This window comes from Barbus barbus, assembly GCF_936440315.1.
Source record: "Barbus barbus genome assembly, chromosome: 26".
Classification (NCBI taxonomy): domain Eukaryota; kingdom Metazoa; phylum Chordata; class Actinopteri; order Cypriniformes; family Cyprinidae; genus Barbus; species Barbus barbus.
In genome coordinates, this window is record NC_136754.1 from 14110961 (window position 1) to 14183049 (window position 72089).

The following is a 72089-nucleotide window of genomic DNA, read 5'->3' on the forward strand; positions in this document are numbered from 1 at the left end:
TGTGACTGCTTTGTTGTACAAGAAATGATCACTTGGCCTGCATGTGTGAGAGTATATGACAAAAATAACATCTTTACTGCAAATGAGGTGAGCAACACTCCCCTTTGTACATTTCACACTTTCATTATGCTAGTGTCAGTCTTTTCAAAGCAAGGCAGATGGAGCTGAAACACTGTTCCTCTTATTAAATCATACAAGCACAAATGTGGTTGCCAAAATAAAGCATGACTAAAAATTCAAGAAATGTTTTCTTGTTCCTCTTCTCAGGAAATGTTTAAGGAGTGAATAGGTGCTCCACACCACATTAAATATTGTCAAAACTTTTGGCTCCATGCTGATCCCTTTTCAGAAATGAAACTGTGGAGCCAATTTTTCATTCCACGATCATCCTATTTAATTAATCTGCTGGACTGATACAACTGCCCAATTCTTAACATTAATAACCTGAATATGACGTGATTATACTTAATCACTGTGGTGCTGCATAAATAAGGATTTACCTTAAATACAACATTACAAGGTAGTCAGGTAGATTGATAAATATAACAAAGTCTAACACACTAACCATCAACATTCTAGTCATGTAAAAATTATATATTGCAAAATCTGAAATATATATTTACACTGGTTCCATGACAAAAAGCTTTACAAAAAATGCTTAAGTCCATATAATTGCAGCACTTTAAGTCACCACACACAACAATCTGGTTCTGGTTGTTAAAACATGCAATATAAATCTCAATGAAAAAGTTCAATATCTGCAAGGAGTTCTAAAGCAGCAATACCGACATAAAACATAAGCATCCCAAACCACTGTTTATGAAATGTGTGCCCATAAATGATTTGACATTTATAGGGGTAATTCAGTCCTACAGAAAAAACTCACCAGTTCTAAATGTCCTCCGAGTCAGTTTGCATGTGTATCCTGCTCGGTGTGAGGCTCACACTGCCTTCCCCTATTAAATATACGAGTGTCTCGCCCACTGCTCAAACCACTGCTCTACTCTCTGCACTACTGAGCTGAAGTTTATGTAAGTTGGAATGTGTGCGAGTCGGAAATGCAGCAAAAAGGAGGGTCTATTTTAAGACTAATGGCACTCCTGTTCCTGAAACCTCACCTTTGTATACTATCAGCAAGCATAGGACAGAGGTGACAGGGAGATTACTGCCTAGAAAAGGCATAGACAATTAGTTAAGAAGCGTTTATGTTTGTGGTTCCAGAGTGTTTGGACACAAGTTGCAGCATCAGAGTTTTAAGACAAAGAACACAATAAAGCCAATAAGAGCTTTCCTTCACGTTTCAAAGCACAGCTCTCATTCTGTCAGCAAGGGGTTCGTTTTTCAGCAACAAACCCTACCTGTGACCCTGAACAGACAACAGCAGAGGTTTCAACAGCATTTTAAACAAAGCTTAGTTGAGTAGGGCAGATTCTGTTACATCTCTCGCTATCCCCTCCTTAATGAACTGGGAGAGCAAGATGTTTCTCAGAAGATGCGAAAAATTCCACTCCTCATTGTTTTTCATATAATGTTTCCAACACCTGCCCATTGTTTGCAGGAATTGGAAAAGATGTTGCTTGTTGCAGTTAAGAACTCATTTCCGCTGGTTCCTCCACCCTCTCTTTCTGTTCATCCACAGACAGAGTGAGCCAAAACAACAGTGGCTATACAATGAGATAATATATTAAAAAACATTATTTTATTATACAATACTGTTCAAAGGTTTGGAGTTGTTAAGATGTTTTAATGTTTTAAGTCGAAAATACAGTAAAAATAAGAAAAACAAATATTTTTAAATATTACAATTTAAAATAACTGCTTTCTATGTTAATATATTTTAAACGGTAATTTATTTCTGTGATGGCAAAGCTGGATTTTCAGCATCATTACTCCAGTCTTCAGTGCCACATGATCCTTCAGAAATCATTCTAATATGCTAATTTGGTGTACAAGAAACATTTCATATTATCAATTATTAAAAACAATGATACAGTCTACATTATACAATGTAATAGTTTTTAAAACTTTTCTAAATTATTATTTAAAAAAGATACAGTATATATTTTAAAAATACTATTTTTTAATTAATATATTAAATTAATATATTTTATTCATTAATGAATTTTTATGTCATGTCAGATTTTTTTTACATCTCATGAGTTGACCATAAAAATAAAAGGATGGTGAGAACCATAGCCTAAGCCTTGTAAAATATTTTCACAGCACACCTTTTCAAAAGGAACACGTTTGTAAAGGGTCCATAGTGGTCCCTATACATAAAAAGTACCGCCCCAGTGACAGCTGTTGTACCATTTTCTGAGAGTGTACTTTTTTAAAATGTCCCTAATATTTCAAACCTGCTTTTTTCATATCATGTAACTTTCCTCTCACATCCAAATCCACTCTCTCCAGCCACTTTTAACATTTAAAAGAAAGACTGAGAACAAAGTGATAACAGAAGACCAACTATACAGTCCAATGGGCAAAACTGACATTTATATGAAGGGCTGCCCAGAGGACATCATATTTTTAGTCATTCCTCTTTCGGCACCATTAGACAGACACCAGCAACACAGATAAAAGTCCCTGAGCAGGTCAGCTTTATTCAACCAATGAGAGACTTAAGCACTGCCGCAGCCAAGTTTACACCTCTAAGCTCTTCGCTAATGGTATTCTGTTTCCAAGCTAACCCATGAAGGTATAAATACACCAGGTCTCTAGGATACAAGACACTCTCCTGAAACTCTTTCGGACTTTGTGTTTTAGTAGGATAAGGAGAATTAACTGCAAGTCAGCATCACTTTGTTCAGTGTTAATGTACATGTGTGGTTTTGTTTTTGAGTAGTTCTATAAATGGAACAAGTAAAAAAAAATTGCAATCAACTTGAAAGCAGGTAGTAACAGATAAATCCAATACGCAATTTCAATTCTCTGTATGTATGTGCTGTACATGTGGAAGAATTGACAATAAAGCAGACTTGACTTGACTTGATAAACAATATATTAATCGCTCAAAAGATTGGGTCAGTAAGTTTAAAAAATAATACAGTAAAAACCATTTGTTTTAATTGTTACACTTTACAATAACTCTTTTTTCTATTTGAATATATTTTAAGATGTAATAAATAAATTATTGAATTTTCAGCAGCCATTACTCCAGTCTGTAGTGGCACATGATCCTTCAGAAATCATTCCAATATGCCGATTTGCTGCTCAGTTATTAATAATGGGTATTATTATAATCAGTGCTGGAATGATTTCAGGATGTTGAATCGAAAATTCAAAAGAATAAGATTTATGTGAAATCTTTTGAAAAATTCTAAATGTCTTTACTCTAAACTTTGATCATTTTTTAATGTCTTTGTTGGATAAAAGTATTAATTTATAATTTTTATGCCCCAACCTTTTAAATGGTATTCTATCACAGTTTCCACTAAAAGATTAAGCAGCACAACTGTTTTAAAAATTGATAATAATAAGAAATGTTTCTTGAGCACCAAATCTGCATATTACAATGATTTCTGAAGGATCATGTGAATCTGAAGACTGGAGTAATAATTGCCATAATTGCCATTAAGAATAAAATACATTTAAAATACATTAAAATAATAAAACAAAACACATGTAATAATATTTTACAATATTGCGGTTTTTACTGTAATGCAGTCTTGGTAAACATAAGAGAGACTTGTTTAAAAAAAAAAAAACGTAATTATTCTAAACTATAAATGCACTGATTTGTAGAAGACATTAAGGATATATTTGAAGAACTGTCTCCGTCAGTGTTTTGATTTAAAACAAAAAGGCTGCCAAAAGGATGTGACACCTAAGAGCAGCGCAGTGCATGGAGGGACATAGATGTAACGGTGGCGGTGGAGGGCTCTCCTAGGTTGACAAAGCCAAGCTGATTGATCTAGTTCACTTGTGCCCTGAAGCAGGGTCCTCTGGACTGCCATGCTGCAATGGTTCACTACACTCTCAGTGAGCGTTTACAGCGCACATCACAAACAGCACAGATGAGAGGAGGAGAAATTCATTATGGTCCTGAGAAGGATCTCTTCTCTGCTCTCTGCTGTTTACTCCAGCTTTTGGCTGGGCAAAGACAAGCACAGAGATGGGGAGCCATGGTGAGGCGGTTAAGAGAGCAGGAATGAGGGACGCTGATCTCTTTTTTTATACTGTTGCAAAACATGGCATCATAGCTAGCGGCTTGTGAACTAGGCAGTGTACCAAATTACCAGCCATTCTGGGCAGTCTTTTAATTAACCAGTGACAAATCTAATCTAAATCCATAATTTATCCCTGGCTGAAAACGCCCATGATAAAGTATATTATGCTACAATGGATTCAGCTTCATCATATAAGACTTGTTTTAAAACGGAAGGACTTTTACAGAATCCACTTTATGGTTAATTTGGTTATGAATATACAGAGAATTATATTAGAAAATGAAAAAGCACTGAAAACATTAAGTGGAGACAAGGACTCAGGCATGAAGAACCCAAACACCTAAAGAGAAACAGTGCAGCGTGTTCAAGACAGTGGCTTTTGATCAGATAGATCTGGCTTGTTTGGCACTAGTTGAAGCATTGGGAAATTTAGTGTTGTCTTTGTATGACAGCTACAAGATGCTTCTGTGATTTGACAGCATCTGTTAGAGTTATCTAAAAGGACAGTTTCAGTCAAGCATGAAGATGACGTATTCTGTGTTCAGTGCTGTGCAATAACAGCTATTAAAAAATCTTTAAATGAGAATGCACATAATAAACTGTACTATGACATACTTGAAGAATGTGTACAGGCCTCGGTAGTAATAAAGAGTTCAAATTATGTGCATTAGTCTGTTTTTGGCTCATTATGCACCTTTAAGCAATTTATCACTACCAAAACTCCTATTCATCATATTCCAATTCATCACAGTCCTGTAGTTGGATTAAAATGGCATCAGATTTAATTCTTTAAAATACATAATAATAATAATAATAATAAAATTGACATAGGCATCAAATAGCATCTCCTCCTAAAAAAAAGAAAATTAAAGAAAATAAATAAATTATACATTGTACAAATTGTATCATGTACAAAAAATTGTATAGCCTAATGTACAAAATATATTATAATATATTATAATACATCTAGCCTTGTACTTCTGCTAATCTACATTCATTCACGAATACTCTATATGGCTTGCCAGTTATTTTTGCTTTCAGGAAAAAAAACTACTTTTTTGCTGCTTGTTCAGGTTATTTGTTAAAAGGAACCTAATTTCATTATGTTCAGTCCACTAATGTACATTTGTAAAAAATAAATAAATAAATAATAAAATAAATAATAATACGAAGAATAACATAATTAGTTTTGTTCAGACTTCATAACTTACTGTCCAGTATCCATATTTTATTTGGCATCATTAAAGTGTTTAAGGCCTTTTTTTTTTAAATAGTATTTTTCAAATATTTTCATAAGTTTTAACCTTCCAGGAAAAAACTAGTTTTGAGTTTGCTATGTTAATTTTGCACTTAGTATGCTTGTCATGTCTCCCTATGCTGGGTCCCCTGTCACCCATTTAAATGTTCTAGGTACTTTCACTGTAACTTTGGATAAATTGGCATGACTGTAACTTGAAAATACCCTAAAAATAGTAAAACCAGCTATCTGGTGCTAGCCAGAAAAGCACAAAATCATACTTCGAGAAAGCATCTCCTTCTGTGTCTCTATGTGTGTGCAGAGCGAAAAACAGCATACACTATGGAGAAAGAGAGGAGGCAGAAAGAGAAACCAATTTTTTCATTTTTTCAATAATACATGACCTCCACCTATGGATAACCTCAGGAAACACACTTCATTTAATATTACACACCACTCCTGCCAGTTACAACACTTCAACCTGTGAAAATACGAATGACTGATTGTCCCAGATTGACTTTACTTACATCTCAGGCTTTAAACAAAATACTAATAAAATGTGATAATTCAGTGGCTTGACTAACAACTGAAAATAGAACATAAACTTTGACAACAGCTCTAAAGAAGTATTATTTTAAACAGACTAACTCCAGCTGCCAAATGGTCTGTAATGAATAGTCTTTCCTGACTATAATGAGTAGGAAATAAATTCTCTGAGAAGAAGGATAGCGCAACCTGAGGAAGAGCTATTGCCCTCTTCTCCCTCCAGTCACCTCTAAGTCTCATTATAGGCAGTTTTCATTGTGTGTGTGTGTGTGTGTGTGGGGGGGGGGGGTCTTTAATAACTCCATCTAAGGCCAAGCTAAGCAGTCTGCAGTGTGGATCTTGGCCCGCTCAGGTTTTAAAGTAGTGTGGTTCTGACAACAGTGAGCACTGATATTCCTGGGCTCATCTACTACATAACCAGACAAACTGGACTTGATTGGAGATTAGACTGAACGCATGCTCACAGCAGCTTTAAACTCCAAATCATTACTAGAAAATTGCACAGAAGTGGCCAGTATATTAACCAGTTTTCTGCAGTTCTTCCATGCAGAACGTGCTGCTAAATGACAGGAATGTTAATGTGGACTGATTGAATATGATTGAATCTTGAAAAACAAATAAGCTCCATAATTTCCAACATTGATTTTTTTTAGGTTGTTGTGCTCTGCATACTGTATGTTTTCTGAACTGTTTGGTTCAAAGCTGTGAGAATGCCACAGATCTAAGCTGGTGGCAGGGACAAAAATGAGGTTGGACAGGGCAGCAGAGAGGAATGGGGCAAGACAGGCACACATCCTGTGTGAGATCATACTGATGTCAAACCATATCGCTTCCTGCTGATTAAGCTGACGTAACGGCAAATGAAGATCTGGCTAATTCCTGTATTACATTAGTGCTTCAGTGGCAGATGCAGAGAGGTTATATAACTGCAGAGCATTAAAGTTCAGTTCACTAGCAAGATGAAGACATCTCCCATTTCTGTGTACAATAAGCAGTTTAGTAGGATGATTAAGTGAAATTTTAAGCTTTGACAATAAAACTTAAACATTTTGTGAGTAGGATAAAAGTCACGAAAGGGACATTTCCTAATGAGAGTGAGTTGCTTTAAAAAAAGCATCCTGTTTTTCTTAGGGTTTGATCGTGTGATAAGCGTTAACTCTATCATAAAGAGAACAATTTGTTGTTCCAAAAGCTTTTTCGAGGCGAATGTAATCACACTATTTAGCAAAGAGAGGCCCAAATGATCTCCAACCTAGCAAAGCATTTCCTCACACGCTACACCTCTGTAGCCTAATTATGATTAATGTCACTTGCTTTTGAAACATATTTCTTATATATGTTTCTCATATTTCATTTCTTTCCCTAAGCTAGCACAAAATCATAGAGTCACTATATGAAAGACTACTTGTTTGGTGATATAAAAAGCATGAGCAAAGGTTCAAGCTTCAAGCTTATCGTGATTTGAAGCAGCTAAAAAAAAAAGTGAACTACACTGATGTTACTCAATATTTAATATAGTGATTTTTTATTGTATATAAAAGGATGTAATTATCAAATGCTGTAATTGTTTTATCAGAGCAGTATTTATGCTGGCTAAAACACTAAAACAGTTACGGCTTTTGAATGAAACAAATCTCAGTTAAGGTATCAAATTGGAATAGGTAATTGTACAATACAACAAAATCATCCTAATTTACATAAGCAAGTAAAAAATACAGTAGAGGATGAATTGGTAAATCATATAATTATGAACACGAATGAAACGTTCAAACATTCAAATGAACTCTTTCCCTAGAATGAATCCTTAATGCTTCACATTTGAGAAAGAGGACTGTTTTAAATGAACCAGTCTGCTCGAATAAAAGAGAAAGGCAGAGGACCATTTTGGCAATTGTATTTGAATATTTGTTTAAGAGTTATAAGCCATGAACCAAACCAAACAGCTACAGGGTAAATCACATTACACGCTTGAAGTGATGAATGAATGAATGAAAAATAAACTTTTTTGGAAAAGTATTTGAAAATTGGGCAAAAATACAAAGGTCTTTCAATTATATTGAATTAAAAGTGACAGAGAAATAGAACTATTGATATAAAGATTATGTAGAAACAATACATTAAGAGTTCCCATTAAGGGCGCTAAGAGTTTTGGTCTAATTGGACAGAGAAAATGAATGGAATTTTTATTTCCAAAACCTGCACTATTGCAGTCAAACTAATGTGATAACCATTCTGATTGGCTACAAAATGAAAGGCCACACCCTCAACTTTTTTTTTGCTTGTTACAGAGCTTCAGGCGGTCACAAAAACAGGTGTGATATCTCAGGTGCACCTTTTGCTAAAAATGCATTTTGGAGTTCAGCTGAATAGGAAAAAATACATTCTTCATAAACATGAACTGCAGTTCAGTGCACATATAGCCACAAGAAAAGAGGCTTTAAAATTAGGTGTCAGTTCATAGAGGCAATTGGAGCTGCAGGTTTTTCAGAGGAATCTCTTTCAGCGCATTTGGAGCCTCTGAGGGTAGAAAGAACTCTAAGAGTCCATGCGGTGTTGGATTTTGTGCCTGTGGAAATGTCATGTACTGTATCTGCAGCGGCGTGGCAGGATTGGTGCTGTCTCTGGGATAAATCTTTGTTTTAATAGACCTGACGGAGGGGATGGGGGACAGCAGGGGACAGTGGTTCTAAGGCTGTGCCTTCAATCTCATACCTCTCCAAGCAGTGTGAGTAAAAATCATTGAAGTGAAAGAAAACTATTTTGACATTTGAAAGTCACTGGAGACTGATAACATAAATAAGCACAATACTCAAACAAAAAAGAAATCACACATACCCCAAAACAGCAAATAGCAATCTAGTGGAAATCAGGTAGTAATAGATAAACAATATAATTATGCAATTATAACGTAATTATATTACCGTTCAAAAGATTGGGGGTTAGTAAGAATTTTCAAAAATACAGTAAAAACAGTATTTTTTTATTACACTCTCCAATAACTTTTTTCTATTTGAATATATCTTGCGATGTCAAATTACTCCAGCCTTCAGTAGTTTGGTGCTCAAGAAACATTTCTTATTATTATCGCTGTTGTGCTGCTTATTATTTTTTGTGGAAACCTTGAAGCATTTTTTTAGGGATTATTTCATTTTAAAAGAACAGTATTAATTAACATATTTTTTCTTTCGTAATAAAGTAAAACGGCCACTGTGACTTTAAATCTGGAACTTTGAATTTCATGCATCCTTGCTGAATAAAATATCAGTATTATTACTTTAAAATCTTATTGACCCCAAACTTTTAAATGACATAGATTACATGGCAATAAAACACATAATAGTAAATGTGTGTTCAAGTGTTCCAGTTCAATTCATTTTTAAAATAGAATTTCCTAATTTCAAACAGCAATAAAAAGAAAAAAAGGTTCTTTATTGTAGCACCACAATATTGAATATTATTATTTGTAAAATAATAATATAAAAATATTATTTGTTTTTCACCCAGCATGCTTTGTGTTTGTGTAACTTACTGAGTTTGTAATATTCTGTAAAAATGAGCAAAATTAATTTGCATATTTATAGTTAGTGTACTACTGGAATTGCATTTTAAATTGCATGTTTGCTTTTTGTGTGACCACTATGGATCTAATATTACAAAGAATGTAATGCCTGATAACTAGCCTTGTTTTGAAATAGTTTGTGTTTGTGTTACTTTTATCTTGTGTGTGTGTGTGTGTGTGTGTGTCTGTGTGTGTGTCTGTGTGTGTACCTGGTATTCACTACATTATGGGGCCCAAATGTCACCACAAGGTAAATTTTTACGTGGACATTTGTGAGGACATTTTTTATTTTTTTTTGGTTTCCATAAGGAAACAAGCTTATAAATCATACAGGATAATGTTTTTTTTTAAATCTAAAAATGCAGTAGGTTTTGTGTGATGGGTATGATTAGGAGTAGGGGAAGGGGATAGAAAATACAGTTTGTACAGTATAAAAACCATTACATCTATGGAATGTCCCCATAATGATAGGAATACCAGCGTGTATGTGTGCGTTTACAGGATTGAACCACAATAAAGTCTTTTGTGGAAGGTGTCTGATAAAATTTTAATTGATTTGAGAAGCCTCAGTCCTGTACCCATTAGCTACCATGTGCTTTCTAAACTGACCTAATTAGAGCAGTGACAGTTCCTCAAAACTTTTGCCTAACCGCACTGTCAAAACGTATAAGTCAACTGTTGACATCAATTGAGAGAGCTTCCCATTACTGCTCTTCTCTCTGAACATTTTCTCTAATCTTTTTGAACTATTACACAGTGCACACAAGTACACAGATATCATTGTTAATTTCAAAAAATATAACTTTTCAGAGATTATAAACTCTTACTGTAAATATACATCAAAATCAATCATTTTAAGCTTAAATCAGTATTACTTTTAAAAATTATTACAAATACAACCATGTGTTTAGCTACCTATTCAGTCACTGTATAAAAACGTGTAACTCTTAGTGACGCTGAGAGTTGCTGGTTTGATTAGCACCAATGAGATCAAGTGATGTGAGATAATTTGATGATGAGGAGGGTATGTAACTAATCAGCAGAGTGAACAGTGAGGGTCAAACCCCTGTCTTAATCCCCCCATAGAGAAGGCGTCAGCCAAACTATACAAGCGTACTAATGTGCTGCAGTCAGGAATACCATACAATAGCTTTTCAGATGGGTAGTGTGACACAAATATCTAATCAACTCATCAAGATACACCAAGCAGATTTAGGAAGCATAATACCTGTATTGGAACCCACTGGATTGGTGTTAGAAGGCTTCTGGGGTTGTCTGGATCTCACCAGGTTGCCCTCGCTGCCGGCCCTCATCAACCTCTCCCCAACAACCAGCATGTGTGAGCGATTCCCTGGAGGTTCCTTTCGGGACTGCTTGGAGGGTTTGACCAGACTTGAAGGTTTGGACATCTCTCCAGGTTCTCCTGAAGCACGCTGATAAGGGATTTTTCCAAAGTTCTCCCTTCTTTCTGAAACTACACACACCTTCACCTGTCCAAACTTTGCAGAGAACCTGACATCCACCTAATTGATTTGCTGTCCTTCTCTGTTAATATTCATTCTTGCTCTGACGAATACTGGAAAGTGAAACCAGTTGAAGTAGTCGAGGAGTCCTTAGAGAGAACCATCTGCTCGGCTTGAGGCACCACAGTGAGGACACAACTGAACGCTTGAAGAACTGAATCATTGAAAGAGCTGAGGTTGTTAAACTCTCTCGCTATGCAGAAACGCACAGCATGCTGATGTCTTAACACTTCTCCCGCTTTGGAGAAATGATCCTCCTAATAATCCAGCACCAGGCAAACATCAGGCATCTAATCTACTTTTGCAGTTGCTGGTGAAACACAGTGCTCTTAATGCAGCTGTAATCTCGGTGTTAAGTCGCCATGCAGATTTAACCAGGGAGGCAGCAGAGATGATCTCTGTGTGTCAGTTGGCTTCCTACTGCTGTGCATGCAGACCAGAGCCACAGCTAAGTCACACTCGGGCAGTGAGAAAGAGAGAGAGAAGGGATAGAGAGGAGAGAGATTTACTCCCATGTGCATGGTTGTGATAGGCTAAGAGCTCTTGTAACCTCCCTCCTCACCTTATCCTCATATAGTGCAGGCATGTTGTACTGCACTGCAATGAACAGCGCACAGGTAAACTACAGTATCTATCCATCTATCTATCTAGTATTGATCAATTGTGCTGTTCAAAATTCTGATAAAATTTGTGAAATGCTTATATATATATTGTGACGAGTTGGCTGCCTCCCCCTTATTATCATCACCACCCTGACGGGGGTGGGTGTGTGCGAGAGGAGGGGCGCTGAATCAGCCAGGGCTGGCGGCGTGTGATGAGGCGCTCCTGAACCGAATAGAGCCTCATCCCCGCCGCTGTTTAAATGCCGAGCGCGCCTCTCCTCGAAAGACCGGTCTCTTCCCCGTGCATGTACGCTGGTGTCCTCGTGGGTCCAGGAAGGGAGAGTAGAGGGACTTCCGTGCTGCCAAAGACATGAGCCGCCGGACCCGTGGTCCTGACGAAACCGCTGGTCCTGATTCGTCCACTGACAAATTCCTTGACTGAACTGGCAGGGTGTTTTGGGTCATTGTCCTGATGCAATATGAAGCACTTCCCAATGAATCTGGTGGCATTTTCTTGAATATTGCTTGGCAAGATGGTTTTGTACCCTTTAAAATTCATTCTGCTTCTGTCATCATACATTATGTCATCAGTAAAGTTGAGAGGACCTGTTCCAGAGACAGCCATGCATGCCCATGCCATGACACCACCTCCACCATGTTTACAGATGAGGCTGTATGCTTGGGATCATTTGCAGTTCTCTTTTTTCTCCACATTTTTGCTTTCCCATCACTTAGATAAAGGTTCATCTTTGTCTCATCGGTCCATAAACACAGTTCCAAAACTCTTCTGGCTCACCTTTGTGCTTTTTTGCATACTCTAATCTTGCCTTTCTATTTTTGGTGCTGGTCAGAGGTTTGCATCTTGCTGTGTAGCATCTGTAATTCTGTGTCAAAGTCTCCTGAGGACAGTAGATTGTCAGAGCACCACCCCAGCTTTCTGGAAGTTGTTGGTGATTTTACAGACACGTCTTTTATGGTTCATTTTCACAACTTTTATGATTTGTCTGTCTTCAACTACTGTTGTTTTCTCAGCCGATCAGGTAGTTGTTGGTTGCCGGTGGTTTCCAAACTCTTGATTTCTCCATGCCCTTTGTTTTTGCCATAGCTCTAACTGACTTCCTCTTTTCTTTTAGCATCCAAATTGCTTGCTTTTCTCTCAAAGTCAGCTCCCTCGTCTTCATCCTGGTTTGTGTGTGTCATCATCGAATGCAAGATTCAGAATACAGAAGTAATGGATATAACTGATACGACACATTCCCTGCTTTTAATATCTGAAGAATTAATGCAACAGGACACAGCTGATCACTTAGAAAGACCTGTGAGGCAACTGTTCCAATACTTATGCTCACATCAGATAGAGGGATGAAACTCTAAAAGTGCTGAACTTCTTAGCTGGTAAAGCATGTATGTGTTGAAACGGCTAATAATAAAATGTGTCATTCTGTAGTTTTGTCTCATATGTCTTGACTCCACAGCCAACAGAGCAATTTTGTCTTTACTGTTCCAATACTTTTGGAGGGCACTGTATATAAATATACATATATTCTATTCTAGAAATAGTGCTCTTAATCTTAAATATTTCTATTTCATGCCATAACATTTCTTTGATTACTAACCTTTCTCTTTATGTCAAACTGTGGGTCAGATTAAATTTGTATTAATTTTCATTGTAAATAATTAATGAATAACAGTTATCTTCTAGTGCTGCATTATCAACATTCATTTTGGTTGAAAAAAGTACTGGCTATGAAATTGTTGCATTATTATTATTTTTTTTTTATTAAGATACTTTTTTATTATTATTAATGTATTAATATATCTGACAAACAATTCCTCACACTTCAAAGTCCATGAAATCAAAATTGACAAATCTTATTTTTATAATAGAACATCGCGCTCTTATATGCAAATGAGGTGCACAGATCCCCACTGTAGGGTACTCTATATTTACCCAAACAGAAAAAAATCAATTTCATTTTAGCACACTTAAAAATAGTGTTGTTAATGCTTACCCAGAAATGTAATGGGAGGTGATGTGACACTGACACTGTTTTACACCTCTAATCTTGAACTTGTATATCATCTCACCACCTATCCAAGATAGAAGGTTCATAATTGATTTTATCACTCATTTTATGTTGACGTAAGCCTGCCACCATCTGGACCATGTTACTATGAATTGAACACTGGTCATTAAACACTTAAACAAAAAAAAATCTGTACTTACTGAGAAAAAAAGTCAGTTACTCAAAACAATGAATGATGGGGCAAAGTAAGCATTCCTCCTACTAAGGCTATTAGTCTCGCCCATTCCCCTCCGGAGTGACTCTAAACTAAACCAGAACAAGGGATGGAGAAGAGTGATGAGATTGCGGATCGTGCTGTGAGGAAAGATTGGATCTTTAACATGAACTATCTGCTTTTATGGGAAGTGCAGAACCAATTCATATTCATGTTATATAGCTTGAAATATTGTATTCAATTGGAATGACTGCTCAACTGAAGTCTGTTCACATGTGTTTACATGTGCAGTGAGATATGCACAGTCATTAACCTTCTGTGCATTTGAGTGCATTGCATGTTTATGAAACCTATACAATTATTCTAACCACTACTCTGCTATGGCTCTAAAAGGAGTGTATAAGGGTCTGTCTATATGAGTATGTATTTTTGAATATTTATAGAGTTCACCAGTATTACAACATACCCTGCTATAAAATGCCGTCAACTCCTTTGTAGCCATATAATCTAAATTCACCTTAACCCTTAAAGTTAAAAATAATAGTATAATAATAATTATTATTAACATAATAATAATAATAATAATATAAAAATAATAATATAAGATAAAATATTTAAAATAATAATATAAAATAAAACATTTCCCAGTGATTTTAACTGAAGTAGCACAATTTATTTTCTCCAAAATAATTGCATTTTAATGTTTTTTATTTCATTTGTTTAAAATAAATAAATAAATAAATAAGGGGGGGGGGGGGGGGGGTAAATGCATTATTACTTTCTTACTATAGTTATGTTTCTAAAAACTTGTAGCAGCTATGAGAGCAAGAGGTATTAGCGCAAAAAAAAAGTATTTCTGAATGCATATCCAACAGAAACACATCATAGCCTACTATGGTTTGCAATTCAGTCTAGCTAATAACAACAGGATGATTTAGAGATGTTGCTCTGCAGTTCATCTGGCTGTTTTTGTCAAACACTGTCTGTTATAAAAAGGCATTTTGGTGAAAACCAAACATTTCTGGTTTGTAATAAGACATGCATATCATGGACATTTCACAACCAACGTAGCCTGCAGCCACACAATGTCTTGTTTCTCAGATTAAAAGAAAGACAATCCACATCCTCCTCTGTGATAGCCATAAAACATCCATGTGTAGATAGACTCACAGATGCACTGAAGTATCTTGTGGTCACAACAATTAAGTGATGCCCATGTCTCACTACACCCTCCGGCAAATTTTTGTGTCTGTCATGGTTTACTGTGCTCTAATCTGTGCCAAAAATATCTCCCAAGCACATGGTCCAGGGAGTTCATGCTGTCATGGTTCTCTGAAGAACAGGAATGAAATGGCTTTAATAGGTGTTTATTTTCAGCCCACCCTTGGTTCACATGAGAGCAGGCCTGAGGTCTAAAGAATGAAAGCTACCAGACATGGAGGTACACAGGATCCTAGACTTTAGGTGTATCCTCGTCTTATGACAGTTTGACTCGTCAGCCTGTCTACAGCATCTGGAGTTGATTTTATTCAAAAGCACACATTCAGCAGTCCTGCCCGAACAGATTACCTATCAACTCTGCTGTCAGCGCTGTCACATGAGAACAAAAATTGGTGTCTGGTTTTATTATATACCATGTGGGATAGGAGGAGGTCATTGAGAGACACTGACCACGCTGCATTTTCTCTTACGGTTCACATGCCTTTCTGTAAATATTTAATTTTATTTTATTGGTTACATTGTTATACTATAGCAGGTAGTAAAGTCTTTATGGGTGAGGCAGATTAATTCAGAAATTAAACAAGAGACTTTTTATGATTAAGTAATTGAATCGCTCACCTAACCCATTTGTTGAAAAAGCTACTGTGTACCACTGTGTGTTGCTTGGTGCAATACATTCTGCTATGGCTTTGAACTATTTTCAATGCAGAGCTAAAAGTATCATATTCTAAAATGTAGAGTATATCAAAATTGTAAGTTTACATTTTGTAATGTCAAACATTTAGTGTCTAAAATGTAAGTATGTTATGTTACGTTACGTTATGTTATATAGAACAATAAGTGTTGGAGCTCCACAAGGTCATTGTCACCAGTGTTATATTGCATGTACACTAATGATTGTGTTTCACACAGTGAATCAGTTAAAATGTTTAAGCTTGCAGATGATACTACAATAATTGATTTGATAACAGATAATGATGAAACCGATTATAGAAAGGAGATATCTTGATTGAATGGAGTTGTACCCACAATTTGACATTGAATGTCTTTAAGACAAAGGAAATTGTGTTTGACTTTTGACGGGGTAAATCCACAAGTTAATCCACAATATCTGCATCTTTGAAGTGGCTGGATAACTTAAGAGGCATTATTAAGAAATCTAATCAAAGATTGTTTTTCTTAAGACAGCTCAAAAAATTTGGAGTGTCTAATGCTGGTATGTTCTGGTTTTATAGAGCTGTCATAGAAAGTGTGCTGACTTTCTCAATAATAGTGTGGTTTGGCAGCTCCACAGTTCAACAAAAAAGTCAGATTCGTAATGTAGTGCGGACTCCGGACTGCCTCAAATATTATAGGCTGTGATCTGCCCACCGTTGATAACGTTTATGTCTCACGTTTGCAGAAAAAAGGCTTAACAATTCTTAGAGATTCTACACATCCTGCCAGACATTTTTTTTATTCCTTTACCCTCAGGCAGATGACTTTAAAGCAATTAAAACTAAGTCTGCATGCTTTTTGAACAGTACCTATTGTAGGATGGTTCATGTCTTAAACTCTTCTAGCACTTATGCATCTGTATTTCATTCTTTATAATGGCTGAAATAATTTATATATGTATGTATGTACGAATGTGTTTGTGTTTGAGCTCACCAAGAAATTCCAGACAATTATGTTGTTTGGCAATCAATCAATCAATATTATATACTGGTTGTATAATCTTTGGTCAGTAGACCTATTATTTTAAAAAATAACATTTAATCTTGACAGACCAGTGTTCTTATGAATTAGCATGCAAGTGCAGAAGAAGAATCTTCTGTTGTATTAGGAGCTCTGAAGTGTCAAGACACTGCTTTCCAGTTTGTTTACTGATGTTGACTCTGTGTGGGTTAAGCAAAGCACAAACAAAGGCATCATCACAATCATGAAGTTCACTGAGGCACATTACAGATTTACTGGATCATTTGGAGGTTACTTCAGGGGTGAGAGCCTTCTGTCCACCCTATATTCAACAGCCTTTTAATTTCAGGCAAACATGCATAACTACACAACATCTTATTTCCTGTCTTTAAATCCGAACCAGTCTTCCATGATGACTCTGAGTTCATTCTCTCTCCTCCGTTTAAAGGGAACGGGCAGTTCTCCGTCCCTGATTGTCTAAGTAAGTTGTCAGGAAATGAGTTTCCCTCCTCTTAATTTAGTTTGCCTTTGCCAGGAGCCAAAGGGTACGTACACATATACACACTTGACTGATCTTTGTACTTACATTGTGTGTGTGCAGAGGGAGGAGGCACACTTATGGTGAAAGAAATTAAGTGACTATAGGCTACAGACCTGCTTATGGGTTATTGATTTTTTATTTATTTATTTATTACAAAGCTCAGCCATGGAGACAGATAGCTGAGTAAAGTCCAGCTAGTGTCCAGCTCTGTGAGAGAAGAAATGGCACAGTGGCAAGTAGCGTTCACCAGGGAGGAGACGGTGTCACTATAGTCCTTCCTGTGTTTCTTCTCCATTAGCCACAGTAATATAAATGTCACCTTCTTACCCACAGACAAGATAAAATAGAGCCCTCATTATCTCCTCTCGGGATGAAATGCCGTAGCTGTGTCATGGTCAAAAATAGGCCACCCTGACTTCCCTGAGTAAGACTGGAAGAGTGTACACTGGATTTGCTTAGAATATACTGCACATCTCCTTCCTCAAGCTGCTTATTGTGACACCACTTGTTAGGAGAAAAAAACATTATAAGATGCGACCATTCGGTTCAAGACGTATAGTTAGCAAATGTTGAATATCCTCCACTTTTTTATCATTTCCAATGAATGAAATAACAATCATGTCAACTTCTTCTTCGCCACAAGAGTGCCATTTGCAAAGCCAGAGTTCAGTTTGAGAAATGGGAAAGGTGGGCTCAAGTTAATTGTTTTAGGAATGATCCATCCCACAGGCTTACCATCCACTGATCCATCTATTTTCCAAACTGCTGGTGGAGATGATGGAGTCTAGCCAAGTGTCTTGGGCTGTAGGCAGGGTTACATCACTCCTAATCCAATCTTCACTTGCAGCGAGTCAGCTAAGCAGTTAATAGGATCTACTCATTATGATTGTTGAGAGGTAAAGCCATGGAAAAAAGATTCCAGTTTAGCAATACACATGGATTTATTACTCTGAAATACTCTACTCTGATTGGTCAGTAGATTTACATCAGGGTAGTGCCATATCTTTATTTTAAAGTGTTGCCAAAATGATGTTTAGCTACACGATTGCCTCATTGATATTCCTAGTGGTGAGTGAGCGGGTTTGTAGGTGGGCTGTCAGTGAGTTGAGCCTTGTGTGCTGAGGGAAGCCAAAGAAGTCCATTTTAAATTAACTGGACCCTAATACCAAGTCCAGGTCACTCTCCCCCACTCTCATTTCATCCTTTGAAGTCTATACTCCTACTCAGCCTGCATTAATATCCACGCGTCTGATGTTCTCTCCCTCAGACCTGTGGTCACAGACAAGCTACGGTAAGAGCAGACTGTGGGGGCTGGAGAGACAACTATTTCTATCATGTTGAAAACACTTTTAATTTAAATCACCAAAAATGACTCATACCTGGCGGCCCATCATTAACCTGAAAAGACTGGGATAGATTTATTAAAGAGAACCAAACCATCCAGAGTACAAAGACATTGGAGCTTAAAATAATCAGTGCATGTGAAGTTGTATGGTGACCAGTATTGGGGAGTAATTACACGTAACTAAATTACGTAATTTAATTACAAAATAAATGTAATTGTAATCGGTTACAGTAACTGAGAAAAAAAAAAGTGTAAATAAATTACATATGAAAATGTTAACGATTACAAAGGCGGTTACATCAGATTTTTTTTTACACACATCCATATAGATTCAACTGATTTCTTTCATAAATTGCAGTGACTGCTCTAAAATATGAGACAACAGTATTTATGTATATGCTTTATTTTTGAAGATTAACTGTTTTTTCCAAGGCATTGTTAGATGCCAGTGTTTCCTGTCATAACTATGTAAATATTTTATTTCAAAAACAGTATCATAGCTATACAGAATTATTTCTTGTTATGGTTTTAAGTATTTTACCTCAAAACAATCTCAGAGTAAGTCTGATTTTGTGGTGGCTGTGCTAAAAAATTCAATTATTATAATCTTAATTTAATGAAGGATTTCAAAAATGACTGATCAGTATTGAGTACTACTGTAAGGTTAACCCTTTCAGGTTTACATGTTTGAAAATGATTAACAGTTGAAAACATTAGAAATTTAGAAAAGTAATCAAAAATAATTCAAATTGAATCACTTGCATTACTTTAATGAAGTAATTGAAATAGTTACGCTACTTATTAAATTTTAGATAGGGTAATAATTTGTAATCTGTAATCTGTAATCTGTATTACGTTTCCAAAGTAACCTTCCCAGCACTGATGGTGATTTATACGTCTTGTCAGTCTCACAAAGTTCAAGTGACACAAAGAAAAACAGTGACTCACACTATTCTGTCAGAGTCAAGCTGGAGGCTGAGGAGAAAATGACAGAGGAAATAGATTCTCACTTTTTTTACTCAAATATGCACGTCAAAAAACATACAGTATATGGCTGGAAATTGCTCTTTTTAAAACTACTTAGTAATCACAAACAAAACTACTAGAAAAGTCATGGAAATTAACTGGTTTGAAATTGTAGGATGTAGTTATGATCAGTTTCATAACAGCAAGTACAAGTCTAAACTGCAGCAAACTTTGTGAAAAAAAGACACACTGTTTGTTTTGTTAATATTACCTATAATTGCAGATAAAAGTTTAATTCATATTGAGTCTAAGCAATAATGTGCTTAAATTAGAATCATCAATTAGAAGTTCAATCAGTTTTTCACAGTTGCAGTCAAAGCTGTAGTTTGACAGATGTTGCACAGACGATCTTGTGCCTCAGAAATGGCCTGCAACAAAAAAGCTTTGTGTCTATCAGTGAGCAACATTTCCATTACGTACCTCTTGGCACATTGTTTTCATAATCAGACACTGGCAGAGAACAAAGGACCTCCTTTGTGCTCAGAAGCCATTAGTTTTAGCAGATATCAGCTCTTTGAGCAGGTTCTTGGTATGGTTTGATCTAAGAGCATTAACAGGATTAAAAAAATCCCAGAGGGATGGTGGGCATTCACTAACAAATATCAGAACTGCAACCTTGTAGAACACACAGAGGCACACTCTAATAAGGATGACAGGGGGGGGGGGGGGGGGGGGGGCTGAAAAAACAAGACATTTTCAAGGTATAGGCCTTGCATCCAACTGATTAATCTGTTAAGCAATTATATGTCACAGTTGCACAATGTTAAGAGCTGTACATTCACTGTAAATCTAAAATGTACCGACATTTTTGTGATTTATCTTGAGACCCTTTTTTCAGTATAATACATGGACACTTGAGAATGCTTTTTCGCCCCTCAGAATGGTGTAGTTATAATATTTACCAGTAGAGGCTGACTGGACCATGCTAACCTCATTAATATTCTTATGAAAAACGCCAGTTCCTTGATGGCGTCATCCTCAAAAAAGTGATATTTACAGAGAATATTAGGTTTTGGTAATCTGTGATGTTTTGTGGTATGGTACTTCTATTGGTTTGTCTCCTGCTCCTGTCAGATAAAAATACACTTTGCATAGTAGGAGAGCCAGGGGCAATTGTAACACATTCAGTTCCTCCAATCAGAAACAAGCTAGAGTGATGACACTTAATCTGCACATGCTAGTATTTTCTCTATGCCTGTTAAAAAAAGAGCACAATCATTTCACCTCAGCAGTTAAAAAAATACTTGATTTTGAGGTATGAAAGTTACTTTTTGGATGTATAGTATTTTTCTTCTGTTGTCTAAAGTTTAGATAACTGCAAATTTAAACTTAGATTTGATCTGTAGGTTATTGGCTAGCTAGCATATGAGATTTTATCATGGATGCAACAATGGGGGCAATGTAAGCACTTTGTTTGACACTTCTATGTTAAAAATTAATATATTTAAGTGTAAAACTACATTTAAAATTGATTGTTACACGCTAAACAATGTGTTGCTTTTAAAACTTAAAAATAAATAATGAATATTATCTCCACATGATCTCATCTCAAAATAGAAATAGATTTTTGCTTTTTCAATTCTTATGATGCCTGACATCTAAAAGAATTCGAACTATTTACAAAATAAATAAAAAATAATTAGTAACATTATTAGATAGGTAGGATTGTATTTGAGATGCAAAGAGGGTTAATATGATTTTTTTTCAGTGTTATTGCCCCAAACACTGTTACTATCACCCCCACCAAGGGGGCAATGGTAGCTCTATGACTTCTTGCGTTTAATTTAATATTATAGTGTTGTATTATTAATTAGAGCACCTAAAGTATATTTGTTTCTTGTATCAAAAGATGACTGTAGTATTTCAAGTAGTCTGAATTATGAAGGAAAATGAAAACAAAGTTACAATTGCCCCTAATGTTAACAGATCAAAATATGTTTAAAAAGTGTCAAATAAGGAATCTCTTCTCAGTTTTTTAGATTCCATCCGGTTAGAACTGCTGCTCATTTTCTAGACGTTCAAATGGTAGACCAGCGCATATTTCTAGAGATACTTTAATATGTGTTTTTAAATAACGATTTTTGCACCCAAAAGCTGTCTAAGTATATTATGAATTTTACCTCCACGGCAGAGTTCAGGAAAAAGTTTCATGAGAATGAATGTATTCTCAATTTGAACATGTCACGCCTGGTCAGCTACTGCCCTCTAGAGAAAACAGTCGGATATAGCGAAGCCTAAGAAATTAAAATACATAAAGTCAGGAGCATCAGATAAAACCACAGATAAGAGCATGATATTTGTTATTTATCTTATTTCTGTATCAGCCTCGTTGTTCTCACTTTCTCTAGAGCAAGACTGCATCAGCAATAAGTAAAACTTGTGCCATATGCCATTTTGAACCTCTGTCATATGCTGCCAACTAATTAATTTCTCTGTTTATTCAGAAGGGGAGCTTTAGCTTATGTCACCAGAGGCCATTTGTTAAAATCATGTTTTCCCCCTCCCAGTGGTGTGTTCTCTGGGGGCTGGCATGCCTTGTTTTGGTTGCCTAACCGATCTGGCCCTGATTAGATCCCATGGGGTTCATCAAAAATCTGTGTCCCTTTTCCTCTGTGTGTCTGCTGTGTTGTGGCTTTCATTAAATATGACATACGTAGGTCAATCACACAAACAAACAGAAATACCACTGTCCTACAAACAAACAAACAAACAAAAAAATGGAGAAAAAAATAAACGAATAAATCAATGAATAGAAATAAAACAGCAATAAAAATAATACAAAATAAAGTATTCAATAATGTATTCAATTGTACATTATTTTATCACTGTACATAATTTATTGATATATATATATATATATATATGTTTGTTTTTCAATTTTGTCATGTTCCTTTTGTTACGTTTAAGCAATGTGAAAGTAAAGGTATTTATAATATACGTATACAACAATTAATGACCACAATCCATAATTAATGAAAATGTAATAGTATGACAAGGGATTAATTGGCAGCCTGCCCATTTCTGACTGCTGGGGCAAAAAAAAAACAAAAAAAGTGCTGTCCACAGCACTGACCTATTTTCCACAGTTTTTAGTAAATATGGGGATTACTGTGATTACTTCTGTGCATATATTGATAACAAATTAACCTGTTACCCTGCGCCCCTATTTTTGAGCATTTTGTAAAAAACGATATAACCAAATAAAAATGTCTGTAGCTCTTGAACCCTAAGGTCTATATTTAAAAATCTGGTGTTGTTTGAAACTAGACACTTGATCCTTTGTTACTCTAGAGTCATAATAACTCAAAATTAGTATAGCAATAGAGTAAAACAAGGTAAAATATACATGAAATTGACTCGCGATATGTTTTAATGAAGCTCACTAAGGGAAAAATGGATGAGACTTTCATGCCAAAGGCCTGAAAACACCATAAAGATAAAGCTGAACATCTGACCATGTTTTGATTCAAATTTGAGGATGATACTCCCAAAAATGTAGTTTCTGTAAGCTTTTATTTAAAAAAAATCTAGGCGTCCTTTCAAAAAAGCCATTTGGAGACCCCAAATAGACACTTTGTAAACAAATGTCCAAATGAGTCAAAACTACATAATACATATATGTATATCAATTCAGAACTGCTCTGCCCACCAAAACACACAATAAAAAACTATTTCTGAACAGCATTTGTAGTGCTGACTCATTTAGTCATTTGGTTAGTCTACAAATGGCATTTTTGAAAAAAAACGCCTAAATATTTCCTGAAATAAAATATGAAATAATAAATTTTTTATAGGTAAAGACTTACAGAAAGTACATCTTTATGGTATTTCATTTCAAGAATAGCTTTGGAAAAGTCATTTGGATATTTTATTTCAAGAAAAGTCTAGGAATCCTTTCAAAAATGCTATTTAGAGACTCCATAAGACACTGCATACTACATATGTATATCAATTCAGAACTGCTCTACCAATGAAACCACAAAAAAACACAAAACTATTTCAGAATTTGAACATAACTAAACAGTCTTTATTCTGAACAATTCCAATAATGAAAACAGTGAACCAAAACAGATTTGATCATTTTTGAACTAGTGAAAACACAAAACATGCAAAATACATTGTTTTTACAACATTTGTATTTTTTATTTATTTTATATGGTGAATATTATGAATATTACTATTTTACTAATATAGTAATAGATTACTATTACTAATATTACTAAATAATAAAAAAAAAAAACTATTTACAGTATTTACAGTGGAGGAAGACGCTCTAGCAGCCACTAAAATGGTTTTTTTTCTGACCATCTGGATTCACCAGACCTCTGAAAAGACAGGGAAGAGTGAGAGAAAAAGAGTGAGAAAGTGTGTAAGCAAAACAAATCAAACTTGCAACACTGTTTACATTTTGTACACACACACACACACACAATAACCGGGACATACCCACAAACAAACACACCCACCCACCCACACGAACAAAACTCATGTAATCCCCTCATATTATCCCTCTCCGTTGTCATTTTTAGAATCTAAAACAGCTAACATGAAACAAAAGCTGCAAATACATGATAAAGACACATAAACATTCAAGAGGAGGGTGGAGACACTTACGTGCTAATGCTATCCACGCTTCCCAGCGATCTCAGCGCGTATTCGGCTACTAAATTAGCCATTTTTCTCCCCACGTCCTCCAAAACACCACCAAACGCCACAGAAACACTTCTCAAGTCGAAGATCCACGATGGAGAGATTCAGATGTGAGCTTTGGACAACATCTGTTCGCTGATAGCCAGTCTGTGTAGCGCTGCGACGCCATTATGTGTACGCTTCATGCGTAACCCGAGAGCGCACGAAAACACACGGACAATACGCCGAGCTATTCTCTAAACAATCTTACGTAAACTATTCAAACTGTCAATCACTTTAAACGTCCTTGTGGTTGGCTAACACTTCCATCCATCAAAACTGTGCTGGCGAGGCATTGGCTGGGTTCAAACACCCCTATTGTGATGTGTCCGGATTGACACCTCGCTGACCCATTCACGGACGCGCTTACTGTCCCGGGTTATAACAGCTCCTGCGATTGAAGGAGAGAGACGAGGGAGGGCTATTCTTACTCGGAAGAGACGATTCTGCTGGAAATAGATGGCGTTTCAAAGCTGGAATACGAATTATAATCGATATTTATTGGAAAATGGACGCTATCGATAACTATAACTCGAATCGCTTATGTAAACAAAGGAGGATCTATCGTGTTTTCCCCTATTTTTTCGTTGTTTTGGATTAAAAAGTGGATGCATTTTGAAGAGTGGACCCTTCTCTTGAAATGTATGCTGGTGTGTCTTGGAATAGTCTGAGCTGACCAGCGCTATTGGCGATCAAACGTGAGTACTGCGGTTCGCTTTGTTCATTTTAAATGGCCGGTCTTTCAGCATTTCTGTTAACCCTTTCCTCTCTGGTGTATTGATTTCAAAAACAAGCTCACATCGTTAATCTTGAGTGTTTTAGCTTTCAAATGATATATAGTTAATGATAATTGATTGAATATTGTTCTAAAACAAAGGTAATAAAAAGTCCGACCACGCCCGACCACGCCCTTCCGGCCCGCCCGCGGGCCGATGCGGGTTAACAGGTTAAATAGGAAGTATGTAAATGAAGAGTCCACAATTGTGAATTGAGCAGACAATATATATATTTTTCTTTCTAAAGTTTTAGGGTTGCAAGTTTCAGAAATAGCCCACATTTAAGTAAAAAAAATAAATAAAAATAATTAATATATATATAGATTATTGTTTATTTGTCTCTTGCTCTTATTTGCAGGAAAAACTCTTTTTAGGTTGAGGCGGTTCAACCAGTGGAGGGCAGCAAAAGTCGACTTTGTACTTGTGCTTACTTTTAGAAAAGAATCACCCAGAATAGTGATGTCAGATCAGCCTCCAGACTTGATGATGAGCTGAAATCATCCTAAAATTAACTGTTTACAATAACACTGCTGCTATTTGTTGGCATGGCAAATACTAAGCCCTATGAAACCGAACCCCTGCGTGCAAACTAATGAGAGTCTGTATCATTTATCTATTTATGTTGCTGAGTGTCATGTTGACATCTATAAATGCACAATATATAAATACATATGTGAAGCATTTTATTAATTTGCATAAATTACTGTCAATATAATGATCTTGTTGAATGGGGAAGCACCCATTCCCAGTCATTCTATTAGATTAGTTTGATTCTTCCTCAGAATGGTCCCCATGAATGGAGTCCATAGTGTGACAGCTCCTCTTTCAGCATGTAGCTCTGCTCAGGCTCGCACTGGGGCCCCAAGGCTTCTGCGAAGTGCTGGTTCAGACTAAATGAATTAAGGCTGATTTCCATTGTCAGCTGGTGGACCATGTCTTAGGGAATTTGTTGCTTGACTTGGCTTTATAAATATACCCTCCATTTTCTGTAAATGTATGTTTGCCTCATCATTATGACGCAGAACTATTCAGACCAGGTTCTAAAACTAAAAACTTTAACTATAAAATAAGCTTTATTTGAAGCTTTATTTAAAATTAAAATGTAAAAAAGGTAAACAAGGCAACATTCCTTATTTTCAGTTTAACTTGATGTATAAAATAACTAAAGCTCAAACTGAAATATAAATTCATTAAAATATATTAAAAAATACAAATACACAGTAAAATTACTAAAACTTTAACTAAAATTAAGATGAAAATATAAAACAAAAACCTTAATAAATATTAATAAAAGCTATAATAGTAAATCAATGATGCTGCTAACAAATATATAGTGCTTTGTAAAGAAAAATACAAAATATATTTGTGTTATATTTAAAAAATAAATAAAAAGCAACAACAGAATATTTACACTTTACCACAGAAGGCTTACTCCAAATAGTCAATTTTTCAATATATCTACAAAATATAATTTATTATATTATGTTTGCCTGCAGATATTTCATTGTTTTTACATAGCACATTATGTTCAATACAAATTTAAAGTTGTATACGTTCTACAAGCATTTTGATGCAACATTAAACCTTGACGTGAAAATAGCAATCAGACAAAACTGAAATAACAATTTAACAATAAAAAAAAAATAAAGAACATTTATTCTGTTTCAAGTCTCTTCATTAGGAGGTGTGTGTGTTAAGCAAGCATGTCCAAGACGGTTGCTCTCACTTTACGGCTGACTGATTCTCAATGATGCATACGTTATTGATCATAAGGACTCTCAATTGGAACAGCATTAAATAACAAACTGTTTTGGACCACATGCAAAATGAAGATCAGAAATCTCCATTCAGTGAAAATAGAGCCAAAAAAAAAAAAAATCAACACTATTAGCCCTTTACTCTACTAAGGAGGAATACACAGATTAATTAAAGGGCCATATTGGCTTGCCCCAGGGCAGACTCTTACAGTACAAGCAACGCTGTCTACGAGGGGGAGGGGACATACCTAGAGTCTGCTGTTGTGACTGATTCACTCAGGGTACGGTTTACAGCATGCAGGGGAGTATATTTCAGTATTGGGGATTATGCTGTTTAAACAGACTCAAAGAGATTATGCCATCTAGACAGACTAAGGCAGACTAATCTATTTTAATGGACTTTTCCTTGTCTGAAAATGAAGAGTGGGCTTTGTGATTAGACACATGAAAGTGCACAACAGTCCTCTAAAATATATTAAAGAGGTAAACCCAGTTAATTTGAAGTCTGTTGTCTGTCTTCAGTCTGAGATATGAATTGACTAGAATTACTTAATAAACACAGAGACCTAGTTGTCTGCTGTCGTGGTGAATTAGGAGAGCTGTTTAGAGCTAATAAGGATAATAGGCTTCCGAATTTCACTTGTAATTTAATTTGTCAATATCTGTTCTGCTAACAAGTGGATCCAGAGGATTTACAGTAATGCTTTTTCCTTATATATATATATGTGTGTGTGTGTGTGTGTGTATATGTACACTGTAAAAAGGTTGCTGTAAATTTTACAGTAACTTACTGGCAGCTGGATGCCAGCTCGATTTTTACCACCCCAACCCCATAGAAATCCCAATAACTCATGAGCATTAGTTCTGATAATATTATTTTTAATTGTTGAACATTTTCTTTTTAAAAGTACAAATTACATGAACTAGCTGAAAAAGGGTATCACCACAGTCCCCTGGGCACTTTGTATCATGGCAAAACATACACATACTGAAAAGCAAAAACAAGTAAGTACAATTACAGTCAAGAGTTTTTGAACAATTCTCTTCTGCTCACCAAGCCTGCATTTATTTGATCCAAAATACAGCAAAAGCAGTAATACTGTGAAATATTTTTACTATTTAAAATAACAGCTTTCTATTTGAATATATTTTAAAATGTAATTTAGTCCTGTGATCAAAACTAAATTTTCAGCATCATTACTCCAGGCTTCAGTGTCACATGATCCTTCAGAAATCATTCTAATATGCTGATAAACATTTATTATTATTATTATTATTATTATTATTATTATTATTATTATCATCATCATTATAAATACTTAAAACAACTGAGTCAATTTTTTCAGGATTCTTTGATGAATAGAAAGATCCAAAGATCAACATTTATCTGAAATAAAAAAGATTGTATAACATTATACACTATAACATTCGTTTTACAAAAGATTTCTATTTGAGATAAATGCTGTTCTTCTGACCTTTCTATTCATCAAGGAAACCTGAAAAAATTAGACTCAGCTGTTTTCAACATAATAATAATAGTTTTTTTTGAGCAGAAAACCGGGGCTTAGTCCAGATACATTAATTTATGTATCAGAATACATGGGATACAAGTAAAATAAAACAGGCTATTTTATCAGCCTGTTTAGTATCTGCCTCACGCAGTGCAACACATCTCCTTCGCATAGAGTTTATCATGTTGTTGATTGTGGCCTGTGGAATGTTGGTCCACTCCTCTTCAATGGCTGTGCGAAATTGCTAGATATTGACAGGAACTGGAACACGCTGTTGTATATGCCGATCCAGAGCATCCCAAACATGCTCAATGGGTGACATGTCCGGTGATATGCTGGCCATGCAAGAACTGGGATGTTTTCAGCTTCCAGGAATTGTGTACAAATCCTTGCAACATGGGGCTGTGCTTTATCATGCTGCAACATGAGGTGATGGTCGTGGATGAATGGCACAACAATGGGCTTCAGGATCTCGTCACGTATCTCTGTGCATTCAAAATGCCATCAATAAAATGCACCTGTGTTCGTTGTCCATAACATATGCGTGCCCATACCATAACCCCACCACCACTCGATCCACAATGTTGACATCAGCAAACCGCTCACGCACACAATGCCATACATGCTGTCTGCCATCTGCCCTGTACAGTGAAAACCGGGATTCATCCGTGAAGAGAACACCTCTCCAAAGTGCCAGACGCCATCGAATGTGAGCATTTACCCACTCAAGTCGGTTACGATGACGAACTGCAGTCAGGTCGAGACCCCGATGAGGACTACGAGCATGCAGATGAGCTTTCCTGAGATGGTTTCTGACAGTTTGTGCAGAAATTCTTTGGTTATGCAAACCGATTGTTGCAGCAGCTGTCCGGGTGGCTGGTCTCAGACGATCTTGGAGGTGAAGATGCTGGATGTGGAGGTCCTGGGCTGGTGTGGTTACATGTGGTCTGCGGTTGTGAGGCCGGTTGGATGTACTGCCAAATTCTCTGAAACGCCTTTTGGAGACGGCTTATGTTAGAGAAATGAGCATTCAATTCATGGGCAACAGCTCTGGTGGACAATCCTGCAGTCAGCATGCCAATTGCATGCTCCCTCAAAACTTGCGACATCTGTGGCATTGTACAGTGTGATAAAACTGCACATTTTAGAGTGGCCTTTTATTGTGGCCAGCCAAAGGCACACCTGTGCAATAATCATGTCTAATCAGCATCTTGATATGCCACACCTGTGAGGTGGATGTATTATCTCGACAAAGGAGAAATGCTCACTAACACAGATTTAGACAGATTTGTGAACAATATTTGAGACAAATAAGCCTTTTGTGTATATAGAAAAGTCTTAGATCTTTGAGTTCAGCTCATGAAAAATGGGGGCAAAAACAAAAGTGTTGCGTTTATAATTTTGGTCAGTGTATATATATATATATATATATATATATATATATATAAGTCAGTAAGAATCAGTAAGATTTTTAATGTTGTTCAGAAAGTTTTATATGCTCATCAAGGCTGCATTTATTTGATCAAAAATATGTGAAATATATGTAAAAAATATGTTATAATATATAATAACAGTTTGCTATTTCAATATAATTTAACATATAATTTATTCCTGTGATGTAAACCTGAATTTTCATCAGCTGATTTATGCTGATTTATTATCAATATTGGAAACTGTTATGTTGCTTGATATTTATTTATTTATTTTTTGAAACATAACATTTTTCAGGACTCTTTGATGAATAAAAAGTTAAAAAGAACAGCATTTATTTAAAATAGAAATCTTTTGTAGCAATATAGGCCTACAATAACGTTCAAAGGTCTGGGGACAGTAATTTATTTTATTTTATTTTGAAAGAAATTAATTTTTTTTTTCAGCAAGGATATGTTAAACTGATAAAAAAGTTAATAAACTTACATTATTACAGTAAATTAAATTAAATAAATTTATGATTCTAGAAACTTCGACTGTATCATCTTATAGGTTTTGAAAGTTTTTGATAGGTTTTAAGAGTTTTCATTTTTTTTTTTTTAGCATTTTAATTAAGTACGACTGTTCTAATATATTATTAACAACACGTTGAATTAATTGTATTGATAATAATAATTAAATTATTTTAAAAAATAATAATGTGAAACGACTGTATCCTACATGCGAGTCCAGCACATAACGGCTCAGGTTACAGTGAGAGTTGGCTTCCTGTTAAGTTTCTGTTGCTACAGCAACCGTTTAGCGCAGCCGAAATCTGTAGTCATAGCATTTTATGTCCCATAGTTTGGATTCATGGACGTTATCGAAAAGAGAATAGACAGCATTGCGGATGAAGCCGAGGAGGAGCTGATTTCAGAAGAGATTAAGGAAATACGTCGGTAAGAATTTCTGCTCTTTTGCAAACAAGCTTTAAAGTTGCTGAGGACCTCCAGAGCCAAGACCAACTTCAGTTAATTTTTTGGTGAACTATCCTAAACTAATCTGTTCAGTAGCGCAGTTTTTGCACTTAATTTCACCACAAGATCTTTCTGCCTCTTCAGTTATGCTCTGTCAAACCAGCTGAGGGCAGGATTTTTTGGAGAAGATGCCTGTGTCCAAACCGACGAGTCAGAACTGCCCAATATAAAGATACTCGCTGCCAACACTGCAGAGCTTATGAAGGTGTGTATCTGATTTCACTAGATAAATAGTCCCTTATAATGGCCAGCTTAGTCCGTTCATAGAACTTTTTTTAACCACAAACATAGGAAGCAGACAGTCTGTCAGCTATCAATCAATCTGCAGCTATCTTTATGAATGCAAGTTTGCCTTGCCTTAAAAAAAAGGCCCACAGAAAGCTGCTATACCCAGTGCATTCCGCCAGATATGCTCAGTGAATTCATTCATGCTGCTGGCTTTTCATCTTATTAGTTCAAGATTCTTCTAACTTTAGCTTTGAGTGGCTTCACTGCGGGCCGCCTAGGTCACCCGCTGAGAGGGCATATGATGGCTTTGTGGTGAAGAACAGTGCCTTCTCAAGGAATCCTCTAGCCTGCAGAGTTAAACATATTGATTAGCAGGCTTGCAGCCGAATAAATGCTCTACTAAATGCATGTTCTAGTTCCATAATTCAAAAAAATTACTTTATTTGTGGTTGGGAAGGAAATGTAACCTTGCTATTGAAAAAGCAAGAAAGACAAAAGGAAAGTACTGAATGAATAATACCAACATTTTGTTTATGTTATCATTTATTTATTCGCCAGACGTTTTGTCCAAAGCATCTTACAGTCTTTGATGAGTTGGATATACTGTATAAACCCTAACATTGGTGTTGCTAGTGCCATATTATTCTTTTACGTGTTTAAAAATATTTGATTGCATCTCAGGAAATGAACATGTTAAAAGAAGACACTGAAAAGAAACTGAAAATAATACGTTTGCAGTATGAGACCAAACTGCAGGACGAATCCGATGCCCTTTATGCAAGTATGAATGATAAAATCAAGAATTTGGAGAACTGCCACCAAGAGGTTTGTACACAATGCTGCTTCTATTATAAGCAATAAATCATGTTTCTACTCTATTAATGTCTGTTTTATTTTAAGAAATTATCTGTTATTCGGAGAAGCTATCAGCAACAGCTCTCAGATGCTATGCAGGTGATCAAAGCCAGCTATAAGGTAAGCTTTTAATGGATTTGTAATATCAACTAACATATTGCAAAAAGTATGCTTGTTTTAATGTGATATAATTTACAAAGTTCACAATGAATCTTTCATAATGAAATCTTGCATGGCCCAAATTTTACAAGAGTAAAGAAGAGACAGTTCTGGTTTGTGATGTTACTGATGGAAGAGTAAAGGACCTTCTGGATGAGCTTCAGGAGAAGAACTTGAAGATTGAGTGGATGGTTGAACAGCTAAACAAATATGAGGTACAGACCCAGTGCCATTCATCACAGAAAAACCTGTGTACAATAATCAGTTTAATTTGATTAAAATATAGCCCTGTATGTATGTATCTACACAATGAAGCAATGTGAAAGAATCAGTAAGCAAAAAAGGAATGTACACAGAATGTTGTGAAAATGTTCAAAATAATGCATACATTACTGTTAAAAAGGTTGGGGCTGGTAAGCTGTTTTTGACATAAGTCTCTTATGCTCACCAAGGCATTTTTTGATTAAAATACAGTAAAAACAGTAATATTGTGAAATATAATTCCAATAACAGTTTTCTATTTTAATACAATTTAAAATATAATTATTTCTGTCATGGCAAAGCTGATTTTTCAGCAGCCATTACACTAGTCTTCAATGTCACACAATCCTTCAGAAAGCATTCTAATATGCTGATTTGCGGCTTAAGAAACAGTTACTTATTATTATTAATGTTGAAAACTGTTGTGCTGCTTAATTTTGTGAAGAGTGTGATACATTTCATTTTTATTTAAAATATAAATCTTTTCTAAAATTATACATTTTATGTGTCCTTGCTGATTTAAATAATTATTACAATTGTATTTATTTTCTATATAGTATTTCTGTACAGTATTTTTTTTGTCCTTTTTTGATGGCAGCCTTTGTGCTGAAGCATTGCTTGGCCAGTAGTGCATTTATCTTTAATGATGTCAATATGATTCTTGATTGCTTAAATGTCATCCAGCTTGTGTTGTTATTGGTAATTATTGTTTAGTGGCCTGCTCTATTATAGCCTGAAGTGCACTTGGGAGTGGCCCGGCCCCGTGGCTGTACACTAATAAGCAGGTTCTTGCGATCCACAAAGTGAAATCAATTACTCACCTTTATGCCATTGCAAAAGGGGTTTACATGCAACATGAATGAGCTATCAGGTGCCAATAAGTGTGGTGTCTATTATTGGCCTTTTTAATAGGCTGCCCCTCTCACTCCGCCTCAGAGAGTTATCTCTCACCCTTAGTGTCTGAGCTCTGTCCAACCAAAAGGGCTGCTTGTGTAGGCAGATGGCCGGGAGAACGGCCATACAAAACCTGCCACTCAAAGTGTAACAAATGAGTGCCGCCCGGTGGAGTTCCAGCTTTGTTCATTGTGCTAATGAGAACTCTCACGCCCACAGGAGAGATGCATGGCTAATCACCTGTAGTTCTGTTACTGCAGCAGATGGTGGAGCCAGAGTTAAAGGTTGGGGTGTTCAAACAGGGCAGGAAGGTGTTCCTTGGAGTATAAAACATCTTTTTGAGGAGGAAAAATTAGCCTCAGTGTCTATGAACAAAAGTTAATGCTGTGTCTCCCTAGAAGATGACAGTGAAAGAGGGAGGGAAGGCTGAAGGGTGATATTGGCTGAGGTGACCACCCCGCATGGAGTCATATTTCTGTCATGCTAGATGCACCGATGCAGTAATCCTGGTCCATTACAAGTACATCATCATCATTATCTGACCGTCACACTTGGGGAGTCACATTCATAACATATGGCTCTTTATTCTGGGATTAAATCTATAGTAAACAATCGCCAACCATATGCAAGATGTCATAAATTGAAGCATTTCATTAGTTCTGTGTGACTAAAACGACACTGTGAGTTACAATCTCAAGGTACAAAAGCTGGGATGGTACCTTTTTCAACCCTACCTTAAATGTACATAAGGATACTGCCCCAGTGAAAGCCTTTCTGAGAGTGTATATCTTGTCAAGGCTCTTTCGAGATAATCCCAAACGTGACGAAAAAGGAAAAGCGCCAAACATTAAATGAATTTATAGCAATCAAAAGCTCTTAATGATTGCAATTTACTTTTTTATGAATGAGTGAGCGAGAGAGAGAGACGGAGTGAGTAAAGTGGGGAAAGAAGAAGAAAACCCTTTGAAAGCCTTTGAACGCCTGCACAATCTTAAGTGTGACAGGCATGCAAAAGCCCTGTTAATGTTTGGGGCATGAATGGTTGCTGCGGTTCAAAGTAGAGGGCCAACTGCGTGGATATCACAGGAACCTGATGGGCTCCATGTGGCTCCCAGTCTGCAAACTTCAGCGCACTGACATGTGATGTGATCCTGGTGACACTGGCAGTGCTGCTACTGAGGGACAGCACAAAGGCAACAAGCCCCCCCCGGGAAACTGTGCTCTCTGCGAACCCCCTGGGGCTGCTCAGCCATCCACCAATCGCCCCCCTCACGGCCCGGCTCTGCCGAGCTTGTTAGAAAGCACAGCCCAGACTGTGGGTGGATAGGCCCCAGCTGCCTTCCTTGACTTCCAGAATAAATTGACCTGAATGACAGGGGCACACAAACAGTATGATATGTATTATTCCTGTCAATAAAAATGTCCCCATGAATTATGGGCTTTGTATGTAATGTACTGCCATCTTTCTTCCGGGCGAGAAGAAAAGGCCTAAAGAGAGAAGAGGAGGAAAAAAAGAGATCGCCCTCTTCTAAATGTGTTTGCTTTTTTTGTTTCTCGCTTTTTATTATTCAGGGGGAAATGGTAGGAGGCAGAAAGTTGTACGATTGCTTTGTGCCTGAATGGCACTCATATTTGCCACGCAGCTTGAGCGGCGTGGCTTTTGTTTTGCGCTGTAAAGGGAAAGTTAAAAAGGACTTGTGTCATTTTTCAGATCGGCTCAGAGGGAGCGGAGGACCCCGAGAAAAGCAGACTGAAGTCAGAGAATGAAAAGCTGAAAGATAACATTGACTCGTTGCACGTCGAGCTGGAAGAAATTCAGCGAGTCCTGGAATCCAAAGAGCAGAGGCTTGGTAACATGTCACATTTTAATTCCTTTTTTGATAAACCACACACAAAAGTGTGCTTGCATATTTTCAAATGCTTTTTTGGGACAAAAACAAACATTTGTCACGAATGCTTGTTTTCGAAACATAGACACATTCTCTTATCTTTCCCGGTGTGTAAGGTAGTTATCATTCAGAACGCAATGTTTGAGAACACTTGTCAGACCATAGCTATCATCTCACACTCTGTGGGAGTCTGTGAGGAGAAAGCAAACACAAGACAGGTGTATTCTCAAGGGTCAGGCCTTTATCTTTCATAGTGTTTGATATTCATTCATTGCTTATGTAACTTTGGTAACCGACTGAGTATTTTATGCCACTGCTTTTTGGGATTACGCATGAACACATTGTTTTTAAAATCTTCCAAAACAACATATCATCCATTTCATTGGAACATAAACTCCTTTTATGTGTCCCCATTCAAAATGTGAAGAACCATCTGCTAAAACGTTTTGCATTGGCTGTGACTAAAGATAAGAGCTGTCCAGGTCTTAAGTCTCTATGGAAATAAAAGCACTTGGGCACTAACACACACTTGGCCCTTGAACTTAGTGGCTTGTGTTTGGTCAGTGCATGTGAGTGGACGTGTCAGCAGCAATGCACCAGGTCAGAAGCTTGTCAGGACCCTGAGCCAGAACAGGTCACGCAGGCCAGGACTGGGCTTCAGTCCACTGACCCAAGATGCGAAAGATGAACAAAGATGAGTGGCTGTCCTGTCGTTGTGATCCCGGCATCAGCTTTTGTTTCTCTTCTAGATATTGTGAAAAGAAGGGGGAGTGAATATTGGGATGTGTCTTTTTTCTGTGGTCTCTCTCAAATGTTCTTTCTTTCTCTGTCTATAGCTCTGGATTTGGCACAGTTAAAATCAGAGGCTGACGATACCAAAAAAGCCCTTCAAAAGGTATTATATAGTACCCAAAAAAGTCAGAAACATTGCGTTTGTTTTATTTAAAACACTTTCATTTCATTTTATTGCAGTTGACAGGTGAACATGACCAGCTGAAAATGCAGTTAAACCTTGAAAGAGAAAGTGGCAGAGAAAAGGTGAGGTTTTTACTTTTGTTAAAGGATTATTCAACTTAAACTAATTTATATAGCACCATTAAACACAACAATTGTTGACCAGTGTGGTGTACAGTAAGTCCAATAGAAACATACAAAAAATTCTGGGTTCAGTACTAATTAACGTCAATCATAATGTTGATTGTCACAAAATTCATTTCAACTTGAACAATGGAAGTAAATGGGGCCAACTGGTAAACATTAAAATGTTCACCTTTTTAAAAGTTGGAAAAAATGCATTTTAACATGATTTCACAAAAAAAGTTGCAAATAAAACAGATGTTTCACAAGAAAATATTTCATAATTTCTACTTCTAAATGTCAGATTTAATTCGATGTGTAATTTCCATTTTCTTTGTAATTGTTTGTGAAATTTACTAGCAATTTCTGAGTGAAAACTGTTTTTACACCAGTTTCTAAAACAAAATAGTGTAACATTTTCTGTGTACAGTTATATATTATATAATTATGATTTAATTATTAAAATGAATTGTTTTAATATTTTATAATAATGTTATATTAATATACTTTATTATAATTAATCATTTTCTGTGTAAAGTTATATATAATATAATTATTATTTAAGTATTATAATTTATTATTATTATTGTTATTTATATTTTATGGCTTTGTTGCCATGTATGTTTATTAAGTTTTAGCAGAACAAGTGCTTTTATAAATTATGAGCTTCACATTTATGCTATGAAAATTTTAAATAATTGGCCCCATTCTCGTCCATTACATACACTGGTTTTCCTGTTTCTCCCAGGAAATAATTCTCCTTACCAGAAATGGTTACTGTGTGACATCTAAGATAAATAGGGCAGCATACAGTATGTGAGGTTTATAGCCTAGACAATGTTGTCCCTCATAATTTTGCATGTTTTACTCGTGTGACCAGAGAGAAGCATGCCAGCGGAGCAAATTACCATGAATTAAATACTCTGCAGCAACTGGTGCATGAGGGAGCACTAAATTATTTTATGATATGTGATCAAGCACAGCTGACGATATGAAGCACCGAGCTGATATTGTAGCATGTTAATATTGGTAAAACATTTGGTGAATGGACGTGGCACAGCGTTTTTGACATGTATTGATATTGTATTGTTTATTTAGTGTTTTATCTTTTGTGCAGTAAAGATGAAGTGTGTGTGAAGTAGCACTGCGTGGTGTAAAGATTGGGGCCATGCCAGAGTTTATATTATTGCACTACAGTAAGAAACCATGTGGTCAGAGTGCTTTGTTGTGCATATTGAATGCGCTCTAAGTTGGACTGCTGCCTTGTATTCATAAGTCAGAGCTCAAATGTCAGAATTTCGCTTTATTTTACCATCCAAACCTTTAAATACAATTTTAAATATTTAAAAACAGAATCTTTCATTTACATACTTAAACAGTTTTACAGACAAAGTGTATTCAAGCACTGGTTAGCAAGTATCATTTTACGCAGCGTCTGCGGTTGATTGCAAGGAACAATATGCACCAAGTTTGCCACACAATGGCTGGAATTAAAATATGAACACAGAGGACAACGTAAAAAGAGTGTGAAAGACTCTATGGTACTCAGCCATTGAATTCGGCCACACAGAATCTAGAAGGTTAAAAGTCTCCCTCTGGCCTTGCAGGGTTGCTGGGAGACAAGCAGCAAGGGTCCTGTCAAAGCTGGCATAATTTACCCTGCAATCAAACGCTCATATTAGCACAGCTCTTCAGCAGAGTAAAGAAAACTATGCATACAGATGTTTATTATTGTCACTTGTTGCTTGTTGCTTGTTAGTTAGTTAGTTTACTTCAGGTTTATATTAATGCAGTACAACTAAAGCAAATGCACAAAAAATGTCATATCTATCATATCAAAATCATATACTTACCAAAGGTATACATTTCTATAAATTTTTTTCAGTATAGAAGAAATGTGTATATTTTCCAAATATGCTCATATGTATCACATATGTGCATTTTTGATTTTGAAATATGTGCATTTTCACATATTTGATTACTACAAAGCTCACCACTTAAAAAGCTCACCACTCACTCACAATTAATTGCTGAAATTAATAATAAATCTGCAATGCACATTTTTATTTAAATAGTTTTTTTATTTGAATATTTTCAATATGTATTGTATATATTACTATTATGTTCATATGCATAATGTAATATACAGATATACTGTATTATACAGTTTTTAATTACTTATGTTGCATTCATTGAAACAAAACTTTAAATTGCTTTAAATGTGTTATTTATTTATTTAAAAAACTACATGGTAAATTTCTAGAAAGATTACCACTGAATTGTTGAAATGGATAAAACATAAACTCAAGTTTAATTACATATTTATGTTGCAGTATTATAATTTTTTTTAAATCTTTTCTTTCTTAAGTGTTTTATAATAGAGAGGCATATTAGTTTCAGATCAATAATGTTCTTCTGGCCTTTTACTTAATACTGAGTGGCCACAAAACCTGGTAGGGCCAGGAAAGAGACTAATGGAGCAGGTGGTGGCCAAACACACTCCATGTAGTGAAGCCCTGGTTAAAACCACTAATGAAGACCTCCTTAATGTTGTTTGAGCCACCGGGAGAAAAGGATTATCCATATTTAGTGTAGCAGTTTAGATTGGCCTCTTTTCAGTCTTGCACCCTTTGTTGAGCCGCCCCTTTGTGCTATGACTGACAAACTCAATGTTAAGGTCTAGCATGGTGGCTATGCATAAAAATGTAAAGTGAAAAAATGACGTTTTGAAAAAATTACATTTTTCTCCACTTTATTTTGGTGACTTTGATCAATGGAGCAGAAAATTTGTTTCTATAGCCAGAAGGCTGCAGGAAAGACCTATAATGAGAGGCTGAAGCCCAGGCCAGAGTGGAGTGTGAAGCTCAGCTGGGTGCAAGCTTCGCCTCTGTGAAAAGACACCCAAATGAACGGGCCCGTCAACCACACAACTGCACTTGTCAACAGCACTATTGGCTGACCACTTCTGAAGTTTTAACCTGGGTGTAAATATCCAAGAAACCTTTGGATGGTTGCAAATAAGCAAACAACATGAAGTCTAACCTACTGTCCACTCTCGTTTGTGACATAACTTTTTAATTGTCTTTTGCAGATAAAACAGTTAAAAGAGGAAATGGAGAAAGAAATTGCATGCATTGAAGCCTCACGCATGAAGGAGGTGAGTATGAGACCCAGCTGAACGCATGCTCAGATACGGCACGGACTTCACACGAGTCCTATCTGCCTCAGGATGTTTGGAGGTCTTGAACCCTTGACCAGTGGACGGTATTTCCATTATCTCAGACATCAGTGTCCTAAAGCAAAGACAGAGGATAAGGTGCACACGCAGTGTCCAAGTCATATCGATTTTAGCCATGAGTCTGCTGTTAAAATTCGACCCGTACCAACAGTGAAATGCATTCATTAACAGCCCTGAGTGATGGATGGCAGCTCCCCTCTCCCTTCGTCAAGTGCAGATCTTTTTCTTTTTTCATTGAAAACACATCAACAATGCTTTTTCTGTCACAGATGTGAATTATAAACTTGCTAACTAAAGGAAATTCACAATTCAAGCTATTTATGTTTATGTCCACTACTGTCAGTAAGATTGAATTTGATAAGATTTTATTTGATCTTTCAAAAGTTTAGGGTCAGTAAGAATTAAAAATTAAAAAAATTCCAAAAGGATGCATTAAATTCATCAAAAGTGACAGGAAAGAAATTTCTTTTGAACCTTCTGTTCATAAATATATGTATATGTATCACAGTTTCCAGAAAAAAAATCTAAAGTGGAACAACTGTTTTCAGCATTGATAACATTGATAAAATCAGCTTTGTCATCACAGGAATAAATTACATTTTAAACTATAATATATTAACTATACCAACTATAACTATATCAAAATCGAAAACAGTTATTTTAAGTTGTAAAAAATATTTAGCTATATTGTATATTATATTTATATGTATTATTATATATTATAATATAGTATGCAATATAACATTTATTGCATACATTGAAATTTTTATATAATCCAATATCCATTGCTAATCTTACATACCTTTTAATGAACACACTATATGATATTAGCTTATGAAGCTGATCCTAAAATGGCCAAAGCATCCAGGCTTCTTACATATGCTTCCCCCTTTTTTTTATTTGCTTGTTCATAGCTTGTTAAGGCTCTGTTGGATGGGAAGGGTGAGATTAGAGTGGGGGGGGTTGTTGGCAGGACGATGACTCTGTCAACATGGTGACCGCATAGAGGCGGCCGAGGAGGCGGTCAGCGCCTAGCAGAGGGTGGAATGTGGCATGCAGCTGACACAACACAGTGACAGGCTGGAGTGGGTGATGGGGTACAGCTGAATAGAAGTGGACAATGAGCCCGGTTTAAAGTCCACTTCATAAAGGGCACCCTTACAATGAGCTTGGCCACTGTAGTGGCTAGTTATTATGGAAATGTGTGGAACTCTTATCTTTTTTTTTATAATACCCAAGCCTCGATCTTAACTGGCACGTGCCTGGCCCTCTATAGACAGTGACTCAAACTTATGTACAATGTGCAAACAGTTTGATTTATTTACCTTGGCAAACAATCTTGACAAAGATCTATAAACGTAGGGTCTGTGTTTGAATGATTAGAAATACCATATTTCAAAATCAGGTGATTTTAGAAAAACAATTCTTACCCAAATACATACCTTTCAAACATTTAGGGTCAGGAAATTTTTTTATTTGATAAATTAATATATTTATTCAACAAGAATGCATTAAATTGATCAAAAGTGACTTTCAAGGGATTTATAATGTAACAAAATAAAGCAGTAAATAAATACATTTAAAATAAAGATAAAAATTGCTGTTTTTTTAACGTTCTATTCATCAAAGAATCCTGAAAAAAATGTATCACACTTTCCACAAAAATATTAAGCAACTGTTTTCAACATTGATAATAATAATAAATGTTTCTTGAGCACCAAATCAGCATATTAGAATGATTTCTGAAGGATCATGTGACACTGAAGACTGGAGTAATGATGCTGAAAATTAAGCTTTGCCATCACACGAATAAATGACATTTTAAAATATATTAAAATAGAAACAGCTATCTTATATTGAATAAATCTTTCACAATAATACTGTTCTTCATTAAGATATTTCATACAATTCAAGATACTTTAAACTTTTGTACAAGTGTACATGGAATCTATCAAAACTTCTCACAAGGTTGTTCTTCGGTTGAATGATCTGTATTTTATGTCTAAACTGTAAACGTGCATCCTGCATCCATCAAACTAGTAAGGAAACAGACTGAAGTATAGCATGCCTTCATTAGTGTCTGTTCTCAAAGCAGAGGACTTCAGAGGCCTTACACAACTCACTATCATATTGTCACAAATCAACACCTACTCCTTTTTGCACACAATGGCTCTTTGAACAATCTGGCAAGGAAACTTTCTTTCTCCCATTCTTTGTTTTCTTTGGTTAGGATGAAAGAAAAAGGGTAGAATGACATCCTTTCTGTGTTGGGTTAGACTAACAACACACTCTGCACCCACTCTTACTAAGAGAAACTTAAAAAGGGAATCCCACGTTCTGTTAGGCCTTTTTGGGGGAACACGGGTGGAAAAGTGGATGTCCGAGCTGACCTGAGGTGACCTGACCTTCACACTGCTCTGAACGTACACACTCAATCAGCCAACATGACATTCCACAAAGCTGTGTCAGGCCTTGATTGGACATGCCACACAAAGTGGACATTTGGTGTTAAAATGACCCTTTGTGAGCAGCGGATTGATATAATGACAGAATATGGCCCTCCATTTAAATCTCCATTGGGAAAACAGATGAAGCTCCAAAGCCATTTCCTTTCTTAGGAGCTAAGGTGGACCGGCACATGAAACTTGTTGCCAGATTCAGTGATTTAAAGGGATAGTTCACCCAAAAATAAAAATGATTATTGACTCATCATCTTGTTCTAAACCTGCTTTAAACTTTCTTTCTTCTTTGAAACACAAAAGATGATATTTGGACTCTATTGACATTCATTATATGGGCAAAAAGGACAGACATTTCTCAAAATATCTTCTTTTGTGTTACATAGAAACATAACTAATACAGCTTTGGAACAACATGAGGATGAGTAAATGACAGATTTTTAATTTTTGGGTTGTACAGTAATGAAAACACAAGGAAGCAAAAGTAGCATTTTATTTGTATTCCTTTATTGACATACAAATTCTATACAGTAATGCATCGTTGAAATTTTAGGATGTGTTTTGTGATTCTCCTGTTGTCAGAAAACTGCCATTGAAAAGAAGCTTGAGAAGAAGAAGCCTGTAGAAACTACAACCATGGAGGTACCGTTCACTTTGTTCAATTGGAACTACATGCATGCATAAACATATCTGAATCTTAGCTTTATTTTTCCTTTAGCTTGCTGGGGATACAGAGTTGGCTCAAAAAATAAAAGAACTTAGAAAGACTGAAGCAATGCAGAAAAAGGAGATTGAAAGGTATAATAAAAAATGTAAAAGAGTACAGTACTTGTTCTTTCCACTGCCTTCTGTTGGTCTTATCGTTTCTTAATGTTATCAGGCTCAGTAAGCAGTTGTGCATGTCCAATCAGGTGTGGGAAAAGAAGTTTGAGATTTTAAGACAGAGGTACACCGCAACTCTAATTGCTTTTTCAACTGACTCCATGAGCTTTTCTACATTGACGATTTCTCTCTTAAGTTTCCATGCCATCAAGGATGAGATGTTCTTGCGGCAGACATTGCAGCGGCAGGAAGCCATTCTGCACAACGCCTCAGTCAGCTTTGCGGTCAGTCCCTTCTCTGAGAGTGCTACAGTTTTGTCCACTTTGAATAAATATGCCCTTCCATGATATTTACACCAAAACATGTATTTTTCTTCATCAAAGCCGATCTTACCACACTGAAAGTGTGCAGGAGCTTTAATTGTGTAACCCTTAATGAAATCTGCACCTGTGGCCTGTCCCGCACACACACAGAGCACATATACAGTAGAGGTTAACCCAGAACAGACTTTAACAGGTGCATGCACATTAAGCCTCTCATCTCTGGCCTCAATTTGTGAAGGCTGATGAATATGCATAAGTTTTGTTTTTGTTTTGCGCTGCACCCCACACCCCATTTACCAGGAGGACAAACACAACTCAAATCACCTCATTGAGGCCTGCCTGTGCCGGATGTCATTTATTACACAAATAATGCACATGATAACAGCTTAGAAAGTCTTAAAAATTACATATACCCAGTATTTGCCACTATATATATATATATTGTATTTGTATCATGTATATTAACATTCAAAAGTTTGGAGGTTTTTTTTACTGTTTTTGAAAGAAATCTCTGATGCTCTCCAAGGCTGCATCTGTCTGGTAACAAATACAGTAAAAACAGTATAATATTGTGAAATATTATTATAATTTAAGATAACAGTTTTTCTGTTTTAATATATTTTAAAATGTAATTTATTCCTGTGACGGCAAAGCTGAATTTTAAGCAGCCATTGCTCCAGTTTTAAGTCACACGATCCTTCAGATCCTTCAAAAATCATTGTAATATGCTGATTTGGTGCTCAAGTAATATTTCTTATGATTATCAAAGCTTAAGTTGCTGATTAATATTTTTGTGGAAACTGCAATGGCTTTTTTTTAAAGATTCTTTAATGAATAGAAATTCAAAAGAACAGCATTTAATTGAAGAGAAATTTGTGTAACACTGAGTAAAAAAATATTTTTTAAAAGCTCACTGAAATCCAAACTTTTGAATGATAGTGTACATACAGTACATGTGTGAGTTACTTCACTATAATTTTTGGGGATAAATTTGTCCCGAGAAGTTAGCTAAATCTGTCAAATCCTCCATTTGGGGACATCTGGTGATGTAAAATGAAAATATAAATATAGCAAATACGTGTATCTTTTGAATTGTAAAAGTGCAAAGTTGTCTGTTAGGGTGTGGATTTAGACTTGTTTGTAGTATTTATGATTAACTGTAAAACAACAGAGGTCTATGATATTTCTGCATTTAGATTTGTGACGTAAATATGTGTGTTTATGTATAGGTTTGGCTGTACTTGTCAGGACCAAATGTGGTCACACTTTAGTTTTGGGACCAATTCCTAATTTGCTGCTTATTAATATTTATTAATAAGTTAGTAAGTAAGTTTAGGTATGGGGTAGGGTTAAGGTATCTTAAATATGGTTATGCAGAATATGTGCTTTATAAGTACTAATAAACAGTCAATATACTAGTAATATGCATGCTAATAATCTACTAGTTAATGGTGAGAATTGGTCCCTAAACTAAAGTGTTTTCCAAACTTTTAAAAATTGTCCTTTACGATATGAGATATTTGAAGTGGCCCTCATTAATCAAAAGGTCGATAAAATGTTTTCATGATGTCAACAGATTTGTGAGGGTTTAGGTATAGAGTTTGGGTTGGAGTTTAGCAAATATCATGACCTCTGTGTACAAACAGTGGCAACTATGAGATGTGCTCACAAAAAAGCAAAACCAACATGTGTATGAAAACTGGAGATTTTTTCAGATGTCTTTTTCTTGCAGATGGATGCTCCTTGCTCACCACGCCAGAAGAGTCCAGCAGACAGAACTTTTAAAAGGCTAGGCTATAGTAATATGGCTCCTTTGGTAAGAAACCTTTCAACTGACAACTGTTCTGGTTTTGGTGTGATGGACTTGAAGCTTAAGTGTCTGTCTGATATAAGCCACATATAGGTGCTGGAGGCCAGCAGAAGATGGACATCAGCCTACAGAGTGAGAGAGGAGCTCTTCCTGGATTAGGTTAGTGCATGACCACCTTAAAGACATAAAAACGCAGACCAATAACTAAAACGTCTAATTTAACCTGTCCTCAAAAAAAACATGTTCATAACGTGTTCAAAGATATTGATTTGACCAAACATGTCCATCACTCTGAAAGGCTGCCTTGTGCGCTATTATCATATTGGCAGTGACACATGAGGAGTAGGAATGAGAAATGATGGAGAGAGTTGTTTTAATCTCTCTTTTGCCTATTATTGACTTTCTGATGATTGGGATCTAGGTTAATGATCTTAGCAGGCGTGACTTGGCCAGATAACTGAAAGACTTAATACGCTCTGTCAATATGGAAGCTCTCAGACACAAATATCTGATGCACAGAAGCTAACTAATCAATCTGCCCAGATTACACCGCTGTCCTGTCGGTGAATTTCAACAGGCCAGTAATCTTAGACAATAGATGAGTGTCATTGGTTTTGCATTGGTTCTTCTTTCTGCTGTGTATAGATTTATACACTTAGAATGAATGTGATATTGTAATATATACACGTTTATATTTGATTGTTTTTTAAATTATTTTATTTTTATTATTGTTTTACTAAATTGCTCAAAAGAGACTTTTCTTGAGCACAAAATCAGCATATTAGAATGAAGGATCATGTGGCACTGGAGACTGGAGTAAATTCTTAAATTACATTAAATTAGTACAATTTTGCTATCACAGGAATAAATTACATATGAAAATATATTAAATAGAAAACATTTATTTTAAATTGTAAATATATTTCTCAGTATTTTTGTGTTTGGCTTTTACATCATGTCTGACCCTCTGCATATTTGCTTAAGTACCTGAGAAAAGCCTTGTACTTGCAGCCTTGGCTCTGGATGGATAGAGATGTCTACAGACCATTGCAGTAGTTTATAGTGGGTCAGCATGAAGGGGGTCACTGGTCCTCTGTCCAGAGGGCCTGGCCAGTGACCTCTACAACTGCTAGCTGGCCCCTGTCTAAACCACGGGAATCCGGTCCATACATCACCACTGACACTCAATAATTGAGACACTGGAGATAAGGCACCGGCTACTGAGGGTCTTGACACTTGGAAAGAGTTGGCAAACATTGTTGTCACACAGCAGATTATGTTTATTCAGTGTGTCACCAATCTAAGTTGGTGTGAATAATTTCAAGCTTTTATGGCAAACGCACTTTTACAAGCTCTTGTTTGTACATGTAAGCTAAGGCTGCCTGTCTGTCTGTCTGAGGGGTCTTGTTAGCTGAGCTTTATTTCTAAATATGAATTTTGTCTTCTAAGAATAATCAGATATAAATGCCAATATGTTTGGCTAAGGAAAAATATTCACATTTTATTTTAATTAAATGTTTAATATACTAAATATTAAACTTTTTAACCACATTGCGAACACTGTCAAAGAGAGTAACACTTAAGCAGCATGGTAAAATCTCACTTTTTTTTCTAAAATATTTAAATGTTCCCTTTTTAATATGGCAAGTGCATGGCTTCAAAGTCATTCGGCAAATGATCAAAAGAAGGGGACAAGACTGCTTGGACACAACCATAATAAATTTTGCCTTTTTTTTTTTCTTTTTTTGTTCATGAATACGTCTGGCCCATATGCTTTTCTGCAGAACTATTTGAAAGAGGCATTTACAAACCCAGGCCCACCACATTAAACACTATAACAATCTTCATTCATGGTAACTTATCAGACTCAATTAATCAACCTCAACAATGGCAATTCTGATGTGTTCAAGCAACCTGAAAGGCCTAGGTCAGCATTAGGGCAGTCCTGAGCTTGACGATTTTTCCACACGTAAAACTGCATATTCTGTGATCTGCCATAATTAAGACTCTTTTTACCTTATATTTAGAGCCACACCCAATGAAATAAAATAAAATATGTTGGGAAAAATAAACAACTTTCAAAGTGAGCTTTCTGTTTCTCCCTCTCTGTTTTATTTTTTTTTCTCTAAAAGGCTACAAAGCCCCGCAGTTGATAAAAAGCCTCTCAGTCAGTCTCAAAGGAGCATGTCTTCTCTGCTGCAAAGTGAATGGTATTGTTATGGCTATTCCAGTGGGCTGAAAAGGGGTAACCACTGGTTTGATTCGGTTACACGGTGTGGTTAAGTTCTCCCTCCCACCGCCTTGGTGTCTATGGAGGGTCCGTGACCTGTTTTGAATCGGCCAGGGAAATGTCATGTTGCCCCTCCCATGGGCAGTACTCACATTCACTTGATTGGTACAAAAAATGACTTGGGATGGTTAAAACCACTGTTCGTGCATTGCAATTTATAAGTGCTCTAATATGAATGAAATATATGATTTACTAGTGATATTCAGTTTGGTAATATTATGCACTACCTTGATTTGGTCTTTTTTTGGGATTGCCAACTTGTTTGGTGTATTTTAGATGTAAAAGATTCATTTTCATTTTCTTGGCATTGTGAAGCTTTTTGCTAATTGAGTGTTTTATGTAATTGCAGATCCCAAGTTGAGCGTTGCAGATGAGGAAGATGAAGATGTATAAACTGGAGTTCTTTCTCCCTTTTCAACATGCAACTACCCTAGGTTTTTTGAAGTTCAAATCACATTGAAAACAGAAATGGCTTAGTCTGTGCACAGCTTTGTCATTTCAAACCTTGATGATGGTATGAAACTCTGGAAGAATAGTTTTCTTTATAAATCAGAAATAAAATCATGGAGTTGAGGAGCAGTTAAAGAGATTATGCAATATGATGATGAGATGTATTTAAAAAAATATTTGTACATCAATAACAAATTAGTTTTAATTGTGTATTAATAGTTTTATATCTAAAAAAAGGGAAACACCTATAGTTATTATTAAGGATATTGATCTATCAGTTTCTCGCACTAATAAAGCATATGTACAGAAATTCCTATTTCATACCTTTGAAGAAAAGTCTGTTCATTTTGTCAGGGAAGATATCATGGCACTGTACAGAGCGTTTAAACTCGCTTGGCATGCTTTCAAGCAAAGCAAAGAGAAAACTTCAAATCTCTTTAAGTAAATTCATTCGATTTCTCCCATAGTGAAGCCACACAGAGCTCCCATTAAGAGAAAACAAAGGCTATCGTGACTTTAACTGACTGTAATTGACTGTGCTGTGAATGGGCTCAGTCTACTGCAGCTCTTAAGCCTGAATGCTGTTGGAGAGGTGCAGACATGAGTAACTGTATGCATTCTTCTGCCACAGTAAAGAGTGCTCCAAGAATGGTCTTTCGCTTTCCGCATACAGCACAAAACCAGCGGAATGCACAGCTTTGGAGGCAATCTCAATGGCTGGGAAGCCGAACAATAAGATCTTGGCTCTCGAAACCATTTCAGTCTTTAGTCTTGCTCTGCCCCCATCGCTTTCGCTCGGTCTTTATTTCACTTCTTCACACTGTACAGAATAAATGATCATAAGAAATGGGCTTTTACATTTTGTACGTGCTTTAACAAAAATCAAACACAGTTCATTTTACTCTAAGCTTTAGTATGAAGTGATAAACAGTACCATTGACCTTCTAAATCTGTAGAACAGAGTGGTTTGGCTGGTAGCTGTAGTGTTCTGTATAAACAGTGTCGCTCTGTGGCAAACCCCTGCAGAGCTGTTCTCCGAATTCTGGTCTCTCCAGACCCCACTGACCCTCAGGGACAAGCTTAGAATCAATTACCAATTTCTCCTTTAACTATCTGTCATGTACAACAGATGATTATTGGGTTATGACTTGATCAGCCTGATCACTGTGCTGTGACCCTTTTCTCAGGGATTATGTGATTATGGCCTAATTCCTTGTAATCTTCCACTAACTGGTCCATTGCCAGATTCACAAAACAACTTTTCCATACTGCTGTGCTACTGAACAGACCAGCATGGCCCGAACTGCTTGCAGCCCTGTTACCATAGAAACTGCTATAAGATGTCAGATATATATCATTAGCTAAAACAATCTCAGGAGGGGGTATCGCACTAAAGATGTTTGCTACTTTCACAGGGGTTCAGGCTAAGGTTGTAAAACAACAAAGTGGAATTTTAGCTGAACTCCAGAAAATAATTAGTTTCATTAGTTGGTGGATAAATGGCGATAGCTGGTGTGTTGGATTCCAGCAGAGTTTCACCATAGAGGGTTAATGGGAGTCTGGCCTGGAAGCTTTCCCAGCTCTGGCCCAAGGCCATTTCAGCCAATCACTCTAAACTTATGGTCAAGTTGCACTGAGCTGCTGTTTTACGCTTTTGCTTCCCCTCTGCCACAGCTATAAGTTCATTCAAAGCTGGAAAACAATTGAGGAACGGAGAATTGAAAGTTTTTCAGAGTGCCGGGGTTACCAAGGGTACTTGGATGCTTAAAAAATAAAGAAATAATAATAATTCAAGCACTGAATTATAATGATATTGTCCATTTTTTTTTATTCTCAGATGATTGTTATCAAAAGAGCAAGAGATTTGTTTATTTATAGCTTTTATTTATTGTTTGAGAAATGATGCATTAATGACATAAAACGTAAGACGTCTTTACTCTAAATATGTTATTGAGTGTGTGTGTGTGTGTGTGTGTTACAGCTGCAATTGTGTTGCAAATACCTCCCCGCTGAGAAATGCTTATAATAGGAGAAATCAGTTGGACAGCAGTGAGGTTCATGCCAGCGAACAACTGAAAGGTCTGTTTTCATAGATTTCCTTTTGTGAATTTTAAAACGAGACCTGGTGAAAAATGATGCATGCTTTTACACTTTAGAAACCTGGCAACTAGGGGAAAAACCCTCTCAAGTCCATCCTGTCGAACAAAAGGCGGTCGACGCATTGAGCAAAGATGCAACGAGTTCTGCGTCCCAGGCACATGACGTGCATCATGGAAACATATTGTATCGAAATCATTTGTGGGAGAATACCGGGGATGAAAAAGAATGGGGCGCTTTGATCCGCGCCCTGGGGTCCCGAGCTCCCCGAGTGCGCGCAGACTGACTGCAAGGCCTTATTCACTTTCAGATAGACACACTTACAAACGCCACTGAATGAAATTTGCATATTTGTAATTTATCACATTTTAGCCCGACTTTTCTGTCTCTTTGCGGAAGGTAGAAGTCTGAATAAAAATCTGGATCAATTATCAACGCGAAGCCGTTCCCTTCTCATAGGCAGAACGCTGGCTCTTTTGGAAAATTAGGAAAGTAGTTGCTGTAAGGAAAAAAAAGGAAAAGTGCAACCGGTGGAAAAAAAATAAAATAAATTTTTTAGCCAAATTTTACTTTTCGTTTTTGTCATGTAGAAAACCCCCCAAAACCAAATAAAACACTACTTTAAAATTATGCTACGAAAATTGCTAACATAAACTGCATAATTTGCACGATTCGATCATTTATGTATGGAACTGTTGCATGCCTTGCGGAATGTACTGATATGTTAACCGAATTTTTCAAGTTTCTAAGCCCTCATTCCTTGAAGAACTATCCGAGTACGTGCATTCCCTTGGCCATGGGCTCGAACAAAGCAGAAAACATTAATAAAAGTATGGGATCCAGGCATTGAAATAAAGTGACAGGCAGGGTCTGGATATCTTAGCACTGACACAAAACCGCATACGGTAACTACATGCCTGCCTTGAAATACGAGAGTTTGAATAAAGGCGCAGTAATATTTCATATGGGGCACGCAAAAGCTGGATACAATGCCTCTCGTATTAAGAACAATATTCAGTCCATTCGGTGGCGAACAAAGATCATAGCAAGACGTCTTTGAGGCTAATTCAGTCAAAGGCACATTTTGGCTTCCCCCGCAGTAAGGTCAGTGTCGTTGTGTATGGTCCACCAAGGGTGGTATGGGGTTCCATGGCCAAAGCAAAGCCAGCTGTCCCTGGTGTAGGGCGACCAATCTGAATTGTTATTATAAAGCACTAGAGATACTATTGTGGCTAGTCGTGAACCTTGTGTTATGAGTTTAAAGTTTAACGATTTTTTTTTGTTTTCTGCCCAAATTATCACTACTAGGCAAATGCAAGTTTTGCACGGTCAGCTATGGCTTCTAAAGTAACCATTTGGCTTTTTTGCGCAAATCTTCTTGAAGTTTGCGTTGACCGTGACTTGGAAAAACACAAGTAGCCTACCATTCATTGTATTGCTGTGCATCGATAAACCATCGCGATGTCATAATGTATAAAACTATTATTAAAAAATAGTGGTAATTACGATCTTCAGATATTAATAATAATAGCCTACTTCAGGTTATAATATTTACTTTGCATAGGTGGGCTGTTAATTACAAGGTAAAAAAAATAATAATTTAGCTTACTTAGGTTATCATTTTAGTCATTTATTAAGAATATTGTTTAATGAGATACTGTAAAAAAATAGCACTTTCATCAAAATATTTCTAAAGGAGCACATTAAGTGCATAAAGAAGCCTCGCAGAAAAAAGTGAGCCAAGAAAATAAAAATCTTGAGGCAAGTCTTGTGCTGCAAGTGGATTCAAGCTTTGGGGGGGAAGAGAGGGAGACCACCTTCAGACGAGCAAACTCTGCCAGCTTCCCATTTCGCTCTTGTTAGTCGGGCATCCCGTGCGCAAAACCCCAGCTTGCCTTGATGATATTTTATTTTCCAAGGTCCAATGTCATGGCATAAGTGTATTTGTTCTGGAGGTAACTGGCGTTTTTTGTTACAAAGGAGAATGAGGTGCTGTCTAAGGCGAACGTTCTCTCCTTTTATGTGCAATTGAACAATATTTTCTTTTTCTTAAAAGTCCTGCACGCGTGCGCGCTTTTGTGCACTTGTTTCCCTGGATCCTGTTTGGCTGCTAAGAAGTTAAATGATTAACTAATAATGATTAACATAAACTAATCTAACACATGAACACAAGCATTCACACATTCACACGTTGCAGAAAGAGAGAAAGTAAGGAAAGGATGAGTTTAAGAGAATGGAAATGTGAAATCCCAAATTTACAGCAATATGTTCAACTGCATAGACCTGAACAACCATCAATCACTTATTTAACCCTCGCTTTGAGTTTCTCAATGAGGCTAAAATTTATATTAAATACACCGATTAAGTTAGAACCTGGAGGTGTTGCTTGCTTTGCCAGTGTTAAGGGTTCCTTTGCCAGTGTTAAGGGTTCCTTTGTGTCTCGTCGTCGTTGCAGACAGGGGGAGGTTCCCCGAAGTGTTTGATTGGTTGAAAGTTCAGTAGTCTTTGAAGTGACGTCTTGGGCGTTGGCTGGAGATGGAATTATCAATAAGTGTTCTTTTGTCTCAAGGTTGTAAGCTGTTCTGTGAAAGAGTTGGTTAGTTTGCTTGCTTCAGACTAGTTGGAGCTAGGAATCTGATTTACGACGTCCTGTTTCCTAGGGGCCTCTCTGAATTCCAGCTCCTCAGGTTTCAATGTTCTGATGCATCTTAAATTTGTCTGATTCAGTCTCTGATATTCTACAAAGGCCATAATAAAGGTAAAACGTGGTCTTTTAAAAGTTGGAAAGGTTCCCTTTATTTGATTTAGATGGAGCAGACTACGTGCGCACAAACCCAAGTGCGCCTGGGCATTGACTCGCTCTTTCTTTTCTGAGGCAGCGCAGCCATCACGTAGTGTGTTTCATTACAACATAAGCTTTTCATCACCCGGCTTTGTCCTGAATGAAAGTAATGCTGTGAATTAAAGAAATTACAATATTTTCTATCAGCTTGAAGGTCCAAGAGAAGGGCTCTCAAGCTTGGCAAAAATCAGGCACATCATTCATCATGTCACCCCGCACCTGTGGTCCTGGCATTCAAAGTATACAAACCTATTCTTATTAACCTTAATTATTCAAAAAGGACACAATGGCTGAAATAGAGCAGGTTGAAGTCTGTTTATTGGTCGTAAATGTCTCTCTGAAGATCTCCAAGGCTCTTTGTTAGGCCCGCGCGGAGACCGCTCTTCTCATTTCAGACATGAGTAGCCTTGGACTTTTCAGTTTTCAATCGTAACATCTGCTTAATCGTACGGATCAAAATATGGAGACGTCAAACATATGCAATGGAGGATTTGTTAAATCCGGGTAATGAGTTATTAACAAGATGAAACAATGGAGCAGGATGGTGAGGGCCTTATGTTAACGGAGTCACTTTACGAAGCGCCTCGCATTACCCTTCCCTCTAAACCGAGCGCCAGGTGATGGCGGGGAAATCAATGTGCTTAGAAGGCAGCGCTCAGCTCCTTTTTTCTTCACGTGAAAAATTGGTGGACATAAATTTAATGGCTTGATGAAGACACAGCAATGCGTCTATTGCCCGTGGGACTTGGAGGACAAAACAATACTGTCGGCTGGTTCGCGTTGGCGCCCTAAATCCGGGTGGATCATTGAAAATGTGTTTTATTATAACGCACGTCATGCTTTACTGTTCCCATATTGTGTCAAGACAAAGGCTAATGGTACATTAAAGACAAGACAACCATGCCAACACGTCTTGGAGACGTTGTAGACGGAGACGAGCCTCCCTCTTTGCTTGTTTTAAGCAGCTGCTGTCCAGGACCCAGGCGCACAAAAAGAACAAGTTTGAAATACCAGGTGCATCTAGGAGAAACTCGACAGTGACGGAGATGTTAAAGTCCTAGCAATAAAGATATCATGGCAATTATCTGCCGACTCAGCACCGTGTAAAACTAGGGGCGCCTGGACAGCCGGCACTTTGGCAACAAAGTCCCCCTACGCGGGGTGCGTGATGAGCCTGGCTTTCTCCAGCACCTGTTAGCCTGTGCCCTCCCGAGGTAATATTTTTGGACAAATAATTAGTGATATATTTGTTACATTTAGGATCACGCTGTAACCCCGGGACGCGACTCGGACATGGGGGATTTAGGCTTTAAAGAGTTTGGGTACAGGGGAATCAACTGGTGTTTGTTCAAGCTGGCAGCTGGCACCCCGATGCAACTGTTGCCATGCACTAATGAAAAAGCGCTAGACTCAGAGATTTTGAGTCTTATCCTCCATATTTTTGCTGGAGATAATCCAAATATGAGCAGATTTAACGCTTATGAGAATCTTGATAGGCGTCGTTCCCAGCTTAGTGCGCATCCTAAGATTGTTGACACTGATAGCTATAAACCGTGCGTAATCGTTTCACTTTCTTTAATAATTAGGTTTGGACTACATGGAGTTCAAAATCTTATGACGGCGACAGCAGATTTATTAGAATTTCACTGCGCAAAATATGTCTGCTTTTAACGCACGCAGAACATGACTACTAAACTTTGACAAACGCTAATTTGAAGATCACATTTTTATACAATTATTGAATTTTGTTTGTTTTTTAGCTTGTTTTTAATTAAATCTCCACGACTGCGCAAAAACAGCACGAGATCGCCCTGTAGCGTAATGACTTGCGCAACAAGTAGGCTATTCTAAATCGTGTTCAGCACAACATCATCTACCCACGGGCATCCACAGTCGCGGACTTCCCAAAAGAGTCTGTGGGACGTTGGAACACAGGCTAATAACAGGAATAAATCTGACAAGCGATAAATGGTCGCCTTTTAAGTTTTGCCAAGCCAAAACCCCTAAGTGACAAAACCGAAACCTGATGAAAGATCCAATCCATCAGCCTTTTTCTTCTGCTCCATCGGCGCTCTTCCAAGAGATGCTTTAAGGGTTTTGCACTGTGCCTGTTTTCAAACACTGTCTTTCACTAGCGTGAGGTGCCAAAATACAATGATAGCAGCATTTTTTTGTCTTCCCCTAATCAAATTAAAATGTTACCACGGGCAAATAGTTGAAATCGCCATAAGACGTCTGGGGTCCTTTATCTTAGTTATGTCTGACTTAGTAACATTTGACTTTCTAATGAGCATAATGGGATTACATGGTTTTAGTCCTGCGCCCTGGATAGCAGAAATCAACGCGTTTAATGAGGCGCTAATACATGGAAAGGTTGGATTATGTCGATCAGTTAAGATTCCATTTCATTCATTAGGGACGTTCACAATGGAGTTTGCGAAATATTATTGACACTACTTAAATAGTCATCTCCGCATAATAAACTTACATGATAACAACTAACAAAATGGGGAAATAAATACATTGGTAAGCAGTAAACGTAAATGTAATAAAATATGATATAGTACACGATGTATTGATAATGTGATATAATGAAGAAGCAATAACAAACATTACATTGTGTTAAATGATTATTAAATAAATACCTGTGATTCCAGTCTCAGTCCATCCATGATATTAGCTTCCAGTCGCTCTTCACGAGTTTACTTTGGACATGTGGACATGGGCATGTGTTTGGGCTACCTCTTAATAACTGCGAGAGCTGACGTAGAGACAACTGGGTACATAGAACACAAGTGGATACCACGGGAAAATTTAGCCTTGGAGCACCTGCAGTGTACCCAGGCCAACTGCCCAAGGCAAAGGAAACGTCATGGCTCTTTTACCAATTTGGAGCAACACTTTAAAACATACTCCTTCCTCTCCTGTTTCGTTATTTATTTATTCTTCACCCAAACTGTCAGAGACACAGCAAGGGTCCGTCAGATTTCCATAATGATAAATAGTGACATCTTTCAGCTGTCCTTCTACACTATATCCAGAGCTTCACACCTCACATTAAAGTATCTATTCAGAAATCACGTTCTAGTTACAGTTAATCGCACGATTTGACTCTATTCATAGGCACGGAATAAAAGATGACCTGTCTACAAAGATATATCGTCATATATTGACGCTATACTGTTGTACAATTCGAATTATAGCTATACCATGTGATGCATGTTTGCCTAAATTCATTTCATTTGGAATCATTTTGATATTTGAAACTATTGTTGAGCTTTGAGGAAACGAACAAACAATAGTAATGCCATATGGTCCCAGGAATTGTTTTATATAGGCCTGTTGTGGGTTCATTGAATGATTCGAGCACATGAGAGTGAGATATTAGACAAATTTATTGAGTCAACATATCAGTATAAATATAGACGATTTTCGTGTTTCGTTTGTATAAAAAATAGGTTTTGTTTGACATAAAATCCGTATTAAATTAGAAAAATATATTACAGCACAATTAAACAATTAAATACGACACAAAATGATTGCCAGTGGCCTTTTCTTCAATTCAGACTAAAAAGCTGAAACACAGATAGTAACAATAATACATTACAAATAAACAAAACATGGATATATCCATACAATTCAGTTGTACACAATGTGTATACAGAGTAATAATGGCACTGCCTTAGGAAATAAAGTTAAAGGGGGGTTCATTCTCAATGTTGTTGATGGATGATTTTAAGTGCAACTTTCGTGGGTCCTCTGGTGTCCAGACTTTCGCTGTCCTAATGATGTTCTGATCTTTTAACTGCTTCTCATCAGTCCATGACAGAGAGTGTCCGGCGAGAGGAGGCAAACCGTAGTCTGGGTCATTTGGAGATGGGGATCCTGGAAAAAACGGGTGAGAGTTGTTTAATAATAATAATTATAATAATAACAATAATGAAACAACACAATAATGATATACATACTTGTTCCTCTGTGGCAAATGATGACTTTTTTAGGTTGGTTTAAAGTATCACCGTGTGGGTTCCGGATCGGCATGTCGGACTGCACAAGTTCTGCAAGGAAGTTTATGTAGCCGATTGCCAGACGTAAAGTGTCAACTTTCGAAAGTCTCTTCTCGTATGGTAGAGTAGGAATGTGAGATCGCAGTCCCTCGAAAGCATCGTTAATGGACTGCATCCTCCGTCGCTCCCGGATGTTGGCAGCTTGGCGCAACTGTTGCATCTCCGCTTCGGATCTCATGCGCCTCCGCCTCTTCAGCAAGGGACCGTCTCGGTGAGGGGACAGTTCTGAGGAGCTGTCAGCGCATCCGTACGAGAAAGTCGAAGACGACGAGGAAAAAGAGAAGTTGCCAGCGTCACAATAATCTCCGTCCTGTGATATCCGACTGTCTTTATAATATTCTTGGATTTGATTGGTGAGGAAATCGACGTCCTCATCCAAAAAGTCGTCTGTGTCCAAGTGGTCCCTCGACGAGTGGTCCGTGAAGAAGTCATCGTCGTCGAAATAAGGGGAGGAGAAGGAGTCTAAGCCTGTGAATGGATCCAACACAGTGTCCATTTTTATGTGCTATGTTGGTGTTGCCCAGTAACAACAATCGCCGTCCCTTCGATCTTTCCTCTTGATACTCAAGAGTTGGTTCAGTTTGAAAGGCGGCACGCGAGGACTCTTATAACTACATCCATAGTCGCGTGCCATTGACCGTAAGCGCCAACCAATCAGCGCCAAGCATCCCCAGCGCCCGCAGCTGAGGCAGCTCACCTTAGGATAAGGCATGTTTACAGGCCACCCCCTAGTACACGCCCCCTGAGACGGGACATGCTCCTAAATTGTCGACAAAGCGACTGCCTATATTGACAACTGTATCAGAAATAGCGTCTCCGTCAGTGTCGCAGTCGAACCTTAATAAATGACCAGAATAAATAAAACCATTTTTTTTCTTATATTATTGTTTTTAAATCATTTTATATCGTTTATATACACTTTATTCGACCTAAATCACAGAAATATCTGATTTTACAGCACACTAAATTTTATAATAAAAAATAATTAAGGAAACCCACATGTGCGATTATATAACTGCAATGCACGAATATTTTAGGACTAAATTAATTTCCTTAAAATATAATTAATATGCATGTCATCATGCACTCTCAGAAAAAAAGTGCAAAAGCTGTCACTAGGTATTAAATGTACCATGTATGAAAAATAAAGGTTCCAAAAGGAGGTTTTAGCATCTATGCCATATATAGGAGAATAAAATTGTGGGTTCCCCAAAAGAACCTTTCAGTGAACATTTCTTGTTTTTGCACCTTTTGTGCCATGAAAAGGTTCCATTGATGTTAAAGGTTCTTCATGAAACCATACATGCCAAGAACCTTTATTTTTAAGATGTAGCCTACCTTTAAGGTACTAATATGCACCCGTTTAGGGTAAATATGGTACAAACGTGCAGCCTACCATTGGAAAAGGTACCCCGGTGCCCAGTGCCACAAAAAGTTTTTTTTTTTTCTGAAAGTCCATAAATTTTCCAAATGTTTTAGAGTTATTGTGTGAACTGACTAATTTTTCAGCTCCTCTGCTGTTTAACGAACAGACAGACACGTAACAGCAGTTAAAGGACATGCAGCGCTCTCCTAATTATTGACGCTTAAATGTTAGTTTTTGTCCTTTCGTTTGTCTTTCCACCATTAACGTTGACTGGATAAAGTGCACCTAGTTATCACGTGTAATTAAGGGTCAGAGAGGTAGGTAGGCCTACTGTTGACCCTGTCACCTCGAGGCTCCTCTTAAAGCAGGTAGCAATTCAAGCGCTCACCATTCGCGTGCGCGAAGCCCCTTCCATCAGCCTCTTAATTATCAAGACGTGCAGCTATGTTAAAGCCTCATTGGTTGTCCACGGGGTCCATACAATACAGCACAAACATTTGTGTATGAGTGATGTCAGTGAAAGGAGCTGTCATTTAAGAGGCAGAAAGGGTAAAGAATAGATCTCTCATCAATCACGGGCTGTAGGATGCCAGGCCGCACGTTTGTATCGAAGCAGTGGACACTAGCCTGTCCAAGAAACAATCAAAAGAATAAGGCAAGCGCTTCAGCGCTAAAGCGGGGGCGTTTGCAGCTTTCAATTCGAACAACCTTATGCACCCTAAACGACCAATAACAATGCGTGTTCTTGAACAGACGGGAAAAAAAATTGAATGGCAAAACAAACATAAAAATTACTCTCACTGAATTGCACCTAAGAGAAGCGCTATTTGAAAGACACCTGTAGAATGACAAATTAAATCTCTTAGTTTTGTAAAAAAGAAAAAAAAGTTTGTTTCTATTTTATATATATATATACATAGGGTTTACAAGCCATTGAGCGGCTTAGATATAAAAGTACATTATTTATCCCTATATGGTAAATAATACAAGTTTAAAGGTACTTTAAAGTGCATATTAGCAACTAAAGTGTACATCTTTTGAAAAGTATCTTTTGAAATGGTATCGCCACATTGACAGCTGAGAATTTTGGATATTGTGTCCATTAATATTATGGAAAAAGATGTCATGTTTGTACATTTATAAATTTTAAAAAGTGAGAGAACAATGGATTACCTAAATTAGCTATTCACGTAAAAGAAAAAAAAAATATGTAGGAAAACGTAGTTAAATCCTGCATTCAAACTTCAAACCTCTGTATTAATTTTCCCGAAATTATTTTTAAAACGTTTAAAATAAATTTATTACGAATACCATCTAAACTGCATTTAAAATAATTATTGTAGAGTTGCAGTTGAGAGTAGCAGGGAGCGCCACGCGTTTGACCGACAAATTCCCATAGATTTGTGGAAAAGAGGGAGTTTTGTCCTATAAAGTGGTGCTTTAGCGTTTTCTTTTAACACAAGACATCATTATACAAGTGCTTGAATAACAAACAACAATAAATATACCAGCGGAGAAACGACAAGCAGCGGGTATGGTTTTATTATGTAGGGGGCTGGTACTGGAATTAAGAGCAGTGTGCCTCACAGTGGTCGCCAATGAGGAGGTTTGTAAGACACCTCACAACAAATTATGCCGGTACCTGAGATGCTAACTGGTTGGAGCCCATAAACAACCCTTATTCTCTGCTATTCAAATAAAGATGGAGGGGGTCACTTTGTTAGTAAAAGGGAAAAAAGGGTTTGGTGAGTGTATGGTTGTTGCACCCCGCTGCAAGCTGCAACGCGAGGGACAATCCGTGGGAATCACACCACTTGCGCGCTCTGCACTCAAAGAGACCCACTGCCGGCACTGAATGAACAGAGCAGCCGTACAGCTTGTATGCTAAAACGCGTATTTAGAATATTAAAAAAGGTGCTGATAAATGTCTCTCTTTTTTGTAAGAGGGCTGTTCATTTAATTAATTTATTGCTTGAAAGTTTAAAAATTGACGAGTTGCAAACACACCAGAACGCATTTCTACGTCAATATTGCGTGCATTTCAATGAATAGCCTAATGATTTTGTTTGTCGTCATAACATAAATAAGAAATGTCACTTAACGACTTTTTACCCAAGAACACACAGTTCACGTTCAAGTGCATAACGCGCATATAAACTGCCCATGAATTGGAATGGTGCACCTGTAGTCCACTGTGGAGCGACACAAGTGGCACCTGAACGCCCACCGGTTGTTCAGCAAAGCGAGTCATTGAGCCATTAAGCACAGACAGGACCGTGACCGTCACCTTTGCGCTATCAATTAAGCAATGTCACATATCTCAGCGGCCGCGGCTGCAGACCTTGGGCTGGCATGGGAATAGCAACACATGGATTTTTGAACAGATATTACAACGATGAGCATTATAAATGAGACGTCTTATTTCAGGTCATGGTGCATTAGGGTTCACGAGGCGAGTAAAGGCTGCAAGCAGCAGGAAAAGGGACGTCAAAAGATAGAAAATGAAGAAAAACAACATTAATAATATTATTAACAATAATTATTGAAACATTAACATAATTTAAACATCATTTTTATTATTATGTTACAGATGCTTTAGAAACAGTTTGGATTAACGAGAGGAAAGTTGATTTAATTCCTAATACAGTGGAAATCGCTGCTAATCCGTTTAATCTCTTGTGTCAAACAGGATTAGAGAAAGGATTAGATATAAAGGCAGATTAAATGAATCAATCAATGACAATAATTGGGCTACTTAACAAGGTAATATGGGCTTGATAGTAGGTGCACCAAACCTACTGAACAAGCAATGTTTTAGAAGACATCATTTTGACTTGGCTTTCCTAAAAGACACTTCGTGGGCCATTTAAAGAATCTATTTTTTTCAGCAACAAATAGCCAACACTTGTTGAAACAAAAGCCACGCGATGTGAGTGGCATTGGTCGTCGCGTGTTGTGTAATGTAAAACGATAAAAGGCACCACACTTTGTCGACGCGCCTGTCAAGTGGTCTTCATTGTTTGCGCACTTTACATTTATTGACTTGGTATTCAAAAAGGTTGACTGGTAGACAACTATTGACTACAGGAGCTTTGCGTTTTCACGGCCTCTTTGAAGGGTCATAGATGTTAGGAGCGCAAGCTGCAGAACACTGGGGATCCCTGGGAATCCAGCCACATGCGCCAGAGCAACAGGAGCAGCAACAGCGCACCGAGCGCTCGTTCTCCAGCCTGCCAGACAAATTAGAACGGCAGTCGTGGGGTGTGGAGGGATTCCTGCATTCACAGGGATGAACAAATGAAGCGTTCTTTCTTAAGTGTCACATCACACGGGGACGCATTGTCCCTTAATGTGTTAAAATAGGCAATGGTTTATTCTTGAAGTAACCCATGCTCAGCATCTCAATGCAGCCTATATCTACCGTGCCAAAGATATTTGATCGAATAAAAACTTAGATTAAACCCATTAAAGGAAGATTTATATTTTATCCTACATTAAAAGCATCAGTTTCACGGATCTGGAAGTGGGGAATGTAGTTGGAAGCGTAGGCTAATCATAATCCCATCAAGAGCGTAAACAGCATAAAAGTGTTACATAGTTATTATTACGTTTATTCTCGCGGAGATTAAGAAGATTATTGATTCACTACATCCTAGACTAATTGGTTTGTCTATCTGTGTTAATCTGAAAATATGGCTGCCCGCAGGCTGTTTCAGATTAGTGAGGTGTTTTATAGCGTCCAGCAAGGGAGCCCTGTATCACCGCATTAGTCTTATTCCTATTCCTCTTCATTATTCATCCTGCAAATAGTGAACTACACAGAAATCTTACGTACATCACAACAACCACCGAAAAGTTTAAAAATTCAAATTTGAATAATAAATATGAAGAATCTGTTCGGATTATAACCTCAAATGTAGCCTATATCGTGAAACAAAGTCCTTAAAATGTTCACAAACCAACAAGCAAATGGTTTATTTTTAAGCAGAAGGAATGGGAGCTGTCAGGTACAAAGCTGCCGAAGGTCCAAATTTCCCAACATTTCTAGTTCGTCGACAACACACAAAACAGTGCTAAAATCTTGCCAAAATATGAACATTGATAGTTATGATGAAACATACTTAATATAATGAGGGTAAACATTAATGCAATTATTAGGCCTACTACTAGGTAGCCTACAAATGTATTCCCCGTCAAATTTGGCCCATGACGAATTAAAACCTAATTAATGGTTTTATTCTGTGCGACCAAACAAAACACCCAAACTGTTTATTTGTAGAAAAGTAAACAAAATACCTTCAAAATGAGAAATTTTTATTACCATTTAAAACTAACAGACATTGCAATATGCACAATAATATAACTGACCATTTTGATAATGGATAAACAACCGCGGAAGTGTGATATTTCAAGCCAATGAACAAACACCAAAAGGGCCAAATGTTGTATGCTACTTAATATTAGTCATATGCGATAGGTGATTTATACGCCAAAAATACAACAAAGTTTCACTGCGCATGCACCGCCTTTGACGTCAACAATAGCAAAGATTTTCCACTACATTTTCAACATCCAAACTATGCACGATTTTATTGTTAGTTGCAATTTATTACCAGCTTTAGAAATAGTTTTGGTCGTGACCCTCTAATTGAGAATCACTGACTAAAAGACAGATTTTTTTGTTTATTTTTTAATTCTCAAACATACAATTCCCTACAGTGATAAAGTGCATTCATATTAATTCGTCCAAGATCTTTGCAAACGCGTTGTACAGAACACTTTAAGATTTGGCCTATGTTTAGGCTATTAACTAAAAGAGGAAAAGACAAATATCAGAAGGCCTATTAATATGCAATTTAATTCATTTAAGAGAGGGATATTTGCAAAAACGATATAGGGACCAGTTTAAGCCATTAAGTGTGCCAAACGTGCCTTGTACTTGGTTTATATTTAACATGAACGCGCATAATATTCAAGGCGCAGTCAGTTCTACAAGTAGCCTATTGAAATCTTGCCTTTGTGTCATGCAACTTTATTGAAACTTTTTTTTTTTTTGCACTAAGGCCACATTCGTGCGTTTCCTGGCAAGAACATAGTGACGCTTCCGGTGTTGTCAGAAACAGCTATTTGATCTTTTCATGTTTCAATTTATAAAGCATTCTGATATTACTTTTGATATTATCATGCGTAACTTTGCGGTTTTCTTGCAGGTGACTGAATGAGTCCTATTCATTCAGGACACTGGTTAGCCTACCTAATGATGCTTTTGGGAAACAGTCAGCAATTCCAAGATGATTCGTGCAATCGTTTTCAAAAGGGGTCCTAATTATGTTTAACTATCAAATAAAATCTCATTTACACAATACCTTAGCATATTTAGTATGTGCTTTACAGTTATGTGTGGGCGTTGCAAGGTGCATAAGAGCAACAAGTGTTGGGAGATAGCACTGTCCTATTACATTTCAAGAAGTGGAAGAGGAAAAGTTAATTGCATCACAATTTGACATTACATTGCAAATTGTATGTGAACTGTATATGGCCTGATCGCTTACAAAACACAGTTTTCCGCAGTAAGTCGCATAAAGTTATCATTTTTGTTTGTTGGGGAATGCGTCATGCAGTCGATTTGAGGAATAGCTTTGCAAGCACCCTTCTTCCTCCACACACTCCAGCCAGCAAGAAGTTGCTTAGTCTGACTTACCTGTAAAGAATCCCACTAGTTCTCTTAAAATACCCCATTTCATGAATATGATGCCATTGTTTATGTTGTGGGCCTGCGTCTTTGAAGGCCAACTTCTGAAATCCGCACCATTGGCCTAGTATTTGTTATGTTTCTTTCGTTACAGCGCCTCCTTTTGTTCTAACTAGGTATTAGCGCTAAACATCATAGAGGTTAATTCAAGCGAATTGGGACATTTTTTCACGAGTCTTCTCGATGGCAAAAGCGTCCCATTTTACCTGAATTCACTCCTAAGTAGTCCCGCTAAAACTAGGCCTATGTTATATATTATAAAAAAAAGAGCTTATTCCACTGAGCAATGTCCAATGTTCCCGTAAAAGCCACCTGAACAGTAATATTTTGTAAGGCAGCAAAATGATGACAATGAGCCTTTTCATTACAAACCCAGTGTTTCTTACATTACTAAGGATTTCAATTCATAATATCTAATAAATATCTTCCCATCCTGACAATATTGCAAAAAGAAACCGTTTTTATGTACATTGTGTATTTTGTAATACATGTCAAGACAAATAAAGTTTCAAGAATTTATTCTTTGTTCATTGTATGTATGCACATATAATGTTTATACATACAGTACAACATATTCACAATATGAGGGTGGCATGACAGATCACTAAACAGAATCAAAACCGTATAAAATAAACCCTAAATAGATAAGACAAATAAATAAGTACATAAATAAATAAATAATAGTATAAATCAGATATATATCTATAGGACTCATATTGTGTCTGCATGCTTACAGGAACATCCTCATCATTGTTTTCTTGTACAAACAATATAGACTAAAATAAGAACAAGGGGCTTTGATACTGTACACGGATTCATGAGGCTACTTGACTTCAACCAAACAGAAAAAATTCAAAGATTGAGTTAACCAATAAAATCAGGAAGCACTTTTATAGACTCGAGCACGCACACACACACACAAAATGCACACAGGATCACACACACACACCTATTTAGCATAAAGATACATACATTCTTTAAAACACAAACAGACTCACACCTGTGTGCAGTGAACACGCAAACACGCTCACAAAAACATCACCACTGGGAGACCCTGAATTTGCTGCACTCACTTCACCTCTGTCTTTTCCTGAGAGTTTAACGCTAGTTTAGCTCACCTGACACGACCGATCAGGCAGAGTCACACGGTCCTCTCAGAGTCACAACCCTTTTGAGCACAAAGCTTACAAAAAACTTCCCCCTGTGCCCCAACACAGTATTAAAACACATTAAATTAAGTCACTGAAATTGCTACTGGAAAGACATAATCTCGTGAACGATGAAAAGCTTGCATTTTATTAAAACTCCCCTTCTAGTGTCACTTTTTTGCAGTCGTCTCATTGAAGTACCTCTACTGGTCTACATAAAAATCCACAGAAGGCCCCAAATCTATGTTAGAAAAATGATTAGTAAGTTTATTTGTATTTTATACACTAAAGAATATAATAATGTGCCTAAATGTCCCACATATGACTAAAGAGGATTTAAAATAAGAAGAACTGTTCAAGAGTGGCCATTAATAAGCGTTCACAATAGCAAGCATCCGAATGGCAGGAAACAGAAATGGCTACAGAATAGTGAAGGCATCTTTTCATTAGCAATGAATCAGTTTGACAGAATCTCTACATCAAAATAATGTAGTAATATTAGAATTTCTTATGAGTATTGCTTTTAGCTTAAAATACCCTGTTATGTGGTCATCATTTTCCAATTGTACGACAAAAAAAATAAATAAATAAAAAAAGAAGAAGAGAGAGGGCAGGGATAGAAGCGGGAAAGAACTGCTAGCAGTTCTGAGAAAAACAAAAATGCTAAAAGACAACAGGATACTGTATTTCCTAGATGGTAAGAGGGACTGAGAGAGAGGGTTTACCTACTTCACATGGCTAGGAACATAATTCACTATGATCACATCTTTTTAGATCATCAGATTAAGACAGTGTGTGAAAGAGAAAGACAGATGGAATGACTTGAGAAGTAAAACATTAAACCTGCTATAACATTCCTTCAACTCTTAAGGAAAAAGGTACAGACAGATTATATTACAAACACCCAGCCTGTTCCACTCAAGAGTGAATGCGCTTGTTTATTATTTGTGATAAGTCTGCGTAGAACTGTTAAATGTTAAAGTATATACGTGTGTATATGCTAATATTTATCTACACTGTGAACGAAGGTCAGCTGATGGCTCAGAGAGAGGTTGTTATGCACGTGTGCATGTGCAACCGTGTCTATATGTGTTTACAAACAAACTGTATGTAACCACACATGCATAAATATGAAAAAGAGTAGATATAAAGTGGCTGAGCTCCAAATAGTGTGCGTGTGAATGATCTAGTCATAGATCTTATTCAGGGAAGAAATATTTAATTTGACACAAATTAAAGCAAGGCTGTGAGGGACAGTTCTGCAGTAATCTAAAAAAAATATGGCCATGAAATATATCTGGCAGTATATAATTAATTACACACTGCAAAAGTCATATTCTTAATGAGATTTTTTGCCATATTTTCTAGTAAAAATATATAGAATTTTTTGAAACAAGATGAATTGAGAAGCAAGACTGCATAAGACAATATTTCTTTAACACTATTATATTTTGCATTATTTTGCATTGAAAACATTATCCAGTATTCAAGGACAAAAAAACAAACTTGGGGTCAGTTATTTTTTATTTTCTTCTTTTTTTCTGAAAGAAATTAATATATTTATTCAGCAAGGATGCCTTAAATTGATCCAAAGTGAGAGTTAAGTCATCTGTAGTGTTACAAAAGATTCCATTGCAAATAAACGCTGCTTTTTTAACTTTCGAATTCAAAGAAATCTTCCAAAAACTGTTTTCAACATTGATAAGAATTTTTCTTGGGCAGCAATTCGGCATATTAGAATGATTTCTGAAGAATCATGTGACACTGAAGACTGAAGTACTGACGGCTGAAAATTCAGCGCTGCCATCACAGGAATAAATTAATTTTAAAATATATTAAATTAGAAAGCAGCTATTTTAAATTGTAATATTATTTTCACAATATTACTGTTTTAATTGTATTTTTGATCAAACAAATGCAGCCTTGGTGAGCATAAGAGATCGGTAGTGTATATTCAAGATATAAACTTATAAACAAGTCTTAATATTTTATGCAGTGCTGCTTCTCAAAGAATATTCGTACTGAAAAAAGTACCAAACTAAAGTCCTTCGACCATTTCCACCACAGGACGTTCAGGACGTACTGATTTTCAGAAACCCTGAAATAGTCTTTCCAAAAAGTTTCTAAGGGAGAAAAAAACAGCCTTTTTATTTGTGTAAAATTAAACAAGTCATTTGTCCTGAAATCTTAGGGTCATCTATCTTGGATGTCATTTGTTTTAGTAATGAAAGGTCAAATTCCTACTACTGTGCTATCATGGTGCTGGTGTTTGTCGCTCCTAATATACAGTGATCTTAGCATTAGGCAAATATAGATCTGTGTGACGTGTTGTGCTCACGGCGGATTTCTGCACTTGGGCGTTCGTGTGTGAGTGCGTTTTGGCGTTTGGCAGTTTCATAATCTGGTCTGGGCCTCAGGTATATAGATCTCGATGCTGTCTGCACTCTCTGTGGCCGAGTTCTGCCGTACTGAAGCGGCTCGTTTGGCCGCCATCAAACGCTTGCGCGCCTCCTGACGCTGCTTCTCGGTGCTTTCCAGCGAGCGATCTCTGGCCAGGGGAGGGTGGCCTTTCGGGGGTTTCTTTGGCACAGGGGGAGGCAGCCTTCTCTCCTGAACAGGGACGACAAACAGTCAGTTAGCCGCCGCGGTGGGCGGAGAAAGATGAGCCGAGACAGCAATATGGCACACCTGCACACAGACAGCGCTAAGGCCAGCCGCGGCTAGCGTTACAGAGCGGCGCTAATGCTTCCGCGGCCGACTGCGTGCGGTAAGAGTGCGGCCCGGCGGGGGTGAGAGGTTGGGGGCCGCTGCCCCCATGGTGCGTGCCGGATGGAATGACTTCTGAAAACAGCTCACTGTCAAACAAACAAACAAACAAACAAACAAAGCAAACATGAAGAGGATGTCAGGAAATTAAGAGTGAGTGAAACATTCACAGTCACATTAGACCAACAGACCGACATGAGCCACAGGGAGGCAACAGCAACACTTTCGGAGGCAAATATATTGAATAATATTGTGGTTTTTGGAGGTTTGTTATTGCCAGTGCCCACCCTTGAATGCATAATATCACACTACAGAAGCAACAGACCATGCACATGAATGAAAAAAAGCAACGTTGCCTTGCGATCAGGCAGCTAGCATGTCTGCATTCTTATTCTTCTTCTTCAATGACTCTGTACTGATTCCGCAAGTTTGTTGTACCTTTCTCTCAGGGGGGTCGAGGGGTCTCCAGTTGTTGGCTTTGAGCTGGTGAAGCTCATCGAACTTTAAGCTGATATTCTCAATGGAAAGTTGAAGCATGTCCCAGAACCCTGCGAGATCTTGAGCCACTGGCCGTGGGTGAGCTTTTGGGTTCTGTTGAGCCAAGAGAAGGAACAAAAGTGATACTATAAGAATTAGCTGTGCTGTCGAAACATCTGAAAAGCCCTGATGGATCTGTTTTCTCTGGAGGTGTGTTCATCCTGGTATTGTGCTTGCAAAGGCACAAAGGAACCCACAGTTCCATTCTTTTTCAAAGATTCACAGCCTTGAAGATACACTACTGTTCAAAAGCTTGGGGTTGGTACATTTTCAAAATGTTTTTGCATGTATTTTAATAAAAATGCAGTAATAAAGTTATAGTGTGAAATATTACAATTTAAAACAAGTTTTTCTATTTTTGTTAATATATATTTTAAAATATAATTTATTTATGTGATGACAAAGGTGAATTTGTAGCAGTCAGTCTTTTTTGATGAATTTGATAAACTGAAAGTTCAAAAGAACAGCATTTAAAAAAAATAAAACAATTATATTGTATCATTATAAATGTCTTGACCAGGGCTGACTTGGGATACATTTTTAGCCCTGGAATTTCAAGCCTTAGACCGGCCCACTTTTTTTTTTTTTTTTGTGCTGGCCTTTTCAGTGCCTCCTTTGTGCTTTTTATTATCCATTTTTTATCTATAATTCTTTGCTCTCATATCTCTAACAACTGACTTTTTTTTTTTTTTTGAGAAAGGTGCAGCTGTCAGGGAAGTCAACAGATAATTACGTCATCATTAGGGTTGCCAATTAACTTGAGAAATTGAAAATAAGGGACAATTGTGATTCTTTATCTTTTATTCTTTGAGAAAATAGTGTTTATTATTTTCACTCCAAATATTTGTAGTGTAGCCTACCATAATGTAGACTGTTTGCCTGCAGTTAAAAAGAAGTAATAATCTCAGAAATAATCACAATTATTCTAAAAAGAATTTTAATGTCATACAAAAAATGTCATTGACCTGTGTAAATTGTACCATTATAGAACTGTGACTTCACAAGTGAAGTAATTTAGGAGGTGAAAATACTGTGAAATTACATAGGCCTACATACAAATGGCATGACATTTGAAAGCATAACAACTGTAGGTTGCATTATTTTTAAAACAAGGGAACTTAAAGTTTTGAACTAAAATATTATTGCAATTATAGTCTTTGAATCAATGAAAATGCATATGTTTCAATGAAAGAAAACTTAGAGAGTGTGGTTCTTCTGGTGCTTGGATTTGTACTTTAATAATGAGGTCCAAGTTTAAGAATAGGCTACTAGAAGTTTATTTATTTTTTATGTTTTTTTTTCTCTCTCTTTCACTCTCTCTCTATTTAACGGTATTAGAATGAAATATATCTTCCCTCAGGTAGGTAGAACTCCCTGCCTTGCTAAATGTTGGTCTCATGATCAATAAGTTGTTTGCATTGGCAGAGTCAAAACACAGACGGTGCAGGTTGCCCTTAGCGCGAGTCCCGCATGCTGTGAAGCAGGAGCAGCCAGCAGAGGATTCCGCTTTGTCTTAAATTGTTCCATTTGGTATTGATATGGTCTGGTGAAAATAATAAGGGCTGCGAGAAAATAATAGATAAAAAGAGTGGGGCTGCTATGAGTGCAGGCAGTCTAGGGACAGCATCCATATCAACCCAGTGACATGACAACAGCCAAAAAAAACAGACCGGCCCATCGGGAATCCTCCCGGTGCTCCCTATTAGCCAATCCGGGCCTGGTCTTGACTGTCACCTTTGATCAATTTAATGCATCCTTGCTGAATGAAAGTATGAATTTCTTTAAAAAGAAAACGCTTACTGACCCCAAAGTTCTGAACCGCAGTCAAGTCACCTAGATAGCACTTTTTTACAATACAGACTGTTTCAGTAATAAACAGGAAAATAGCAGAATCAATTATGGGAAACTTCCTTAAATATGAGACTAAAGAAATTAAATTCTACTGTAAAGCAGCACTAAAAAGACAATAGCATCATTACTTAGCTCAAGTTGCTTTAGTTCATTTCAACAAGTTCATCAGCTCCAAAACAAGTTCAAATCAGCTATAAACAGTTGTAAACAGTGTCTTATTCACCTCAAGTCAGTTCAATGCTGCTTCAGTTGACAGTATAAGTTGATTCGGTCAAATAAACCTTTACTATATCATTCCTACTAGTACTCACCAAATTTTCCTCACACAGTTCCCTGAACTGCTGAAACTTCTGAGACATAAGCAGTTGTGCGCTTCCCACTGCACTGCGGATCTTCCCCAGGACTGAACATCACACACAAAACAAACAGGTGAGCATCAGAAACACACGTAACAGCCTTAGAGCAATAGAAAAGTCGAATTCTGCTCCTCCTGAGACTATTAAGCTCTATTATGATTATTAAAATTAGGAGAGCCTACAGTGATAAGCTTGAAGTCAGGAAAACATTGTGAGGACTAGGACGTCCAGCAGGGGGCAGATTACTTCAATGCAGATGAGATTAATTCAATAAAGAGTTGTTGCAATTTTGCATATGCCATTTCATCAAAAATGTATGCATCCTTAATCATCCATTTTTAATTTGCTGTAAATTAATACAGCTTAAAAGGCACTAAAACAACACACAGAACATACAAAATAACTAAAAAAAAGGTATTTTACTTTCTTTAAAGATGATTTGCATACTAGAAGATTTCATTATGGGTAAATCAGACACTAACTTTCATCAGGTAGCTTGTTCTCCTTCTCATCGTGCTCCATCTGCCTGCACCAGCCCTCCATACGTTCAGTCTCTGCCTGCAGAAGCTTCAGGAACCAGCGGCCGTCACGCTGACACACCGAGCGGCCCACAACTTCCAAGGGATCTTCCGTTACGCTGTCGATCCAAGGGTCAGGTGGAGGCAGGATGGAGGGATCAAAGCCAACGTCCTCATAGTCATCTGAGGTGCAGGCGTGGTAGTGATTCCCTGAACCCTGGATGCTGACGGTGGAGGTGGCGGCATCACGTGAGTACTGCCGTGACAAGCAGGCCGAGGAGGGGAAATCTGTGACAGGAGATTCAGCTGGTGTGTACTCCGGAGTGTCCAGATCAGCCTGTACCGCTGCCGTCACGCTGTTTGAGCGCTTGAACCGCCGGTGACTGAGCCCAAGAAAAAAAAGAAAGAAAGATTTAATTCAAATGTCGATAAAAACGCAACTCATAAATACAGTGACCACACACTCTTCTATGGAGAAAATGGTTTAAATGATTAATCTAAATATTAATCTAGATATTTTGAGGACAAAAACCATTATCATTATTAAATATGAAAAATATTTTATATGTATTAAATTGTATATATTTTATTTGATTAAAAATACATTTATTTTCATTATCATGTCTAAGTACTCTTATATGCCACTGACTCATAAGCAGTTGTCACAGGTTCTGTCTTCAAGCAAGTGTCTACAAAGACACCACGTATACCACAAAATGAACTTGTTTGAGATGCTCTTGTTGGCACAATCATCATTAACAGCCATTTATTTGGCAGACAAATTGCAGCACTCAAGTGACCTGCAAAAGAGACTCATTTAAAGCACATAGCTAGTGATAATTTAATAAAATGATGTAGCAAACATGAAAATTGCATAAAATAATGCATCTTTTAAAGCTGATTTCCAGTCAACAATTTTCAGTTATGAAATAATAAACATTTAAACTCTCCTTTAGTCTGTTGCTAAGCTTGTCACAATGAATTGCGGGATTGCCTTATTGAAAAAACAAACAAACATGTAGTGGTACTTTAAATTTAGGCAAAAATTAGGCCGCATAATCTGTTGTCTACAATTTGTGACATCAGGAGCCTAAAAATGGTGCCTAAAAATCCTGTCTAGCTAAGGCAGTTTTGAGAAGAGCCATGGTGTGCCAGCTTTAGCGCTCT

The 72089-nt window shown here is 37.1% G+C and overlaps 3 protein-coding genes across 4 annotated transcripts in view; 1 reads left to right on the forward strand and 2 right to left on the reverse strand.

Moving 5' to 3' along the window:
• The first annotated feature begins 30586 nt into the window (after positions 1-30586).
• Positions 30587-47950, forward strand: LOC306845565 (uncharacterized protein C10orf67, mitochondrial-like). The gene is made up of 16 exons (XM_079378435.1): positions 30587-30789; positions 30952-31072; positions 31777-31920; positions 31996-32070; positions 32202-32324; positions 34976-35114; positions 35990-36048; positions 36126-36191; positions 39322-39387; positions 42510-42569; positions 42646-42725; positions 42808-42873; positions 42946-43033; positions 44805-44888; positions 44966-45041; positions 47522-47950. The coding sequence occupies exons 1-16, from the start codon at positions 30704-30706 to the stop codon at positions 47563-47565; spliced, it is 1377 nt and encodes a 458-aa protein (XP_079234561.1). The 5' UTR covers positions 30587-30703; the 3' UTR covers positions 47566-47950.
• Positions 47951-56243: 8293 nt separating this feature from the next.
• Positions 56244-57124, reverse strand: ptf1a (pancreas associated transcription factor 1a; the record flags this gene model as incomplete). The annotated part of the gene is made up of 2 exons (XM_079378436.1): positions 56244-56446; positions 56530-57124. The coding sequence occupies 2 exons, from the start codon at positions 57122-57124 to the stop codon at positions 56244-56246; spliced, it is 798 nt and encodes a 265-aa protein (XP_079234562.1).
• A 10164-nt stretch (positions 57125-67288) lies between these two features.
• The window catches only part of LOC306846553 (disks large-associated protein 1-like), a gene marked incomplete at both ends in the record, with an annotated part of 46350 nt that continues 41549 nt past the window's right edge, over positions 67289-72089 (reverse strand). For both annotated transcript variants that reach the window (XM_079380010.1, XM_079380009.1), the window contains 4 exons: positions 67289-67504; positions 68099-68251; positions 70360-70451; positions 70887-71305. In XM_079380010.1, the coding sequence (XP_079236136.1) occupies positions 67289-67504; positions 68099-68251; positions 70360-70451; positions 70887-71305 (880 nt within the window). The remainder of the gene's footprint in view (positions 67505-68098; positions 68252-70359; positions 70452-70886; positions 71306-72089) is intronic.

Excerpts from the sequence above, each read along its gene's own strand:
- LOC306845565 (XM_079378435.1), top strand. The coding sequence starts at position 30,704 with ATGGACGTTATCGAAAAGAGAATAGACAGCATTGCGGATGAAGCCGAG. Across the intron at positions 32,071-32,201 it reads TGATCAAAGCCAGCTATAAG|AGTAAAGAAGAGACAGTTCT; the intron begins GTAAGCTTTTAA and ends AAATTTTACAAG. Across the intron at positions 45,042-47,521 it reads AGGAGCTCTTCCTGGATTAG|ATCCCAAGTTGAGCGTTGCA; the intron begins GTTAGTGCATGA and ends ATGTAATTGCAG.